Genomic DNA, 72089 nt, shown 5'->3' on the forward strand with positions numbered 1-72089 from the left:
ACAATGTATTCATTCTTATCTGTACCTTTTTGAATATATAGAATACTGTTATAATAACCATTTTATTCTTTTTGATAATTTTAACATCTGTTTCAGTTTAAGTTTGGGTTTGATTAATTATTTTCTCCCATTCCAAGTCTTTTCTTTTAACTGCTTCTTTGCATGCCTGGTAATATGATTAGATGCCCTACATTGTGTGTTTTATCTTATTGTTTGTTGGATATTTTTTAAAAACACCTTATTGAAGTATAATTCACATACCATAAAATTCATCCATTTAAAGTATACAATTTAGTGGTTTTAAGTCTATTCACAAATATGTGCAACATAACCATAGTCAATTTTAGAACATTTTCATCATCGTGAAAAGAAGCCTTATATCCTTTAGCTATCACCTCCTATCTTCCCATTACTACTCTCCTTCCCCTCAGGCCATAAGCAACCACTAATCTACTTTCTGTCTCCATAGATTTACCAATTCTGTGCTTTCAAATGATTGGACTCATGTAATGTGTGGACTTTTGAGAATGGCTTCTTTCACTTACTATAGTAATTTTTTTTTGTATAGATATAACATTTTATTTATCCATTCATCCATTGAGTTGTTTTCACCTTTTGGCTGTTATGAATAATGCCACTGTAAACATTCCTGTACAAGTTTTTGTTTGAGTATATATTTTCATTTCTCTTGGGTATGTACCTAGGAATACAATTACTGGGTCATACAGTAACTCTATGTTTAATTGTTTGAGGAACTGCCAGACTGTTTTCCAAAGTGGCTTCCCGTTTTCTATTCACATCTGTAGTATGTGAGGGTTTTTATATCTCTGCATTCTTACCTGTAACATTCTAGTTATTCTCTGATGTTTATTCTAACTATCCTAGTGGGTATGAAGTAGTATCTCATTGGGACTATGATGTACATTTCCTTGATGACCAATGAGACTGAACATCCTTTTATGTGATTATTAGGCATTTGTATATCTTCCTTAGGGAAATGTCTATTCAGATCATTTGTCTAGTTTTAAATTGTGGTGTATGTCTTTGTAAAAGTTATGATGTGTTCTAGATATTTTATTCAGTGTGTTTTTCATCTCTGACACTGTAGTTTTCATCTCTAGTCCCTTACCAGTATATAATTTACAAGTATTTGCTCCCATTCTGTGAGTTGTCCTTTCACTTTCCTGATTGTATTTATTGAAGCAAAAAAGTTTCTAATTTTAATGAAATCTAATTAATCTGTATATTTTTTGTTGTTAATATTTCTGGTGTTGTATTAGTTCATTCTCACACTGCTATAAAGATACTGCCCGAGACTGGGTAATTTACAAAGAAGGACGTTTAATTGACTCACAGTTTCACATGACTGGGGAGGCTTCAGGAAACTTACAATTATGGTGGCAGGCAAGACAGATCAAAAGAGCGAGGAAGTGCCACACTTAAAACCATCAGATCTCATGAGAACTCCCTCACTATCATGAGAACAGCATAGGGAAAACTACCCCCATGATCCAATCACCTCTCACCAGTTCCCTTCCTCGAAACATGGGGATTACAATTCGAGATGAGATTTGTAATCTCAAACCATAGCCAAATCATATTATTCTGCCCCAGCCCCTCCCAAATCTCACGTCATTTTCACATTACAAAACTAATTATGCCTTCTCAACAGTCCCCCAACCTCTTAACTGATTCCAGCATTAACCCAAAAGTCCAAGTCCAAAGTCTCATCTCAGACAAGGCAAGTCCCTTCTGCCTATGAGCCTATAAAATCAAAAGCAAGTTAGTTACTTCCAAGATACAATGGGGGCACAGGCATTGGGTAAATGTTCCCATTCCTAATGGGAGAAATTGGCCAAAATGAAGGGGCTACAGCTCCCATACAAGTCCAAAACCCAGCCAGGCTGTCATTAAATCTTAAAGCTCCAAAATCTCCTTTGACTCCATTCAGAGCTTCCTGCTACAAGGGGTAGGCTCCCAAGGCCTTGGGCAGCTCCACCACTGTGGCTCTGGAGGGTATAGGCCCTGCAGCTGCTTTCATGGGCTGGTGTTGAGTGCCTGTAGCTTTTCCAGGTGCATGGTGCAAGCTGTCATTGCATCTACCATTCTGGGGTCTTGAGGACAGTGGCCCTCTTTTCACAGCTCCCTTAGGCAGTTCCCCAGTGGCAACTCTGTGTGGGGGCCCTGATCTCATATTTTCTTTCTGCACTGCCCTAGCAGAAGTTCTCCATGGGGAACCCTGCAGCAGACTTCTACCTGGACATCAAGGTATTTTCAGATATCCTCTAAACTCTAGGTGGAGGTTCCCAAACCTCAACTCTTCTGTGCACCTGCAGGCCCAACACCACATGGAAGCTGCCATGGTTTGGGGCTTGTACCTTGGGACTGTACTGTGGTCCCTTTTAAGTACAACTGGAGCTGGAGCAGTTTGGATGCAGGGCACCATGTCTTAAGGCTGTACATAGCAACTATTTTTCCCTCCTAGGCTTCTGGGCCTGTGATGGGAGGCACTGTCTTGAAATCTCTGAAATGCCCTGGAGACATTTTCTCCATTGTCTTGGCTATTAACATTTGGCTCCTTGTTACTTATGCAAATTTCTGTAGCTGTCTTGAATTTGTCCCCAGAGAATGGGTTTTCTTTTCTACCACATGGCCAGGCTGCAATGTTTTCAGACTTTTACACTCTGCTTCCCCTTTAAACATAAGTTCCAATTTCAAACAATCTCTTTGTGAGTATATATAACTGTACACTTTTAGGAAAAGACAGGTCACCCCTTGAATGCTTTGCTGCTTAGAAATTTCTTCTGCCAGAAACTCTAAATCCTCTCTCTCAAGTTCAAAGTTCCACAGATCTCTAGGGCAGGGACAAAATGTCGCAAGTATCTTTGCTAAAGCATGATATGAATGGCCTTGGCTCCAGTTCCCATTAAGTTCCTTACCTCCGTCTCAGACCACTTTGGCCTGGACTTCATTGTCCCTATCATTATTGTTATTTTGGTTACAACCATTCAACAAGTCTCTAGGAAGTTCCAACTTTCAGTCATCTTCCTGTCTTTTTCTTATCCCTGCAAACTCTTCCAACCTCTGCCGGTTACCCAGTTCCAAAGTCACTTCCACATTTTCAGGTTACATTTATAGCAGTACCCCACTACTTCAGTTCTGCAGTCTGTTCTCACACTGCTATAAGGATACTCCCCGAGACTGGGTAATTTATAAAGAAAGTATGTTTAATTGAATCACAGTTCTGGATGGCTGGGGAGGCATCAGGAAATTTACAATCATGATGGCAGTGAGAGACAGTGAAAGAGTGAGGGAGTGCCTCACTTGAAGCCATCAGCTCTCATGAGAATTTCCTCACTGTTATGAGAATGGCATAGGGAAAACTGCCCTCCAGCATGGTCCAGTCACCTCCCACCAAGTCCTTCCCTTCACATACAGGGATTAAAATTTGTGATGAGATTTGGGTGGGGACACAGAGCCAAACCATATCAGGTGTCATACCTAAACTGCTTTGCCAAATACATCCAAGATCATGACGATTTACCTGTGTGTTTTCTTCTACATGTTTTATAGTTTTAGCTCTTACATTTAGGCTTTTGATCCATTTTGAGATGAATGCTTTTTATATGGTATGAAGTAAGTGTACAACTTCATTCTTTTGCTTGTGGTTATCCAGTTGTCTGAGCAATGTTTGTTGAAAATACTATTGTTTCCCTACTGAATAATCTGACACCATTGTTGAAAATAAGTTGACCATAGATAGATATATAAGCTTATTTCATGACTCTCAATTCTATTCCATTGACCTGTATGTCTATTCTTGTGCCACTACCATACTGTATTGACTACCATTGCTTTGTAGTATGTTTTGTAATTGAGATGCACATTTTTTGTTATTCTTTTTTCTAAATTGTTTTGACTATTCTAGATTTCTTGCAATTCCATATGATTTTAAAATCAATTTGTCAATTTCCACAAATAAGCCAACTGGGATTCTGATAAGGATTGCTTTGAATCTGTAGATCAAATAAAGGGCATTGCCTTCTTAACAATGTTGTCTTCTGATTCATGAATATGGAATGTTTTTCCATTTATTTATATCTTTAATTTGTTTCAACAATGTTTTCTAGGTTTTAGAGTATAAGTTTTACACTTCTTTTGTTAAATTTACTCCTAAGTATTTTATTTTTTGATGCTATTGTGAGTGGAATTACTTAATTTTATTTTTGGATTGTTGTTTACCAATATATAGAAATACAATTGGTTTTTGTACATTGATCTTGTATCTGCAATCTTTCTGAACTTGTTTATTAGTTCTAATAGTTTTTTAGTGTGTCCCTTAGAATATTCTATATATAAGATGATATCATCAGTAAATACAGGTAGTTTTATTTTTTCCTCTCCAATCTTAATGCCTTTTCTTTCTTTTTTTGCTTAACTTCCCTGGATAGCACCTCTAGTGGAATGCTGAATAGAAGTGGTAAGAGCAGACATTGTTATTTTCCTGATCTTAGGAGGGAAACATTTATTAAGTATAATGTTAGCTATTTTTTAAAAACTTTTTTAGAGCAGTTTTAGGTTCACAGCAAAACTGAGAGGAAAGTACAGAGAGTTCTCATGTACCCCCCTGCTCTCATACATGCACAGCCTCCCCCACTGTCAACAGTCCCCACCAGAAGGGTACATATGTTACAATCAGTGAATACATTGGCACATCATTATCACCCAAAGTCCGTCGTTTACATTAGGGTTCACTCTTGTGTTGTATATCCTGTGGGTTTTGACAAACACATAAAGCCACATATCTACCATTATACTGTCATACAAAGAGTTCCACTGCCATAAAATGTATCTGTGCTCTGCTTATTCATCCCTTTCTCTCACCTAAGCCCTGACAACCACTGATCTTTTTATTTTCTTCATAATATTGCCTTTTCCACAATGTCATATAGTTGAAATCATATAGTATCTATCCTTTTCAGATTGGCTTCTTTCAGTTAGCAATATGCGTTTAAGGTTATTCCACATCTTTTCATGGCTTGATAGCTCATTTCTTTTTAGTGCTGAATGATATTCTATTGTCTAGATGTCCACAGTTTATTTATTCATTTATCTACTGAAGACATCTTGGTTGCTTCCAAGTTTTTGTAAAAATGCTATAAACATTTGCCTGAAGGTTTTTGTGTGGGCACAGGTTTTCAATTCATTTGGTCAAATACCCATGAGCACAATTGCTGGGTCATATGGTAAGAGTATGTTTAACTTCGTAAGGAACTGCCAACTGTCTTTCAAACTGGGTGTTCCATTTTGCATTTCCATTATCAATGAATGAGAGTCTTGTTGCTCCACATCCTTGCCAGCATTTGATGTCATCAGTGTTCTGATCATTATAGTAGGTTTGCAGTGGTATCTCAGTGTAGTTTTGATTTGCAGTACTCTAATGACATGATGTTGAGCATCTTTTCGTATGTTTACTTACCATCTTCTTTGGATATACCTTCTTTATATGTCTTCTTTGATGAGGTATCTATTCAGGTATTTTGCGCAGTTTTAAATGCATTGTTCATTTTCTTATTGTTGAATTTCTAGAATTCTTTGTACATGTGCAATATGTTACCTGGATATATTGCATGATGCTGAGGTTTGGTGTACAAATGATCCTATCACCCAGGTGCTGAACATGGTACCCAATAGGTAGTTTTTCAACTCTTAACTCTCCCCTCCCCCCCGGTAGTCTCCAGAGTCCATTGTCGTCATCTTTATGTCCATGAGTACCCAATGTTTAGCTCCCATTTATAAGTGACAACATGAACCATTTGATTTTCTGTTCCTGCATTAATTCACTTAGGATAATGGCCTCTGGCTGCATCCATGTTGCTGCAAAGGACATAATCTCATTCTTTTTTGTGGTTAATTAGTGTTCCATGGTATATGTTTGCCACATTTTCTTCTGGATAGCAGTTCTTTATCAGATATGTCTTTGCAAATATTTTCTCCCAGTCTTTGGCTTGTCTTCTCAGCTATGGGTTTTTTGTAGATGCTCTTTATCAGGTTAAGGAAGTTTTCTTCTATTCCTAGTTTGTTGTGTTTTTATCATGAAAGGGTGTTAGATTTGTCACATGTTTTTCTGCATGTATGGAGATAATCTTGTGATTTCTTTTATTCCATTGGTGTGATATGGTACTGTGATGGTTAATTTTATATGTCAATTTCACTGGTTTAAGGGATACCCAGATAGCTGGTAAAACATTATTTCTGGGTGTGTCTATGAGGGTGTTTCGAAAAGAGAGATTACTATTTAAATCAGTAGACTGAGTAAAGAAAAATCGTCTTCACCAATAGAGGTGGGCATCATCCAATCCTTTGAAGAACTGCATAGAACAAAAACGTGGAGGAAGAGTGAATTGGCTCTCTTTTTGAGCTGGACCATATATTTTCTTTGGCCCTTAGATGTGAGAGCTCCTGTGTTTTTGGCCTTTGAACTCCAGCTCTTATACCAGTGCCCCTTACCTCCTCAGGCCTTTGGCCTGAGACTGAGGGTTATGCCATTGACTCCCCTAGTTTTCAGGCCTTCAGACTCAGACTGAATTATACCACTAGACTTTATAGAGACAGGGTCTCCCTATGTGGCCCAGTCTGATCTCAAACTCCTGGGGTCCTCCCACCTTGGCCTCCTATAGTGCTGGGATTACAGCCATAATCCACTGTGTCTGACCAATTTGTCTCATTTTTATTGTTGTGTTGTTATTTTTTGTTTTTAAAAATAACAACCAAACCATGGTTGATTGAATTCATAGACATAGAACCCATGGATACGGAGAGCCCAGTGTACTGATTTTTCTAAAAATCAGCCTGATATATTTTGACATTTCCAGTTCCCATCTTGAAACAAGAGAAAACAGTTTTCCTTGCATTGGATGCAAGGAAATGACTTAAGAAATGACTACTCTCAAAACATACTGTTTCCCTGAAGAACAAACCTGCTGCCCCATTTAAAGGAGAGCCCTGGCTATCCAGCTGTTTAAGCTCAGAAACTTGGACATGTCTAGAAGCCATCACACTATAGAGAGTTGGATGCAGGCAATGTAGTTTTTCAAAGGCCTCCCAGCAGAGTTCAAGGTGTGGTTAGGATGAAAGTCCAGTGGGTAAGGACCCTGGTGCAAGTGTGCAGGGTGAAGCCTTTTCTGATCCCCATATGTGGAAGTCACCCCTCACTTCTTTGAATCCCCTTCCCTGCCTCCCAAATGAGACAGACTTCTACTATCATATATGGGATGATTCTGAGTATATTCCCACATAGTCACCCTTTTCCCTAACCAGACATAAGGTCCTAGAGGGCAGAGCCCATGTTTTGCTGTGGCAAAGCACATACTGTGGCAGACACAATTCCCAGCACACAGTAGGTCTTTATCACATGTGCGACTGTTCATTGGATTTTAGATTAAATAAAAGAGAAACCAGATATTTTTAGCCCTGGAAGAAAAAAAAAAATCTTATCACTTTATAATACTCAATTTAATTTGCAGAGTTTCCCTTTTATTATGAAAATACATGAATATTTTTCCCAAACTGAGTCATCCTGAGAAATGTTGCAGCAACATTTTGTGAAAGTAAAGGGAGACCATGGTATTGGAACAAGGGAGGGAAATGAGGAACTTTGCTCTGACCTCGCCTTTCAAGGGGTGACTGTTTAAAATGGGAAGTGAGTGGCAGCAGAGAGTCGCTACATATGACTAATGAGCATGTGGGAGTCTGGGGAGCTGGTGGGGCATTTTGCCTGACATCTGAAGGTTGGCACAAAAAGGCACAGGCCAGTGGGAAATTGGTGTGAGGGCATTAGGGTGGGTGGAGGCAGGCTCTCAGCCACTTTGTGCCAGGACAGGGTAATGGTTGAAGACACTAAAATGTAAGGCAAGTTATGAAGACAAAGGCAAGTCATGCAGGGTAAGGATGAGACCAGAAGCCAGACCAACTAGCAGCAGAGCACACGAAGAGCCTGACCTGAGGTCGCTCCAATCTTCCTAAATAACGGTGAGTCCCAGTATCTGGGAACCAATGACTTCAACTAGGAGGAGAGGAAGACTGTCCTTCAGAAAGAACAAAACTCAGCACTGTCACTGAGGCCCCTGAGTCTTCACCCAGAGTCCTCTTGATTGTGCACTTAATCATCATGACAACACTGGAGCTAGGATGTTATCATCCTTCTTTTACTGACGCTCAGACAAGTAGAGTAGCTTGTTCATGATTCAGCCCAAGGTCTGTCTGACTACAAAGCCAAGGCCCATTGGTTCCTCTGTATCTCATAAGTAGAGGTTATCATGTGTCAGAGATGTGGAAGGAAGATTCAGACTCGCATGGAATGTTGCTGTATATAACCTACAAGGTAATCAATCCAAACCAAAGAGTTTTTGAGTCTTTAAAAAGGCAGAGAAGATCAGTTGATGGAGGTGCTCAAATCCCAGGGATGTTGGGAGCTAGAAATCAAAGTGCTGTACCTGGGGTTCTTGGAGCTTACCTGCATTTTTTTTTAGATTGAGTTTCGCTCTTGTTGCCCAGGCTGAAGTTCAGCAGCATGATCTCAGCTCACTGCAACCTCCACCTCCCAGGTTCAAGCAATTCTCCTGCCTCAGCCTCCCGAGTAGCTTGGATTATAGGCGTGTGTCTCATGCCTGGCTGATGTTTTTATTTTTAGTAGAGACAGGGTTTCTCCATGTTGGTCAGGCTGGTCTCGAATTCCCAACATCAGGTGATCCATCTGCCTTGGCCTCCCAAAGTGCTGGGATTACAGGCGTGAGCCACCACGCCCGGCCGCCTGCCTGCCTTTTAAGGCTATGGCAGCACACCATTGACAACACACAATGCACTCGATACCTTGCTGGTAATACAAGTATTTGTTGAATTCAATGAAAGAAAGTAATAGCACCAATAGTAATATCACTTTGCATTCATATTTTTCAAAGTAAAAATAAATATCAAGTTGGTTTGAGCCTCAGACCATATCAAGACACATAGAAGGAAAGGAATTTACTTTTTAAAATAGGTTATAAAGTTCAAAACAGAACAAAGCTGAAGTGAGTTTGACATAAAAATACATAACATTTTAGATTTTGTTCCATAAAAAGAATAATCAGATCAATACTTCAGTAAGCAGTTTCAGCTGTACTGACAAAAAATAACCAACACGGATTTTTGAAGTGGCTAGTGTAACTGGACTGTCATCTCTCTGATTGTGTTTGTATCTGACATCAACTTTCCTTATCATGAAAGCCACTTTTAAGATGAAGAAGGTGAAATATATTCCCTTCTTTTCTCAATAATTTTATTAATAGTTCTTGAAAGAATAGCATTGATTAAAAGAAATTAGAAGGGAAGGACAGTTATAAGTCCAAACTGTAGATATGTAACTCCAAAGAAAATATTCATTTATCATCACCAAAGTCAATATAAGGAAGTAAAATATCATTGCTTATTTTTGTAGTCAAAATTGCTAATATTACAGGCCAACCTTGATAACTTTGTAGCAATTTGACAATTTTAAAACCTGAGCAGTAACCCAGGTTTTAAAAAGAAAAACCTTTCACCTTTACCTCTTCTCTTGAAGCAGATGAGAATCTCACTAAGATCCTGTAAATGTAATAATGTTAGTGCTTAGGAGATAGATGGATAAGCATGTCTTTGAACAGCAGGGGTAACTCCCCAGGCATGAGATTTCTGTTTCCATAACTTATTCACTTACGGTGAGATTCCTAGCTCAACACACAACCCCACAAAAGGAAACCATATATGGATAGCCAGTCAATGCAAAGCATCAAAATTGGCCCTTCAAACTGAATAAACCTCACTTCAATAAGGCCCAGGTACAAGAAGCCAAACCATCTGGATAAAAGGTAGGTACTTTCTTCTGATATCTGGATGACTTGTCCATGTGCCAAAACTGGATGTTGTTCCAAATTCCAGTGACCAGGCCATGCTCGCTGGGTACCAAGACATGAGGGCCTCATACATCATGTCAAGGCCCACAAAAATAGATCTCTGCTGATGTTAGAGGCATATTCACCAGATTCTGAGTGCTGGCAATCCAATTTTCAAGCATGCTTTGATGCCTGCACCTTCTTGATTTCTCACTGCCACAACGTGACAGTGAATTCAAGGCACAAGTGGAGAATGAGAAAGTTAAGGTATGCTGCTTTAATATAATACTTTCAATGATGTTTCTCCATAGTAACAAACGCAACTGAGGAAATTGAGAGAAGGCCGACATTTTCTTGTTTGACTTTAATACTGACTAGTCACAATGATGCTAAGGTTAATGTATCCAGAGAGAGGAAATCCCAGAGACATTTTAAAAGTACTGACACCGTGTCAGTCTTTAAGTTGTTAGTATTCTTTAAAACTATAGAGTTTGGTTGAGAACAAATGAAATACTGAATAACAACATAAAACAGTGGGAGAACTGCAACTTAACTATCTTTGCCTCATGGCCTAAGGTCTGCTGAAAAAAATAAAAACATAAATCAATTATCTCTGGATGTAGAAACCAAGACCCAGGAAGGAGAAGAGACTTGCTCAAGTCAGTAGTTGAACTGGAACCCAGAACTTCCTGGGTGCTAACTCAGACATTTATAAGCCATGCTGCATCCCTAAGTCAGCAAGGAGCACCCCCCTCTTAGTAAGGGTGCATGAATTCTAGTGCATATCTCATAAAAATTTATAGAGCCATCAATGTCTGCAATAAAAAGCTCAGCTAGATTTCCATTTAATGAAAATATTAAAAACATCGTTTGAGAGAACATTGTTTATTTGCAGTATCTCTTCCTGTTAAGCTTGGTTTAGTGTTTAAGCAGAGAAATCTAATCTCATATAAATCTCAACAGTAAATAATTCAGCTTTTAAATCAGATAAGGTATGAATTCAACTTCCAGATTTGTGTTCTTTTCTCTAATTGACAATGCAAGCTTTTGCTGCCATTTATGCAGGGAATTATGTGTCTCACCTGTAATCAAATGAACTCTTTGAGTTAAATACTGATCAGTTCCCTTCTGCTTTGAAGTTTTCCTTAAGCAATCAGGATCCACAAGTTTCTCAAATTCAAGCAGACATTCGTATTTGTTTGCTGATTTTTTTTTTATTTCTATGGGGAAATGGAATGAATCTATAGAGTTTTGACATTCATATTTATGACTGAGCTTTATATATTAAACTTCTAAACATTTCAAAACAATATTAGATATTTGGATGCCACGTGGCACACATTCCAAACCTGTCTAATTTCCCATGGGCTAAGGCAGAAAGTAGAATTTCAATCATTTGCTCATCCTGAATTCTGATTTTCCACGTCAGCAAACATTTTCTGATTGCCATTCTGAGCACGTCACTGTGGTAGACCCAGAGATGAGATATGGAGTTTAAGGTGAGGGTGAGGGAGCATGGATAGGAACAGACATGACTAAGACCTTGTCTTTTTCCTAGCATCACTTATGGTCTAGATGGAACATTAAAGCAGAAACATATGTATCATTCAGGAAGGGCAGTGAAGTCAGTGTTTCAGGGCAAAGTCTTGGGGTGACTTCCTAGAAAATTTCAACAGGCATAACTAGGAAGGTTGGGAGGGAGGGAGTATTGCAGGTAGAATGAACAGCAGCAGCAGTGGTACAGAGTTGGGAAATAGCAGATGAGGCTGGGGACTGAATGGAAACAAGCTCATAAACTTAGATTGACTGTGTTTGGTAGGGCTCACGTATGCAGCAAAACCATATGGTTGGCTAATTCGAGACATGAATTTCAATGTTCTTGTGCCATTAAGATAAGTTACAAGCAGCTCTGGAGTCTAAGGCTGATTTCTGTTATTATAATCCATCTAATGATAATGGCTTAGGGACTATTGTCTAGTTAGGCCCCACTGGAAGTTTCTGTTAAGGGCAATAATGAGAACTGGGAGCTCCAAGGACCTGGGGCAGATGTAGAGTCTTCCTCTGTGCCTGACAAGGTGCCATAAGTCTCTTTTTTTGCTTGGAACTTTGTAAATTCAAGGGAGAGCAGGAGAGAAGAGGCCAAAGCAGGATGTTTCCTTTCGATGGGCCCCATAAGAGGTGTGAGAGAATTTTCAAACTGAAGCCTCTGTAATAACAGGGACTAATTTCAGCATATGCAAAGATAGAATCTGGAGGTCTGTGGCTGGAAGCTATAATACTCTAAAGCTGCTATCTAAATAAAAGCCCAGAGGTAAACTGGAGCAAACTATTTAGAAAAATCAAGAAAAGTCTGTTTGGCTAAATTTGTACAATAGGCACATTTAAAAATCCTTCCAGAATTTTCCATTTTCCACTGGGCCACAGCTCAAAGCTGCCCTCTGTTACACATGGAACAGAGTTGCAAACTATGAGAAAGAAAAGAATAACCCAAGAATCATTCATAAGGACTTCAATTATACCTATACTCCCAAACACTTCATATGACTGCTTTAATCCACATGCTCTTTCCTCACCAAGACCATCAGAGTCTGGGATAATCTCATATTGTACATTTAACACTAGTGGCCAGGATTGGTGACCACTTTCAAGTACTGGAATCAAAATAGAGGGTTTTTACTGCTGTGTAAGACACCTAGGAACAGAAACCAATGCAAAAAAGGCAATTGGTCTATCTACTACAAACAGTGCCTCATGTTCATTGACTTAACTCCAGCAACCTGAAGAATAGGCTATATAATATTTCAACTCAGAAGTATAATTTACATATGATAAATTCATCCTTTTCAGTGTATAGCTCTGAGATCTGATGAACACATAGTTGTGTAACTACCATTACAATCAAGATACAGAACAGTTCAAACAGTCCTAAAAGTACTCTCATGCTCCTTTGTAGTCAAACCTTTCCGGTATCCCCACGCTTTGACAATTGTTGGTCTGTTTTCTGTCCCTTTAGTTTTTCTTCTTGCAGAATATTATATATATTAAACTACACAGTATGTAGCCATTTGTATCTGGCTTGACATAGCATGATGCATTTAAGAATCATCAATGTGGTTGTATCAGTGGTTCATTCCTTTATAGTTTGGTAGAGCATTCCATTGTATGAAAGTACCAGAATGTGTTTATCCTTTCATCTGGTGAAGACCACTTGTGTTGTCTCTAGTTGTGTATATAAAGTCTTTACAAACATTCACATACAGGGTTTTGTGTGAACATAACTTTTAAGTTCTCTTTAGCAAATGCCTAGAAGTGGGATTGTTGGGTTGTATAGGTACTGCAGATTGAACTATATAAAAAACTGCCAAAATGTTTTTCAAAGTGGTGGTACCATTTTGCATTTGCACCAGCAATATATGAGATTTCCAGTTGCTCTGCTTCCTTTTCAGGATGTAGAATTATAGCTTATTAATCACTAGTATAGGTCTGTATCTCATTGTGGCTTTAATTTGCAATTCCCTAATGAGTAATGGTGATGAGCACATCATTTCATGTGCTCATTTGCCATCCAAATATCTTCTTTGATGAAATGCCTCTTCAAATATTTTTGAATATTTTATTGGGGTGTTTGTTTTCTTATTATTTGGCTTTGAGAGTTTTAAAAAATATATTATGGTTACAAATCCTTTATCGGGCATGTGTCTTGAAATATTTTCTCCAAGTCCATAGTTTGTCTTTTCATTCTCTTAATAGTGTGTTTCAGAGAGTTTTAAATTTTGATGAAATCCAATTTATCCATTTTTTCTGTAAAAGTATTATGATTTTGGTGTCATATATAAGACATTTTTGCCTAACTCAGGGTCACAAAGATTTTAGCTTATGTTCTATATTCGTCCATTTTCATGCTGCTTATAAAGACATACCCGAGATTGGGCAATTTACAAAGGCAAGAGGTTTAATGGAGAACTCACAGTTCCACATGGCTGGATAAACCTCACAATCATGGCGGAAGGTAAAAGGCACATCTCATATGGCAGCAGACAAGAGAAGAAAGGTTGTGCATGAAAACTCCCCCTTATAATATCCATCAGATCTCATGAGACTTAATCACTATCACAAAAAAAGCACGTGAAAGACCTGACCCCATGATTCAATTACCTCCCATCTGGAGGTAATACAATACTAGAGAATTCAAGATGAGATTTAGGTGGGGACACAGCCAAACCATACTCTTACAATACTCAGGAATTCAAGATGAGATTTAGGTGGGGACACAGCCAAACCATACCAGGTTCTCTTCTAGAAATTTCATTCTTATAGCTGTTACAATTAGGTCTGTAATCCATTTTGTTTTAATTTTTGTGTATGTTTTGAGGTTGAAGTCAATATTTATGCACATGAATATTCAGTGGTTTCAGCACCAAGTGTTAAATACATTATTATTTTCCATTACATTCTCTTTGAACCACTTTTGAAAATAAATTGGTTATATGTGTGTGTCCATTATTGACTCTATCTTGTTCCATTGATCAATGCTCTCTTTTACAAATGCTATATAGTCTTGATTACTGCAGCTTTATTGTAAGTCTTAAAACCAGTTAGTGTGATTCTACCAAATTAGTTCTTTCTCAAAAAATGTGTGAGTGTTCTAGACCCTTTGCCCTTTCACATACATTTTAGTATCAGTTTGTTAATTCCTTTTTTTAAAAAAAAGACACAATCCTTCTGAGATTTGTATCAGGATTGTGTTGAATCTATATATAAATTGAGGTAGAATGAACATCTTAACAATATTGAATCTTCCAATTCATGAGCAAAGTATATCTCTTTATTTATTTAGATGTTTTATTTATTTCTCAATATTTTATAGTTTTCATCATATTTTGCATATATTTTGTTAGATTTATATATAAATATTTCTTGTTTTTGAATGCTGTTATAAATCATACTATTTTTGTTAACTTGTTTTCAATTGTTCATTGCTAGTCTATACATAAGCAATTCATTTTGTATCTTGACCTTTTATCTTACAACTTTGTTAAATTTGTTCTAGTTTTTTTTTCTGACTTTTAAGTTCAGGGGTACAAGTGCAGGTTTGTTACATAGGTAAACTTGTGTCATAGGGATCTGTTGTATAGATTATTTCATCACTAAGGTATTAAGCATAGTACTCATTAGTTATTTTTCCTCATCCTCTTCCTTTCCCTACCCTCCAAAACACCCCAGTGTGTGTTGTTCCCCTCTATGTGTCTATGTGTTTTCATCATTTAACTCCCATTTATAAGTGAGAACATGTGTTATTTGGTTTTCTGTTCCTCCAAGGATAATGGCATCCAGCTCCATGTCCCTGCAAAAGAAATCATCTGTTTCTTCTTATGGCTGCATAGTACTCTATGGTGTATATGTACCACATTTTCTTTATCTGGTCTATCACTGGTAGGCATTTAGATTGATTCCATGTTTTTGCTATTGTGAATAGTGCTGCAGTGAACGTACGTGTGAATGTGTCTTTATAATACAATGATTTATATTCCTTTGGATATATACCTAGTAATGGGATAGCTGGCTCTAATGGTACAATGAGATACCATCTAACACCAGTCAGGATAGCTGTTGTTACAAAGTCAAAAAATTACATGCTGGCTAGGTTACAGAGAAAAAGGAATGTTTATACACTGTTGGTGAGAGTGTAAATTAGTTCAGTCACTGTGGAAGACAGTGTGGCAATTCCTCAGAAACCTAAAGACAGAAATACCATTTGATCTAGTAGGTTTTTTAACAGACTTTCTAAGGGTTTTCTATGTAGATAATAATGTCATCTATTAATATTGACAGTTTTACTTCTTTTTTTCCAATATGAAAGTACCTTTAATAAATACAGGACTGTTTAGTTTATCTTCATCTTCTTATCTCTTGGTGCCCCAGGAAAAAGTCTTTGAACCTCTTTTCTACATTCACTACATTTGTAATTTCATCCAGTCTCATGGGTTTAAATACTACCTACCCACTACTAATTCTCAATCACCTCCAGCCAAGATTTATTTTCTATTCTCCAGACTTATCTAACTGCTGACTTGGTATCTCCACTTGGAGATCAAGTAGATATCTCAAACTAAACAAGTCTACAACTAAATTATTAATCTTTTCCTCTAATCTGCCTTACCCATGGCCTTCCCTTTCTCATTAGATGGCAATTCTATTCTTCCAGTTGGTTAGGCCAAAAACATTGGCATCAAACTTGTCACCTCTCTCACATGACAATAATCTGTCAGCAAATCCTGATGGTTTTACTTTCAGAATATATCCAGAATCTTACCACTTTTCACCAACTTCAGTGCTACCACCCTGTTCCAAGCCACCTTCATCTCTTACCTGGACTATGGCATTCACTTTCTAAAGGGTCTCACTGCTTCAGCCCTTGATCCATACAGTATACTCTTAATGCTGCAGCCAAATACATCATTCTAACATGTTAATTCAGATCATGTCACTCCTTTGCTCCCCATTTCACTCAAATGAAAAAGCCTAAGTCCTTTGAATGTCCTGTAAAGCCTTATATTACTTTATCCCTTTTCCAGTTACCTGTCTAATCCTCTTCTACCACTTTACTTTGCTTTCTCTGTTCTAGCCACACTAGTATCCTTGCTGTTCCTCAAACATGTGAGTCTCACTCTTGCCTCAGGACCTTTGCATTGATGGTGCTCTTTTCCCCCAGAATTTCATAAGAGTAACTCCCTCACCTCCTTCAAGTCTTTGTTTAAATGTCACTTTCTCAATAGGACCTATCCTGACCATCCTATTTAATATAGCATCCTGTCCCAACTTCACCACATCCCCCTCACCACATACATTGTACTCTCAATTTACCTTGCCCTGTTCTACTTTTCCATTTTTATAAGCACTATGGCCTTCTAACATATGATCACAAAATTCATGTATGAATCAGGTTTTGGGGTTTGGGAGGGCTTTTTTGAGATAGGGTCTCACTCTGTCACTGAGTCTAAAGTGCAGTGGTACTATCATAGATTATGTCACCCTTGAACACTCCCAACCTCCTGTGATCTTCCTACCTTAGCCTCCCGAGTAGTTGGGACTACAGGCATGCACCACCATGCCTGGCTAATTTTTCTGTATATTTTATAGGGACGGGGTTTCACCATGTTGCCCTGGCTGGGCTCAAACTCCTGAACTCAAGTGATCTGCCCACCTTGGCCTCCCAAAGTGCTGGGATTACAGGCATGAACCAACATACCTGGCCAGGATCACGCTTGATATCTGTCTTCTCTTGTTAGAATGTAAGTTTCATGAGGCCAGGACCTTTCCTTTATTCACTGATATATCTCAATTACCTAGAACACTACCTGGCACAAAATAAGTACTCAACAAATATTTGCTGAATGATTGAATGACCTCCAGCAAGAACAATCCTTTGTGTGAAGCTTCCTAATGTCAGATTCCCAGATGGTCTTTATAATGGCTCTTATGAGCTGTGGCAGCCTGAGTGCCATAGGAGGAGGAACTGTGCAATTTGGAGAGTTGGGAAAAGGCACTGCCACAAATCCACTGCTTCAAAGCCTATAAGAGAATATCAGAAAGGTCTCTGAGTCACAGTGGCAGGCCCAGAGACATCTGGCTGATTTACATCAACGTCTAGCCCCACTGCTGCCAACAATGGCTCTCTTTAATACCAGTGACATTTTTGTGCTGAAACATCAAATGTGTTCCAAATAGTAATTGTAAAATAAGAAAACTGCTCAGCATATGCAGAGCCTCCAAGATGGGGGAAATAAATACCATACTGAGCCAGCAAGCCCAGAACTCGAAAATAACCCAAAAAAAAGCCTATTTAGGATGGGCTAGTTCTGCTGATATCTTAGCTGATATGGCAAAAAAAAAAAAAAAAAAAAAAAGGAGGGGGGGACTTCGTTTCATACTGAATAAACTCTCCTGACCATCTGTCTGTTAATTCAAAAGCATCCTTCTTAAGAATTGGCTCATGTGGTTGGTGCTGTTTTCTGGTGAGTATTGGGACTTGTGTGTGAGATGGAGCCTCATTCTGTTGCCCAGGCTGGAGTGCAGTGGCGTGATCTCAGCTCACTGCAACCTCTGCCTCCCAGGTTCAAGTGATCCTCCCACCTCAGCCTCCCAAGTAGCTGGAAGTACAGGTTCACACCATCACGCCTGGCAATTTTTTTTTATTTTAGTAGAGATGGGGGTTTCACCATGTTGGCCAGGCTGGTCTCAAACTCCTGACCTCAGGTGATCTGCCCGTCTCACCCTACCAAAGTGCTGGGATTACAGGTATGAGCCACTGCACCTGGCCTACTGGGATATTCTTGAAATTGCCTACTGCCCCAAAGTACAGAGCCTAGAACACATAATATATGATAGTTAGCATTAGTTGAGTGAACAAATGAAATTCCAGTATCATCAGATTTAGAGTATGAAGTGGAAATATCATTAGATTTCAAGAGACAAGTCTGAATTTGAGTCCAAATACCACTATTTATTAGCCTTGTGATACCACATCCTTGAAATTCCATTTCCTCCCCTGTAAAAGAGCATGATTCTTTCCCTGACTACCATGCAGATTTATCTAAAGGAGGAACAAAGGAAAAAATACATGAGAGTTATTTGTAAATTTTGAAGCATATGACACATATAAGTTGTTAGGCATTTTAGAGGTGAAGCATTATCTAAAGCAATCCTCTTGTTAAACAGAGGAATACTGAGGATCAAAGAGGGGCAGAAGCATAATCAAGTCACACAGTAAGGTAATGGTATGGCAGAGCCTAGAGAGACCAGGTCTCTTCACTCTCAGCCCAGTTCTTTTTCCATTACACCACAATTGTTTTATGTTTCCCTAAAAATGAGGAAAGATGCTGAGAATGTGGGGAGGCCAAGGCAGCTGGAGTTAGCCTTAGAGAGTACCAAAGAAGAAAGACATGCACAGAGATAATTATGGAGATTCTTAGAGTCTCTCCAGCATTTGGCAGACTACTAATCAACATATGCACATAATAAAACTAACCGAAGTTAGAGAAGGAATCTCCCGAAGAATGCAAGGAATCTGTTCTTGGGATTCACATAGGGCTGGGAATACAGCTAGTTTCCACCAGCTAGCCTGGAAATGAAGGGCCTTGCCTCGGTAGTAGGTAATAACTAACCCTACAACAAATGCTGCTCTGTTCCTTCCTAAAATCTTAAAGAAAGCTCTGAAAGGATAGAACTGTTTATTATGAAAAAAGTTCAAGATCATTTACAAGAATGGAAAAATATCCAGCACACTCAATAAAATATAGGCAAACTGAATCCAGCAACACATACATTTACCATGACCAAGTAGGATTTATCCAAGGAATGCAAAGTTGGTTCAGTAACTGAAAATCAATTAATATAGCCTCATTATCATGGCAGAAGGCAAGGAGGAGCAAGTCCTGTCTTACATGGATGGTAGCAGGCAAAGAGAATGACGAAGACACAAAAGTGGGAACCCTTGATACAACCATCAGATCTCGTGAGATCCATTCACCACTACAAGAACAGTATGGGGGAAACCACTCCCATGATTCAACCATCTCCCGTCTGGTCCCTCTCACAACATGTGGAACTTATAAGAGTACAGTTCATAAATTAGCTGAGTATAATAATGGTGCATGCCTATGGTCCCAGCTCCTCAGTAGGCTGAGGTGGGAGGATCTCTTAAGCCTAGAAGGTCTGTGATTACACCACTGCACTCCAGCCAGGGCAACAGAGTGAGACTCTGTCTCTAAAAAGTTAAAAAAAAAAAAAAAGGACATATTTAGAAATAATAAAATATATCAACTATTTACATAGCTTTACATTGTATTGGGTATTACAAATAATCTATAGATGATTTAAAGTAGGGGTGTCCAACTTTTGGCTTCCCTGGGTCACATTGGAAGAAGAAGAATTGTCTTGGGCCGCACATAAAATACACTAAAACTAATTATAGCTGTTGAGGTAAAAATAAAAATCACAAAAAAAAATCTTAATGTTTTAAGAAAGTTTATGAATTTTTGTTGGGCTGCATTCAAAGCCATTCTGGACCACAGGTTGGACACGCTTGATTTAAAGTATACAGGAGGGGCTGAGAGTGGTGCCTCATGCCTGTAATTGCAGCACTTTGGGAGGCTGAAGTGGGTGGATCACTTGAGGCCAGGAGTTCAAGACTACCCTGGCCAGCATGGCAAAACCTGTCTCTACTTAAAATACAAAAATTAGCTGGATGTGATGGTGCACACCTGTAATCCCAGCTACTAAGGTGGCTGAGGCAGGAGAATCAATTGAACCTGGGAGGCAGAGGTTGCAGTGAGCTGAGATAGTGCCAGTGCACTCCAGACTGGGCGACCAAGTGAGAGTCTGTCTCAAATAAATAAATAAATAATAGTATACAGAAGGATGTGCATAGGTTATATGCAAATACTATCCATTTTGTATTAGGCTCTTGAGCATCCACAGATTTTGGTATCTATGGGAATCCTGGAACCAATCCCCCGCTGGTGCTTAGGATCAGACTGTACATCTGATTACCCAGTGTCTCCACCATGCCATTGGAGTCTGTCCCTCCAGTTACAGTTGAGAAACAAGTGAGTCTTATGGAAAGAGTGAGTCTTATGGAAAGAGTGAGTCTGATGTGGAGATGTGTAAGAGAGGAAAAAGGCGTTCTGATGAGTGGGATAAAGATATGTGTTTGTGGGGTGGGGAAGTAGAAGAGCAGAGAAGAAGAGGAGATAATGCAATGACAATAACAATGAGCCCAGACTGAAACCATCTAGACTCAACTCTAGGCGCCTTACTTCTTACTATTGTGTGACCTTGGGTGAGTCTCTTAAGTTCTCTGAGTCTTAGATTCTTTTATTCAAAATGAGAGAAAAAAAGAATAATCCTGTCTCATAGGGAGGAGATGTGGAGTCATACATCTTGAGTTCCTGATACAGTGCTGAGCACAGTCTGTGCTCAAGAAATAGCATGGTGAGCTCTGGGACAGTCAAAAAACAGCCCAGGTAGAAAAGGAGAATTTAACCTAAGTTCTCTCCAAACATTTTGGAATTCAGAATAGCTGACAAAGCTAGAAGCAGGAAATCTAGGCAGGACAGTAAACCTCTCCTGTCGTCAGTTTTTTCATCTGCTAAATGAGGATTCTTTTTTTAAAATTGAATTATAATTCACGTACCACAAAACCTACCCTTTTGAAGTATATGATTCAGTGTTGACAGCATATTCACAGTTGTGCAACCATCCCCCCAGTCAATTTTAGAGTATTTTATTCACAGTTGTGCAACCATCCCCCCAGTCAATTTTAGAGTATTTTCATCAATCCAAAAGGAAATCTGTATCCATTGGCAGTCACTCCTCATTCCCACTCCCGTCTCTGAAGCTCCTGGCAATCACTAATCTGCTTTCTGCCTCTATGAATTTGCCTATTCTGGACTTTTTGTAGAAATGGAATTATACAATATGTGACTCTATGTGCCTGGCTTCTTTCACTTAGCAAAGTGTTTTTAGGTTGTAAAATATATTATTATGTCATTACTTTTTATGGCCAAATAGTATTCCACTTTATAGATATACTACATTTTGTTTATCTATTTATCAATTGATGGGTATTTGGGTTATTTCCCTCTTTTGGCAATTATTAATAATGCTGCTGTAAACATTCAGGTACACGTTTTTGTGTAGACATTGCTGGGTCATTTGGTAATTCTACATTTAAGTTTTTGAAGAACTGCCAAACTGTTTTCCAAAGCAACTGCAACATTTTACATTCCCACACTCAATGTATGAAGGTTGCAAGTCTTCACGTCCTTACAACACTTTTTACTGTCAGCCTTTTTTGATTATAGCAATCCTATTCTAGTGAGTATGAAGTAGCTAAATGGGGATTCTCATTCTTGTTCTTTTGTGAGAATTATAAAAAGATAATTATAAGGAAGACTTTAGAAAACTATAATGTGTTCACCTAGTAGAGAAGGTACTAGTAAGAAATAACTCTAACTTCATAGTTTGAATTTAACATGAATGTTCAGTTTGGGGATTTCTTTTGTGAGTAGTAGGAAACTGGGTCAGGATTTAGAGGAAGGACATATTTTTAGGAAGACTCATTAGCCACTGGTGAAAAAAATTCTGTAGCTATTTGCGAACCCAAATAGCTTTACATGAGCTGTTTGTGCATAACAGTGTAATTGGTAAGATTCTCAAAATGACTAAAACAAAAGTGGCTTAATTTTTCCAGTGTTGATATGAAGTGAACAATATTTCAAATCATGTCCAAAACCATGCCCTTCATTAAATGTTCTGCTCTAGGCCCTGCCAAGCAAGGAAGTCATTGGCATATGAGAAGGCTGCGCTTTTTTTTTTTTCGAGACAGAGTTTCGCTCTTGTCTTCCAGGCTGGAGTGCAGTGGCATGATCTTGGCTCACTGCAACATCTGCCTCTTGGGTTCAAGTGATTCTTCTGCCTCAGCCTCCTGAGTAGCTGGGATTACAGGCGCCCACCATCACACCTGGCTAATTTTTGTATTTTCAGTAGAGATGGGGTTTCGCCATGTTGGCCAGGTTGGTCTCGAGCTCCTGACCTCGTGATCCGCCTGCCGTGGCCTCCCAAAGTGCTGGGATTACAGGCGTGAGCCACCACGCCCAGCTAAGAGTAAATGTTTTTAACTTAGATGAATCCCAGTTTACCTACTTGATTTGTTACGAATTGGGCTTTGGTGTCATATCTGACGAGTCTTTGTCTAAACTAAGGTCCCAGTGTTTTTCTCCTTTAGTTTCTTCTAGAAGTTTTGTATTTTTAGGTTTTGCATTTAGGTCTGTGATCTATTTAATGTTTGCATGTAATGTGAGGTATGGGTAATCAGAGGTTTGGGAGATTTTTTGCATATCCATATCTGAGTTTTCTAGTACAATTTGTTGAAAAGACTTCTTTTTCCACTGAATTTTCTTTGCACTTTTTTCAAAATTCATTTGTCTATATATGTGTATCAGTCAGGGTTCCCCATAGAAGCAGAATCAGTAGGATATAGAGAGATATAACGATATTTATTATGAGGGATTGGCTCACACAATCATGTAGGCTGAGAAGTCCCATGTTCTGCCATCTGCAAGCTGCAGGCTCAGGAGGGCCAGTGTTGCAATTCTAGCTCAAGCCTAAAGGCCTGAGAACCAAGGGAGCCAATGATCTAAGTCCCAGTCTGAGTCCAAAGGCCTGAGAAACAGGAGCAGGGGGCCCAATGATGTAAGTCTCAGTTCAAATCTGAAGGTCCAAGAATCAGGAGTACTAATATCCAAAGGCAAGAGAAGATGAATGGCCCAACTCAAGTAGAAACAGCAAATTCTCCTTTTCTCTATCTTTGGTTCTATTCAGGCCCTCAAAGGAGTGAATGATACCCACCCACATTGCTGAGGGTAGATCTTTACTCAATCTACTGATTAAAATGCTAATCTCTCCTGGCAACACCCTCACAGACACATTCGGAAATAATGTTTTACCAGCTATCTGGGTATTCCTTAGCACAGTCAAGTTTACACATACAATTAACCATCACAATATGTATCAGTGTATTTCTGGACTCTCCATTCTGTTCCACTGACCTTTATGCTAGTACCACATTGCTTTGATTGTAGCTTTATAATAAGCTCAAATGATGCCCTGTTCATCCTGTAAATTAAATTTTTTCTAAAGTTGTTCTGGTCTTTTGTATTTTCATTTGAATTTTAGGATTATATTGTCAATTTTTTAAAAAACACTGATGGTATAATGATTGGGATGGTATTGAATCTGTAGACCAATTTGAGAAGACTTCCGTTTATTTAACACTTGTTTAATTTATGTCAGCAACATTTTATACTTTGCATAGAGCCTTCGCTATTTTGTTAAACTTTTGTCTAGGTATATCATTTTAGAGGCTATTGTGAATTTTTAATTTCACCATTTGAATTGTCATTGATACCAATAGAAATAAAATTGATTTTTATATACTGATTTTGTATTCTGCAGCATTGCTAAATGTACTAGTTTTAGTAGTGTGTCATCTGCAAATAAAGGAAATTTTACTTATTTCTTTCCAATTTGGGTGCTTTAATTTGTTTTTTGCCTTATAATCCTGTTGAATAGAAGTGGTGAAAGCAGGCTTTTTTTTTTTTTTTTTTTTTTTTTTTTTTTTTTTTTTTGACAGTTTCACTCTTGTTGCCCAGGCTGGAATGCAATGGCACGATCTCGGCTTACTGCAATCTCCGGCTCCTGAGTCCAAGCGATTCTCCTTCCTCAGCCTCCTGAATAGCTGGGATTACAGACATGCCCCACCATGCCCAGCTAATTTTGTATTTTTAGTAGAGATGGGGTTTCTACATGTTGGTCACGCTGGTCTTGAACTCCTGACCTCAGGTGATCTGCCCACCTCAGCCTCCCAAAGTGCTGGGATTACAGGCCTGAGCCACCGTGACCGCCCTGACATTCTTGTCTTATTTCCAATCTTAAGGAGAAAGCATTCAGTCTTTCCCCTTTAAGTATGATGTTAGCTGTAGTGTTTTGTACATGGCCATCATCAAGTTGAGGAACACTTTACTTCTGTTCCTGATTTGTTGAGTGCATCATGAAAATATTTGGATTTTGTCATTGAAGTGATTATATATTATTCCCTTTAATCAATTAATATGGGGTATTATATTAATTGATTTTTATATATTAAACAAATCTTGCACTTCTGAGATAAACTGCACTTAGTCACAGGGTATAATCCTTTTAACAGTTTGCGGGATTCAGTGTGCTAGTATTTTGTTGAGAATATCTGAGCCTTTATTCATAAGGGCTGTTGGTCTACAGTTTTTCTCTCCTGCAATGTCTTTGGTTTTGGTTTCAGGGTGATATTACCCTCAAAGAATAACTTTGGAAAGTGTTTATTCTTTTATTTATTTTTATTTATTTATCTTTTTGGAAGAGTTTCTAAAGGACTGCTGTCAGTTCTTCCATAAACATTTGGTAGAATTGAGGAGTGAAGCCATCTGGCCTTGAAATTTTCTTTCTGAGAATATTTTAAACTGCAAGTTCAATTTCATTAATGGTTATAGGGTTATTTGGCTTATATATTTCTTCTTGAGTGAGCTTTGGTACTTTGTGTCTTTCAGGAGTTTGTCCATGTCCTCTTAGTTGTCAAATTTATTGGTGCACCTTGTTCATACTATTTTCTTATAATTATCTGTAGAATCTGTAGTGTTATCACCATTCTTATTTCTGCTATTGGCTAATTTGTACCTTTTATCTTTTTCTCATCTCTCTTGTTAGAAGTTTATCAATTGTATTGTTCTTCCCAAAGAATCCCCTTTTGGTTTCATCGATTATCTCTACTGTTTTTCTATTTCATTGATGTTGCTTTGATCTTTATTTCCCTTTTTATACTTTCTTTGGGTTTCATGGGCTCTTCTTTTTCTAGGTTCTTATAGGAAAAGCTAAGGCTGTTGATTTGAGACATTTCTTCTTTTCAAATACAAGCATTTAGTAATAGAAATTTCCCTATAAGTACTGCTTTGGTGTCATCACATAATTGTTATGTTGTGTTCTCATTTTCATTCTACTTAAAATATATGATCATTTTCCTTTGGTTTCTTCTTTGCCCCATAAATTACTTAGGAGTATATTATTTAGTTTTCCAAATATTTGAGTTTTTTTCCCCAGATAATGTTTCCCTTATTGATTTCAAATTTAATTTTATTGTGGTCAGAGAACAAACTTTGCATGACTTAGATTTTAAATTGATTGAGATTTTACTTATGACCCACAATATTGTATATCTTGATAAATATCTCATATTCATTTGAAAATAGTACAAGTTCTGCTGTTATTGGGATTATTCTGTCAATGTAAATTAGGTCAATTTAATGGCTTAATTCAAATTTTCTATGTCTTTACTAATTTTCTGTCTACTTGTTTTTTCACTTATTGAGAGAAGGGTATTGAAATCTCTGACTGTGATTATGGACTCGTCCATTTCTCCTTGTAGTGCTATCATTGTTTATTTCATATATTTTGAAGGTCTCTTATTGGGGGCATAAAAGTTTAGAATATTTTGTTCTCTCGATTGACAACTTTATTATGAAATGACTTATTTGTTCTTGATGGTTTTTCCTCTGAAACCTACTTTGTATGATATTAATACAGCCACTCTGGCCTGTGGCTAACTCTATCATCCCTTTCTTCTAGGGACAAAAATCTGAATGAGATGCCCTCTACATAGGAAGGGAGTGAAATTGATCACAAAATGTCTCCTCCAAGAAGTTGGAAGCTTGTTATAACTATTCATGAAAAATAATTCTATGAGTGTTTCCCCTTGAGGTAAGTTCTATTTCTTTAGAAGGCCTCATTAGAGAGAGAGAGAGAGAGAGAGAGAGAGGAGGAGGAGGAGGAGGAGGAGAAGGAAGAGGAGGGCCCGCTCTCAACCAAGGTCCAGAAGCCCTCTGAAGGTGAGTGACCTACCCAGGCTCCGCCTCATCTTCCCCTTGACTCCTCTATCCCAAGACGCCTAACCCTGTCCTTGCGTGGCACAATCCCCCACCCTAGCCTGAACGCTTTGTCTATGAAGCCCCTGTTCCCACCCCTCCTCCACCCTCTTTCCCAAAACCAGTGCCCTTCTGTGATCATCCTGTTGTCCTTCCACGTCCCTAAGACAACCTGGAAGGGAAAAAGGACACTTCGAGAAAATTTCAGGAAAAAAGCCACTCCCAAAAAGACCACCACTTCAAGAAAACCTGAGGAAGGGAGTGGGCCAACACTATCCAGCCACTGTGACCAGCTGAACGCAAAACTCACTCAAAATGAGCCACAGCAGGACCAAGTTAGCCACGAGACCTCCACAATCTCCAGCGTCTCTCTGGACAGCCAGTAATTTCAGGGCAAGTTCAGAGACCTCAGATCTATCGGAGAGGTCTCCAGAGATCTGACCCCAGAGAAATAGCCAGCAGGGTCTAGAATACATTCTATACCCCACAGGGTATGCCCCATGGTGATGAAAATAAAGTGAACCTGTTGTAAAATGATGTGAGTGTCTGCATGTTCTAGGATAGTGAGGAGGAAGGAAGGAGGGAAGAGATGGTGTGTGAGAAGGAAGGGATGTGAGTGTTGCAGGGTCAGGGCCAGAAGCACAAGTCCATAGTTAACCATACATTGAGGGATAAGGACTAGGTTAGCACTGAGCACTGAAGACAAATTTCCTCATTATCACTCTCTCACTAGTAAGAAAGTAAAAGGCCTGGTGTTTTTGCATGTATTTGCAGGGGAAGGGGTAGGTGAGCAATATCAGTTTATAGATTACCAGAATCTAGATGGTGTGATATATGTGGGATGATAGTGTCACCTCTCTAAAAAGGGAGACAAATATATCACTTCTAAGCCACCTACCTCATAGTGATATTTCTTGCATCCTGCCCTATGCTGTAAGCAACTAAAGGGCCTTCAAAGGTCCAAAAATCTCATTCTACTAAAAGGTGATGACAGTACCCCCAAGGACTGAAATAATGGTGTTTGGAGGTCACAGACCCAACACTGATTAGTCCACTTTGTTGTCAAGGAAATTTGTGATAGAATGGTTGGCTGCTAAGGGCAGGGCAGCAGAAGTGGCTTACCCCTGGTGATTTGAGGAGAATTTCATAATATGTAATGCTTATGTTGGAAAAAATAAGAGAAATCTGAAATCAGTGATATAACTTTCTACCTTATGAAACTAGAACTGTAACAGCAAAGTAAATCCAAAGCATACAGAATTTCAGAGTAAGGAAATACTAAAGAGCAGAAATCAATGAAATTGAAAACAAAATTATTAGGGAAAAAAATCAGTGAAACAAAATACTCTTTTTATTTTTCTTTTTTAGTGACAGGTTCTCACTCTGTCACTCAGGCTGGAGTACAGTGGTTTGATCATGACTCACTGCAATCTTGAACTCCTGGGCTCAAGCAGTCCTCCTGCCTCAGCCTCCTGAGTAGCTAGGACTACAGATGCATGTCACCATGCCAAGCTAATTTTTAAAAAACATTTTTGTACAGATGGCATATCACTATGTTACCCAGGCTGGCCCCAAACTCCTGGCCTTAAGCTGTCCTCTCACCTCAGTTTCCAAAATGCTGGGATTGCAGGCATGCATCACAACATCTGGCCAAAAAGCCATTTCTTTATAAAAATCAATAAAATTGACAAACCTATGGCCAGACCAACGGAGAGAAGACACAAATTACTGATATCTTGAATGAAAAGGAGGCTATCACTATAAATGCTATAGACATTGAAGGGATAATTAAGAAATAACATGGACAACTCTATGACAGCTTAGATAAAATGAACAAATTCTCTGAAAGATACAAACTTCGAGAAATCGCTTAAGAAGAAACAGGCAACCTAAAAAGTCATATTTCTATTAAATTGAATTCATAGTTTAAAACCTTCTACAAAATAAAATGTCAAGTCCAGATAGTCTCACTAGCAAATTCTCCCAAACATTTAAAGGAGAAGTAATGCCCATTCCATCACATAAATTCTTAGAAAACAGAAGAGGTAGAAATTCTTCCAATCTCATTTTATCGTCAGTACTAACCTTATTACCAAAACTAGACAGTCATTACAATAAAGAAAATCTATGGACCAGTATATCTTATGAACATAAATGCAAAAGTTCTTGCCAAAATACTAGCAAATTCAATTCAATGATGTATTAAAAGGATAATGCATCATGACCAAGTGAGGTTTATCCTGGAAATACAAGACTGCTTCAACATTCAAAAGTCAGCCAATATAACATGCTAAAGAACAAAATCACACAGTCATATCAGTTGATGCAGAAAAAGTATTTGACAAAATCCAATACCCATTTATGATTTTAAAAAAATCTTTGCAAACCAGGAATAAAAAGTAATTCCTACATCCTGATAAAGAGCAGCTATAAAAATCCTAAAGCTAATATCATACCTAATGGTGAAAGATTGAATGCTTTCCCTCTAGATTGAGAACAAAGTAAAGATGTCTGCTTTCACCGCTCCTATTCAATATCATACCTAAAATCATAACAAGTGCAATAAGGTAAAAGAAATAAAATGCATACACATTGTAAAAGAAGAAATGAAACTGTCTCTATTAGCAGACAGCATCTCCATTGAAGTAAAAAAATCCAGCAAAATCTAAAATATATCCAATGAAATCTTACATGTACTCAGTTTGAGAGTCACAGTGCAAGGTCACAGTGTAAAAGGTCTATATACAGAAATTAATTGTATTTCTATATATCAGCAATTAATATTTGAAAATGTACATTTTTAGGGCCGGGCACAGTGGCTCACGCCTGTAATCCCAGCACTTTGGGAGGCCGACGCGGGTGGATCACGAGGTCAAGAGATCGAGACCATCCTGGTCAACATGTTGAAACCCTGTCTCTACTAAAAATACAAAAAATTAGCTGGGCATGGTGGCGCGTGCCTGTAATCCCAGCTACTCAGGAGGCTGAGGCAGGAGAATTACTTGAACCCTCGTTTTTCCTGTCCCAGGACCTTCATTCATGGTGTTCCATTTGCTACCCTACCACCCTCAACCAATACTTTGGGTAACTCCTACTCCATCCTTTAGGTTTCAACTTGTTAAATACGATTTAATCAGAGATAATTTAATCTTCTCTGACCTTTCCAAACTAGATGAGGTCCCCTTCTTAGTCCATTTCATAGAACCCTATACTCTACTTTGATAGCACCTTTCACAATTTGTCATTATTTTACATAAGGAAAAGACGTTGAAAACATTTTCCTATCAGATTTTAAATTTCTTACTTTCTAGATAATAAACGATCATTGTTTTTAAAACAGCAATGATTAAGTAGATAGCAGTTGGAATTCCTTTATATGCATTTACTTGGAACAAGAAGGAGTTGCACCTTACAACACTCCCTCTTCAGCTTGTTCCAAGTTATGCCAGTGGGAGCCTTTAGGGGTAGGGCAGATTCCACCTTAGAAAATACACAGGCCAGCACCAGAAGCAATAAGAATGGAAGTAAAAGGCAGATCGTCTAGATAAAGACGGAAGGAAAGGGAACCAAATTGGAACAGGAATCAAGCTGACCGGAACAAGCTTGTGGCTCTCTTAGCACATGTCTCCATGACACAAACAGGAAAAGAGTGTGTACAGAGACCTAGACAAGTCCAGAGAGCACCCAGAACAAGAAAGTGGGCTCATTTAAAGGAATACATCTGGGTATCAAAAAGAATGCCAGACTGGAGAGACAATTGACAAAAAGACAACATTAAGAGCTTTGTGAACCCTCTTCCTAGTGAAGCGACCATTTATGGTCAGTATTACTAAGGAATACAACAATTTAAAGTCTCTGGAAATTCAGAGAGTATTCAACAAATGGAAAAACATTTATTCAAAAAAATTTACTAAATCTCAGTAAGAGCAGCAACCAGCTCCCTCATCTGGCCCCCAGCTTGAGCTCTACTCATTCCAGCCGTAGCTCAGAACAGACGGATCCCAATACAGCCAGTTTCCTGACTAAGGTTCTGCCCCCAACCCCAGGGGCAGACTGCCAGCATTTCTTATCCCCTCACCCAGTTCCACATTGCAGAAGCTTTGCTCCAGGCAAGAATATCTGAGAAATCTGAGTCTCTCATTATCAGAGGCGAGGAGGAGGTAGGGAGAGGAAGAAAGAGAGGGAGAAAGGGAGAGAGGAAGGGAGCGAGAACATATTCAAAGAAGCAGATTCTAAGAAAAGATCAGTAAAACTGACAAATGTTTATCTAGGTAGACAAAGAAAAACATGTGAGAAGACTCAAATTACTAAAAATCATGAATGAAAGAAGGGACATCACTGCCAATTGTAAAGAACTAAAAAGGATACTAAAGGAATACTGTGAATAATCATGTACCAACAAATTAGATAACCAACTAGATAACCAAGAAGAGATAGAAAAATTCTAAGATACAAAATACCAAAACTGACAGGAAATCTAAATAAGCACACAAAAAGTAAAGGGACTGAACTTAATAATTCAAATAACCCCCCACAATGAATAGGCCAGGTCCGCATGACTTCATGACTGAATTCTACCAAATGTTTAAAGGAGAATTAACACCAATCCTTCTCAAACTTCCAAAAAATAGAAGAGGAGAGAACACTTCCCAATGCATTCTATGAAGCCAGTATTACCCTGATACCAAAACCAGATAAAATCATCACAAGAAAATAAAACTATACACCAAAATTCCTAATGAATATTGACACAAAAATCCTCAACAAAATGATAGCAAACCAAATCTGGCAGCATATTAAAAGGGTTGTATAGCGTGACAAGTGGGATTTGGTCTGGGAATGCAATGATTATATGTGTGTATGTGTGTGTGTGTGTATGTGTGCCTGTGTGTGTGTGTGTGTGTGTGTGTGTGTGGTGTGTATTCTCTATACTACCCTGATTTTACCTGCAGAGTATTTTACAGACTTTATTTTACTCAATTATTATGAAAACACTGTGATTTAGGAGCCAAATAACCACAGCCGGCCTGGGACCAAATCCTGCATCCAGTTGCCTGTTTTTGTAAGGTTTTAGTGGGACACATGGAACATAGCCACACTTGCTATTTACATATTGTTTATGGCTGCTTTTGTGCTTTGATGGCAGAGTTGAGTAGTTGTGACAGAGATGATTTAATGTAGCTTGCAAAGTCTAAAATATTTACTATCTGGCCCTTTACAGAAAATAATTGCCAAGCTGATATTTTCCAGATGAGAAAATTAAATATCCAAGTTCAACATCTTGTCCAACTTCATACTGCTATGAATGTGGTAGGGTTTAGATATGGATGCAAGTCACCTGGTTTTAAGGCCAATGCTTATAACATATATCATACTACCCTCATTATCTGATAGTACTGCTATCACCCCATCACTCCCAAGAATGGTCCTCAGGCTTTAATATTTCTTTTCCAAGATATTGGCAATTTTTTCACTTTCTAAATGATAAAAATATTAAAAGGTATTTATTTACCTCTGAATACTTTAGATACATTTCATACGCTTGATATTCACGTATTGTTTTTCATTATTTTATAGTCTATAATATTTCATTTATTGCCTTTTTATCCGTTATTTGTGAGAAGTTTTTACTTCTTTAATGTTGAGGTGGTTGCATTTATTTTTCTAATTAAAATGTAAGTTAGGTAACATTTTATTTTCCAGTATGAGTAGATAGTTTTCCATGCATACAGATTACAGAATACTTTTCATATTGTATTGTAAACCAAAAAATTTGTGAGACAGGTCTCAATCAATTTAGAAGTTTATGTTGTCAAGGTTAAGGACCCACCTGGGTGATATGTCTGTGCTTTTCTCCAAATATGATTTTGAGGGCTTCAATATTTAATGGGGAAAAGCAGGCTGGAGGGTAAAGAGGTAAGGTATGGTCACATTACTGAATCCACATATTGCAAGAGAAAAGGAGCAAGTAGAGGAATGGTCAATTATGTATTCATCTCATGCTCTGTAAATCAGCACTTTACATAAGATAAAGTGAACCTAGAGTAGCTACCTGTGGAAATCTTTTATCTGTAGCTATTTGCTTAGGAACAAAAGGAAACGCAGCTTCTTGCATGGCTCAGCTTTCAGCTTATTTTTTTCCCTTTGAGCATAGTGAATTGGGGTCCCAAGTTTTTATTTTCCTTTTACATTTCTCTCCCCTTTTCTTCTTAAAATCTTTCAGACAAAGCATTTTAGAAGAAAATGAGTCTGTGGTCTTGGGTTTTATCTGATCTCTCGTAGCTACGACAGTTTATTTTTAGACAAATAGGTCTATGTTGTTAGGAAAGCTCATTTTTAGCAGGTTATGAAGTCTCAAGTCCTACAAAGAAAAAATAGGGGTAGGAAAAGATAAGGGAAACAACAAACAAATAAAAAAGGAGAACAATCCTGGAAAATGGATATAGGCCATATTACTCTAAAGTCCACACATCAGTAGGCAGGTATGAAAGTGGTTTATATACATAAATAGGTTATTGTTATTTTCTTCTGAAGTTTAAGTTGTCTAGCTTCAGTTTACAGGGATTTAAGAAAAGTACAGCTTAATTTTTAGTGATTTCAAATCAGGACAAATGTGAGAAGAAAAGGAAAAGAAAGAAGAAAAAAATAAAAATGTTATTTGAGACTTGAAGTCAGGAAAAATTTTAGAATTCAGTCCATATAGTAGAAAATAATAAAAATGGAAAAACATTAGACAAGACTAGAATGTAATAACAGGTGTACTATAGTTTATTTTGAAACAGAATTTTTCTCTCTCCAAATCATCAATTTTATTAAAGACAAAATCATAGTAGGATCAATTTATTTGTAAAGTAAGTTTTAGTCCTATTAGACTTGGCTTGATTATTTGCATGAAGTGCAGCAAGAATTATCATTTTCAATATAGCCACTCTCACTCTCTTCTTTTTAGTTGATCTTGCTGGAACAATTTTCATAAGGAATCTAAAATTAGGCCTCTTTAAGAGCCTTAAGCCCAGCCAAGGATTTATCTGTTCCTGCAAATATCTGTGTGAACTGGGTGAATTCCTCCCTTTTCCAGTCCCAAAACAACTTGTGGTTCCTGGGCCTAGCAGAAAGTAATCCTTTTTACTTACTACAGGTCGGGACCCTAGAAAGGACAAGATACAGGGCAAGTTTTCCGAAGGGACTTTTATTGGCTCCATAGGTCAGCCATATTTTCTCAAGGCAGTCTGAAAATGTCATTCCAGTCAAAGCCTTGGTAAAATAACCAGTGTCTCCAGTTATGACTGTTATAAAAGAAAACAAATTCTTATTCAACTTACTCATGCCTATATCCCAGCATTTTGGGAGGCCGAGGCGGGTGGATCACAAGGTCAAGAGATCAAAAGCATCCCAGCCAATATGGTGAAACCCCGTCTCTACTAAAAATACAAAATATTAGCTGGGTGTGGTGGCACACACCTGTAATCCCAGCTACTCAGAAGACTGAGGCAGGAGAATTACTTGAACCCCAGAGGCAGAGGGTGCAGTGAGCTGAGATCACTCCATTGCACTCCAGCCTGGCGATGGAGAGAGACTTCATCTCAAAAAGAAAAAGAAAAACAAAAACAAAAACAAAAAAGTATATTGTCATAAATTAAGAATACTCACAAAATAGTTTGCACATTTTGGAGAAATTGAGAAAAAGGAATTATGTTTTAAATTTTGCTCAGAAGGGTATACTTTATTCAATTGTTAAAAGCTGTAAATAGCTTAAAAGAGGAGAAAGTTTCCTTGACACTGAAAAATAAAACAAAATGAATCAGCAAATGTTTTAAACAAAAAGTCATAAAAGATTATTTCAGTCTTTTATTAGTTCAGTCCATGCAAATAACTCCCATTCTGCTCAATATTGGATCAGTAAACCTCATGAATATATCAGCTCTCCTTGAGAGTCCTCGAAGATTTTCTCTCTATTCCAAGGGTTCAATTTCTAAAGTTATGAGAAAGCTATATTTAAGAGTGCACCTCAGAGTTCTAACACTGATTATAAACCACTCTATAAAACGATCAAATAAAACAACAATTCCAAATGACAAAAGTCCTAGAACAGCCATGGTTAAAGACACAATAGACAAGAAAATTTGGACACTTCTGTGGCATAAAACAATTCTACATAATAATCATGATTATTACTGATAACATATACTAAGACATCAGACTCACAGGAATCTCATACAATTATGGAACAAGTAATAATAACACATTTATGTAAATATAATCCAAAGAAGGTTAGACAGCATTTCATATTTGACAATGCTTCCTGTATAATTTTATTTTACCAAATAAGCTGAATATGTCTCTTTTGGACTTCAGAGGACCTAGTATCAAAAAATTAATGACTAAATTATTTGGAATTTGATTTTGGAGAGTGTTAAATATAGAAAGTTTAAGACATTTGATATCACAAAACAGGATCACAGGTCATGGTTAAAAAAAAAAAAAAGTCATTTATGCAGCCATAGTGAGTACTCAAAGATTTCAGGCCAGGAACAGTGCTGATGCCTCTAATCCCAGCACTTTGGGAGGCTAAGGCAGGTGGATCACTTGAGGTCAAGTGTTTGAGACCAGCCTGGCCAACATGGTGAAACTCTGTCACTACTAAAAATACAAAAATTAGCCAGATGTGATGGTACATGCCTGTAATCCTGGTTACTCAGGAGAAGAAGGCAGAAGAGTCACTTGAACCCAGAAAGTGGAGGTGGCAGTGAGCCAAGATTGTTTCACTGCACTCCAGCCTGGGTGACAGAGAGAGACTCAATCTCAAAAAAAAAAAAAAAAAAGATTTCAAAAAAAGAGGAAAACCTTTTATTCTTTGGGAGACATTCCCTAACAATCATCCCTAATAAAGAGCATGATGCCAATTAAATCTGTCTCTCAAATATTATAAACAAATTTATTAGATTTTAATCATTTTGAACATAAGCTATAGTTTCTATAAACCTCTTACAATCTTTCATATTTTTTTTAAAAAACCTGGGTTAATACTCCAAGAAAATCTTGTCCATCTGACATAGGGGCCTAGATGCAGGTCTTGCATCAATGTGTCTTTGACATTCATGATTAATTTATAGAGAAACTGAACTTATTTTATCTCTCAAAATCGACCCTTACAATCTCACATGCTCATGTCTTCCGTGATAGTCCCTGGGCCTTGAGAAGTTAAATAGCTTTAATTTCTTGCCCCATGTCTCAAGAAGGCAGTTTATTTTGATCTGTACTTGAAGATGAGGCTTTAATTGCTATTAGTGTTTATGATTTAACAGGTCTTGGTGTTCTTTTAAGACCCAGGAGACAAAGCCCTATAACTCAATGTCACAAGTACTGTAAAAGCACATACAGGAAGACACAAGGATATAATAACTTTAATTTTTAATCTCAGTTTTCCTAAGCAAATGAAATCTTAATGACAAAGTTATGGGAATTATTTCAATCAAATATAAAATCTGTTTGTTAGGCCAGTTACCAAAATGCAAAATAAAAACTTTCTGCAGCATGATTGCTTTTCTCTATGGTGAGTCCATTTAGATAAACTGCAAGTCAAAACTAAGAAAATAGTACTTGAATTAATTAGTGTTAAATCAAGTTTAGCCCAAAGCTACCTCCTTACGTATGTTAAGTTCAGCCTAAAGGTTTTTCTGTATATCATGAACTATAACAAGTGGAGGTGCAAACAGACCGCAGTCTACACTTGTGCCAATCACGAAGTTTTGGCCAATGAAATGTAGCCAACTGTTCAAACCATGTTCAAATAGGGCAAACACCAACTTGTAACCAATCCAGCTGTTTCTGTACCTTGTTTCCATTTTCTATGTGTCACTTTCCTTTTTCTGTCCACAAGTCTTCTTCCACCGCGTGGTTACACTGGAGTGTCTGAGCCTGGCTTGGAAGGCTGCCAGATCTATGATTCATTCATTGCTCAATTAAACTCCTTTAAATTTAATTTGGCTGAAGTTTTTCTTTTATCAGATAATGTGAGAAGTGGAATCCAAAGTAGAGCTTCTAATGGCCCCCAGTAGTGCTGCGTGACCAAGTGAGATGCCCACTGGACCCTTGTGTCAATTGAACTCTTAGAGCAGCTGAGGATTGTGGTAATTTCTTTTTAGGGTTCTGAAGCTCCACTGATTTGTGTTTTAAGCTCTCCAAATTTCTGATCCCAACTGGGTTTGTCAGTTGCGACAAAAACTGGTCTGAGTCTGGGACCGGACTGGATCTGGTTAGAGGCCTCTTACATCTCACTGGGTCAGAAAGAAACTGGAAGTAAATGGCAATAATGCAGGGGATATAAAATTTGGCTTTTGGAAATTCACAAGGATTTTTGTGTTCTACCCCTTTGTTTCATTTTTCTTATGCACCTAGGTAAGAACAATTCATTGGCTAAGTTGATCAAGGGAACCTGAGAGCAAAGTCAATATGTAAGGTAAAACTGGGATCCTTAATTTCTAAAGAACTGAGTTCCTTCTGGCTTATACATGCATAAGTGTTATGCCCTGGAAGCAGCAAAGTCTTACAGAAATGGCAAAATCTTACTAAAGATAGCTTACAGTGGAATGTTCCAAATGAATAACACTGCACTGAAATGTACTTTAAAATGAAAGCTATTGATGCCTATTGATATACAGAAGCTTCTAAAAATTTCAATATTTTTATTTAAAGACTTTACAAAAGGCAAATAAAAAGCTCAAGTGACTGATTACAAAAATCAAATCTGCTAAATTTTTAGCTTAGTTACTATCCCAATCCAAAGGAAATAGATTGGACCACCAATTGGTCAACTTTGGGTAAGTAATGGGGTACATTTTACCTGCGTAAAGGATGGGATTGGGTTAAAGGCCCTCCCCTCAGTAAAGACCTCTTGGTTAAAAATGGATTTGGCACTATGGGATGTTAACTGCTATTCTCTTTGGATAAATCTGCCTTGCACTATTTGCTGATGGCTGTAGGTGACAGGATTAGGCATATACAGAATCACAGAACACGAGGAGCTTTTTCTTCCCTGAAGGGAGAAACTTGAGAGCTGATGGCACTTCTGGAAAAGATCCCTTTGCGACTGACAAGCAGCTGCCTGGACTTTTGATTCAGTGTCGTTGCAGTGGGTGGGTCTTTCTGGCCTCCCTGAGCTCCTCACCTTCCCCACCCTGCTGCAAGCAATCCTGTTCTCCTTTCCCTTTTCTCTCTCTCTGTGCAAACCGGTTGTAGGGATGGTAAAAACATTATCTCTTGCAAAGTTTTAATTAATGAGAAAAAGGATTCATGAGGCTAGTCTTAAGCTGTACCAAATCTGGGGTACTTCGTGCTACAAATTTGTTTTTCTGTATTATTCTAACATAAAGAGGAGTACCAGGACAGAACATGGGCTTAGACCCCATAAGCCTGCTGTTCAAGATGGCCCAGCAAGCTGGTCAGTAACAAACAAACACATAAAACCGGATGTGGTTTCCAACTTGTCTTATGTCTTTAGGAGCTTGAACCTGTAACCATGTGGCTGTACTTTCTCTTGGTCTCTGCCATCCAGGGAACAGGAATCTTAAGGTTCATATCACAGCTAGCTCTAAAAATTGTCTTGAACAGTTAAAAGTCATTGCAAGTTCAAAACTGGCGGCTCTAGACTCCTTCTGGGAAGAGCAATGGAAACTGCCCAGTGCTGTAGCTTAGAACTTAGCTTTGTCTTTTCGCAATGGCAGCCCAGGTTCAATCCTGGCTTAGGGAATGAGTACTTTCTGACTGATACCAGTGTGACCTGTTTTGCATTGTGTTATCTGACATTTTTGACTTTTGGGGTGTATCAGAAATTACTCTGCATGATGGAAGAGCTTTTATCTTGGTGCCTTACTAACTAAGCAGGAAATATACTTTAATGGATGGCTAAGGGCAGTTATGGAGGGATACTTGGCTATTTGCATGCTTGAATCAGATAAGTATGCTCTTGGCCACCTGAAAGGTATGGAAAAATCCCCCTCCCAACTGAGAGATGAAAATCCCATGGGGGATGGGCTGATTACAAAATGGGCTGTTTGGATTTGGGTTGCCTTGCAACAAAACACATTGTAAAAGCATTGCACTATCTTCTCCTATAGCATTTCTCACATTTTGGGGATTTAGGATGTGATATAAAAATGGGATCCTTAATTTTGGGAATCTGTTTCTGCCTTCCATCTGTGCCTGCTTATTAGATCCTAAAAACTGCATGTTTCCTAACCCTGCTCCTGAAAGAACTCTAGCCAGAAGCCAGTAATCCAATTAAGAAACTTAAAAACTGGCAAATGAAAAATATTACAACTACTGGATCTTCTGTCTATGTATTTATATGTGTTGTGTAATTTTTATATAAAAAAGCTCTAATTAATTGGCTTAAAATAAGTGCTTAAATCAAATAAAGACATTTGGTCTAAACTAGGTAGGTTAGATATTAGGTTTGCTAAATGCTTTAAGGTAATAAACTGCTTCTTTTGACTTTTGAAAGTTGTTTAACTTGCCTGCTTTGGAGCCATTAGATTCTAGGTAAGGCCTGGCAACATGTGGAGTTAGCCAAACCCCCTGGCTATGCTGCAAAGAGTCAAACTTTATCTGTACTCTGTCTAGTGTCCTAGGCTTCACGCCTAGTACATAATTAAAATCACTTACCACATTTTTCACCAACAATAAAAATTACTAAGAGTTAATACTGTAACATGTAATTGAGACTACTGAACAGTTTTTACATGCAAGGTGTGTGAGGAAAGTGAAATGTGCTTTTAGTAAAAAAAATTATAAGAAGGCATAGAAATGTAAATTTTTGCCTGATTTAGAGGGTTAAAGTATTGTTTTAAATTAGGATAAAGCTGAAGGTTTGAGCAAGTTGTGGAAGAGTTGTGAAAAAATAATCTTATAAAAAAATCTGTAAAATTTAAATTGGTTAAATTTGAAGGGGTATTATTCAGTTTTTCTGTAGCACTTCAGATTTGAGAGAGAGAGTCTTGCCCTGTCACCCAGGCTAGAGTGCGGTGGCACAATTTCAGCTCACCACAACCTCCACCTTCTAGGTTTAAGTGATTCTTGTGCCTCAGCCTTCTGAGTATCTGGGATTTCAGGTGTACAACACCATCCACAGCCACTTTTTTTTTTCTTTGTATTTTTAGTAGAGATGGGGTTTCACCATACTGGCCAGGCTGGTCTCAAACTCTCAGCCTCAGGTGATCTGCCCACTTCAGCCCCCTAAAGTTCTGGGATTACAGGTATGAGCCACTGTGCCCAGCCAGGTTATATTTTAGTGAATGATACTAATATATGTTCCAAAATTGTATGGGATTTCTAGAATTCAAATATGTCTAAGTATGTGTTATCAATTATAATTACGGTTATTATGTTAAGTTGTTGTGGACCACAGAAATAACCAAATTTCCTTGTCAATTGTGTCTTTAACTATGACTGTTTACAGTCGTTTCCACAGTTAATTGCTTAATGCTGATGTAGTTTCTGAAAACTTCACAAGCACGCAAAATCCTAGGATATGGTGCCTTTTAAAAAGTTCGGGAAAGGATGGAAAAGACCTGGAAAAGCACTCTTGAATATAGGTTTCTGGCAGCTTTAGAATCATCATTTGGACTGGTTAAGAATTCCTGAAACTTTAATGAATAAAGCCTGGCTGGTTTATATAACTGCTAACCCAAGTAGAATAAAAATTAATTGAATATCAAGAAAATACTTTGGCAGATATTCATGCTAAATTAGCGAGTCCTAAAATTGTTTAGATATTCAATTTGATTGAACTCCACGGTCTAAGTCAAATTACTTGTGACGACCCATCTGTTATCAGTGCTACGTACCCAAATTGGAGAAACAACTGGTATTCAGGAGGACATAAGTCCAACGTTAAGCATGAACTCATGGAGAACCAGGACAGCTACATTGTCCTTCCTGGGTCCTTGAAGCTTTTGTTATTAGAAGTTCTGCATTCTGGCCAGGCACAGTGGCTCACGCCTGTAATCCCAGCACTTTGGGAGGCTAAGGCAGGCAGATCACGGTGTCAGGAGTTTGAGACTATCCTGGCTAACACAGTGAAACTCCATCTCTACTAAAAATACAAAAACTTAGCCAAGCATGGTTGCACATGCCTGTAGTCCCAGCTGCTCAGGAGGCTGAGGCAGGAGAATTGCTTGAACCCAGGAGGCAGAGGTTGCAGTGAGCTGAGATCATGCCACTGCACGCCAGGCTGGGTGACAGAGTGAGACTCCGTCTCAAAAAAAAAAAAAAAAGAACGTGGTGAAGAATGTTACAGGAGCTGACTAAAACATTTAAGGAGAAAGTTGTTATCTCAGACCTTCTCAAAGGGAAAAAAAGTTTCATCTCACTGAAACTAGTGAGATGCAATAAAAGTTCAACTTTTGAGTTAAAAAAATTAAAATGTCAGATATAGGTGAAGGGGAGGAAGGCAGCAAATCACACTGCCACATATGTACCTATGCAACAACCTTGCATGTTTTTCACATGTACCCCAAAACCTAAAATGCAATAAAAAAAAAATTAAAAAAAAAAAAAAATTAAAATCTCTTGTATTTTTATTAAGTTGGTACCTTCAAATGTTGGTGTTCTAACAAATTCTTTAGTGTATTAGTGTTTTTTGCATATCAAAGTCCAATCTCTAGAAAGACTATTATAAACAATTTCCTTTAAATTCTCCTTTTACAAATCTTACTATGACTTAACACAAACCACTTGCAACATGCTTGGACATCCTGTTTTATCCTAGATACCCCTCTTTCTTAAATAACCAGTCATTTTATTTGAGGACAAAAACTTCTCGTGCAAGATTATTTTTTATATAAAATCATTTTCCTTTTAATCTTTCTTACCAAAAATACGGCTTTGGACCTGTAACTTTCTTTACATCTCTCCTATTTACTGTTTCCTTTTATCCTGTTTCATAACTTTTGAATTTAGACAAAAATTATTTTTCTTTAAATAAGAACACTTTTAAGAAAAATGTTTTGCTATAATTTTTTAAAATTGGAAATGACTCAGACATTTAAAGAGTATCTATTATTTAGTACAGTATAACTTTAGATTCTAGATTATATGACAAATTTATCTACAAGCATGTATTCCATTACACTTATCTAATTAATTATCTTTTTAAAATAGTTTACCTAGACTACTTATGAAAACTGTGACAGTCATCATTTAAGGTTATTTTCCCGTTAACCATTTTTATAGCTTGTGAATTTCAGGCATTTACCTAAGTAAGAAACTTAAGGTTAAATAAATTGGTTATTTTGCCAATAACTCAGGATTTAGCTATTTTCATTAAACTAAATAATATTTAATTCCTTAAAAAATTACACAAATAAAGATAATTCTCTTTTGGGCTGCAATCTTTATAACCCGCATGCCAAATTTGGACACCTTATACTATCTGGCAGAGATTAAATATTAGACTGCTTGACCAATAAATCTAAATAATAATGTACGTTAACAATTCTGAAGACATTTCTAATTTTATTTTACCAATAATGTTAAAATCATCTTACTAAGGACTTACTTAAGTCACGTGAACTTAAAAAAGCATTTGAGCCTAAAGTTTCTATTTTCCTGATAAATTACTTGTTTTAATTTTTTTCTTTAGAGATATTTTATACATTTTTGGTAGTGATATATTATATACATGACATAGACATATTAGACATACAGATAGAAGCAGATTTTATAGATTCATAAAACCACCCACCCCAGGAATGACAGACAACCATCAGGTGATGGTTAGGCAATTGTTAAACTGTGGCGCTAAAATAATAATTGGTCACAGCTGGCATCAGGGACAGACAGTCTCTCAATAGAAAGAAACACCTGCAAGTGGTGATCAGCAGCTTCCCAATAAGATCTCAGGAGTTGGGTGAGCAGGCTGAAGCATGTGCAATAAGAGGAAAAATTGCAGAGTTTAACTGGTATATGACCTTCCTCTAGGAACACTTGACTGGTAAGGGAAAAATGCCTCAAGTAAGCATGTGCACAACTTCAATAAACACACTGTGCATGCGACCTCTTCCAAGTGCTGGAAAGGCACTGCCCATGCAGTCAGCCTGCCCCCGAATAAATAAATAAATAAATAAATAAAGGATGAATAAACAAAACCATACCAATATATAAAAACATGAAGTCAAGGGTTGGATGGGACACTTGGATCTCTTAAGTTGCCTGCTTGGCCCTCTTCCAAGTGTACTTCCATTCATTCCTGCTCTAAAACTTTTTAATAAACATTCACTCCTGCCCTAAAACTTGCCTCAGTCTCTCACTCTGCCTTATACCCCTTGGCCAAGTTCTCTCCTCTGAGGAGGCAAGAATCAAATTTACTGCAGACCCATAAGATTTCCCGCTGCAAACAGTTTGAGCAATAAACCTAGCCCATGTTGGTACCAAGCACTCATAGGTTTATCAAAGGCCAGGGCCACCTCCACTGACAGTCCTATCCATTGGTCATCAATTTGTAAATGAGAATGTATCTCAGACAGATCTCTATCAATTTAGAAGTTTATGTTGCCAACGTTAAAGACACACTCGAGAGACAAGTCTGTGCCTTTCTCCAAAGATAATTTTGAGAGTTTCACTATTTAAAGGGGAAAAGCAGGCTGGAGGGGAAAGATGTATGGCATGGTCACATAATGGAATGCACATGTTGCAAGAGAAAAAGGAGAAAGTAGAAAAATTGTCGATTATGTATTTATCACTCACTCAGTAAACTGGCACTTTACATAAGACAAGATGAACCTATAGTAGCTACCTGTGGGGATATTTAAACTTTTTTCTGTAGCTATCTGCTGAGAAACAAAAGGAAAGGCAGTTTCTTGCATGACTCAGCTTTCAGCTTATTTTTTTTTTTCTTTTGGCATAGTCAGTTGGGGTCCCATGTTTTTATTTTCCTTTCGCAGTATCTGATGTATTGATTTGGAGATTCTTTGCTTCTGTATAAGATATGATATTTAAATGTGTTCAACTATATCAACTATAACATACTTAGAAGAATGCATGAATCATAAGATACAACTCAAAGAAAGTTTCAGAAAGTGATCATGTGTACCCTGCACCTATGATGAAAAATAGATTAACTATCGCCCCAGAAGCACTACTTATTTTAATTTTTAATTTTTTAGGCTAGTCAAGTGAAACAGTGAGAGTAAAGAAGGAGCAAAGAAGTCTGTAACTTGTTGTGTAACACCACTGCACTTGTGTCAGAGGCATGTGAAGCAGAGCAACACCATCTTAAACAGGAGCTGGGTAAAATGAGGCTGAAACCTACTGGACTGCATTCCCAGATGGTTAAGGCATTCTAAGTCACAGGCTGAGATAGGAGGACAGAGAAAAATACAGATTATAAAGGCCTTGCTGACAAAATGGGTTACAGTAAAGGAGCCAGCCAAAACCCACCAAAACCAAAATGGCAACAAGAGTGACCTCTGGTCGTCCTCACTGCTACACGCCCACCAGCACCATGACAGTTTAGAAACGCAGGGCAATGTCAAGAAGTTACCCTATATGGTCTAAAAACAGGAGGTATGAATAATCCACCCCTTGTTTAGCAATACAATACAATAAAATAAATAAAAATAAAAATTAAAATTAAAAAAAGAAATAACCATAAAAATGGGCTCAGGGTAGCTCTGTCTATAAAATAGCCATTCTTTTATTTCTTTACTTTCTCAATAAACTTGCTTTCACTTTGCACTGTGGACTCACCCTAAATTTTATTTTGTGCAAGACCCAAGAGCACTCTTTTGGGGTCTGGATCAGGACCCCTTTCCTGTAACACTTGGACCAGCCAAAGCACCATTTAATTTTGTTTCCTATCACTGACCCAGTTTCTTCCTCAAAGATGACCATTGTCATGACTCCTAACATCATAAATAACTTTGGTCTATTTTTGAACTTAAATATAAATAGAAATAAGCAGTATAACTTTTTAAACTAAACTTTTTATTTTAAGATAACTGTAGATTCACATGCCGCTGTAAGAAATAATACAGAGATCTTCCTTGTACACTTTACTCAGTTTTTCTCAATAGAATCATTTTGCAGAACTATAGTATATATCAAAACCAGTACATTGATATTGAAAAGGTCAAGAAACAGTATAGCTGCATCACCGCAATAATCCCTATTGTTACCTTCCACTTCTTATGCCAACCCCACCCCACATCCTGAACCCTTGGCAATCACCATTTCTATAGCTTTGTCATTTCAAGAATGTTATATAAATGGAATCATACAATATGAAAAAATTTTGTAATTGGCATTTTTTTCACTTAGCAGAATTTTTGGGGGATCCATCAAGTTTGTTTCATCTACCAATAATTCCTTCCTTTCTATTGCTAAGTAGTGTTCCATGGTATGGATGTTCCACGGTTTAACCATCTACCCATTAAACTGCATTGGATCGTTTGTAGTCTTTGGCTGTTATGAAAAAAAACTTCCATGCATACATGTATCATTGGTAACTTCATGTGTCAGCAATGATTTCTGTGTTTCAATAGTAGAACACATGTCTCTTGGCATGGGTTTTCATGGATAGTTCAAAAATAAGCATATCGAATAATAATAAGTCTGGCTGAGCATGGTGGCTCATACCTATAATCCCAGTACTTTGGGAGGCTGAGGTGGGTGGATCCCTTGAGGTCAGGAGTTCAAGACCAGCCTGGCCAAGATAGTGAAACCTCATCTCTACCAAAAATACAAAAAATTAGCTTGGTTTGGTGGCACATACCTGTAATCCCAGTTACTTAGGAGGCTAAGGCTGGAGAATAGCTTGAACCCAAGAGGTTCAGTGAGTTGTAGTAAGCCAAGATCGTGTCACTGCACTCCAGCCTGGGCGACAAGGTGAGACTCTGTCTCCAATAATAATAATAATAATAATAATAATAATAATGTGTATTTAAGAACATCCCCTAATCTCCCCTACCTTGCCTAAAACCTCAAAACCTACCTTGAAAACGCTTTTTTCCTTTTTTTGAATCCATGTAGGAATTCAAATGTAGATGCCCCCAGGAATTATTCCCTCTAAGACTTATCCGGCTCCCAGCTTCTGCCCAAGGCCTGGGCCACTGAGCTCTCCTTTTCCTTCCCACACAGCACCAGTTTACCCCAGGAAGGAAATGCTTGAGCTGGAACCACTTTTGAGGTTTAGTTGCAAGCCTAGCCCCAAGGGAGGCCTTCAATTTTATTCCTTGTGAACCAACAAAATTCCAAATCCTCTTCTCACTCCCTTAACCCACAGAAGGAAGCCCTGGCTTTGGTCTTTGGACCTGGCCCTCTCCATCCTCCACTTCTTGGGAGGACCACTCCTCGGCTAGTTTATCCCTTTCCCTGAGCCATGAACCTTGGTACTATATCAAGCTTAGGGCCTGAAGATTGGTCCCCATGGCTAAGTCTTCTGGATGCCTCCCACTTGCTCACCTGCCTTGGCTCTCCTCAAGACACTGGGAATGTTTTTGAGGATATGGATGGAGCAGGAGAGAGAAACAGATAAATAAGGCAAGCAAAGAATGAGGCAATGAACGCATAAGGACCCTTAGAGGCCATCCATTTGAACTCCTCACTGGACAAATGAGGCAATTGAGGCCAAGTGTGGGATCCACCTTATATGCAATTTTTTATTGTGTTCTTTTCAATCTTGAGAACTTTCCAACAGTACTAAATATTCATCATAAACATAGCTTTTAATGACTGCAAAGTATTTCATTCTATCACTGTACCATAATTTCTATCATCATTTCCACAATATTGGTTTGCTTTTCATAATTATAAACAGTGTTTTAATTGACATCATAAAGAAACATAGATATTTTTCTAGATTAGAGTCCTATGTGTGGAATTACTGTATCAGTGAATATGAATATTTTTATGGCTAATGATACATATTGCCAATTTAATTTCTGGAAAGTTTGTGCAAACTTATACTCCTATTGACATAGCATGAGAGTGTTTATCTCAACATGTTTTTGTCAACACATAAATATTTCTTTAGACATTGGCTAATGATAATCATGAAAAATGGTAACACATTTTTATTTGCCTCTTTGATTACAAATAGGGTTGAGCACTGTTATATGTTTATGAGCCATTTAAATATATTTTTTCTATAAATTGTCTATGTTCTTTGACCATATTGAAGTTGAAATTTTGATGTTTTGCAGCCTAGAAGGATGAACTTGAAGATTAAGCATGATGAGATCAAAGGATAGAATTAACATAGAGCCATGACCTGGGAGGCAAAAGCACCAAGATCCAGTTTCACATCAGCTGCTTACTCAGTGGGTTACTTTAGGTAAAACTATTCTATGCTTTGGTCCTCAGTTTACCCATCTGTCAAATGAGCAAGTTGAACTATATGAACTCTCAGTTAATGTAAGATAACTTACGTTATATCCTGAAAAGTTTACCTTTACTGAAAATGGTAGTATTTCCCACAAGGTGGCTATAAGAACTATTGCATTCAACACATCTTGCTCTTCCCAGAGAAAAATGCTAGAAGTACAGATCAGCCTGCTTTTTCTGACCAACAACTAGAGAAAATACTCCTCTAAGTTAGGGGTGATTCTGCTTCCCTACCTGCCAGCTGGTGGCATTTCTTTCCTGATGGGTTCAAAGGGTGGATTGCTGACTTCTATCAAGGTGGAAGAGGAAGATTAAAGGGGTAAATTGAGTGTATCTTGACACCTCTATATAAGATACCTGCACCTAGTATCAAGAAAGAACTACTTACAAATGCATTCAAAGGAAATCAAGGGTATTTGTTTCTAAATATCTTTCAGGAATGGGCTTTCAATAAGGCTCTCAGTTTGGAAATGAAGCAGAGACAATATGTGAGATTGCCTTGAAGTGCCTTCTTATCTTTCTATCTGGCAACTTTTTCTTTTCTTTTTTCTTTAAGAGATAGAGTCTTTTTCTGTCACTCAGACTGGAGTGCAGTGGCATGATCACAGCTCACTGCAGCTTTGAATTCCTGGACTCAAATGATCCTCCTGTTGCAGCCTCCTGAGTAGCTGAGACAACAGGCGTGTACTACCATGCCTGGCTATTATTTTTATTTATTTTTTGTTGAGATGTGGTCTCACTATATTTCCCAGGCTGATCTCTAACTCCGGGGCTCAAGTAATCCTTCCACCTCAGCCTCCTAAAGTGCTGGCATTACAGACATGAGCCACCATGCCTAGCCTCCTCTACTTGGCAACTACTTCATCTCTGGGTGCAGAGGTTGCCACTATAATCCCTCTTGTAAAAATACTAATCTTCAGAGACAAGAAAAGCAAGAAGCAAGGATAATAGAATAGAAGGAGTAGCCACTGTTTTTTTCTTCCTAAAAACAGAGGTTTTTATTGTGTTTGGTCCATAGTAAATGTGTCACAGTATTTCATGGTGCAGATTCCCCAGGTGAAGGTCCCTGTGCAGTACTTCGCTGGCCATGTGGTAGGGGGAGATGAGCAGTATAGCTGGTCAGGACTGGAAGGGGAAAAGGAGAGCTGGGGGTTCCTTAAAACCTATTGAGGACCACAGTAGGGGAGTGAGCATGGGGAGCATGGGGAGGGGGTAAGGCTTGGCCCCAACGACTCAGAAGTCCATGTCTTGTGTGGGCTTCAGTTTCCTTACCAGGCCCCTGGACAGGGTCAGGGTTGTTGGTCTGAGGGTCCTAGGAAAACCCAGTCCCTCACGAGCCTAAAATATTTTAGGACTATGGCCTGGCCCTCTCCCAGAGAACCCATTTCTCCCCCATTTCCTGGAAAAAAAATTTCTTTCGTGAAAACTTCTTGAAACTTCCGTGGGTACAGAAACCACAAACTGACCAGCCAACAAATGGGAAGAGGAGAGGCCTGTTTCTCTCCCTGCCCAGGTCCCTTTTCCCCACACAGCTTGGCTCACAACCTGGATGTCTCTTCCAGGGACTCCAACTCCACAAGTATCTGGATATGGCCTTGACCCCTTCCTCCCCACCCAGGTTAGTCCTGTAAAGGAAGCAAGACAGGAGGGGAAAAAAAAAGCTTGCTGTGTAATCCCATGCATCTGCTCATAGACCCTCAGTTAGCAGCACTGAACACATTAAAAAAAGAGATGAAAACACAGAAAAACTCCCAAACCCAGACAGAGTGATGATGTGGGGAGACAGCATGCTTGGGAGCCTCAGTAGCTGGCCTCCTTCTGGTAGGAGGATTCCAGGCGGCCTCCCTTGGGCCTGGGAAGTAGCCACTGGGCCTCACAGGCAGTACTTGGGATCATATATCTGTTGACCTAGGCCAAAGACCTGGCTGCTCTGGTTGGCACCCTGTGTGTAGCCCATCTGCAGGGACATGGAGTTGTCACACTTGTTGTCATAGATGTGTCTCCAGGTCCCAGGAGCTGTCATGCCCACCTGGCTGGCACACTTGTTTGTACCCATCTGGAGACTGATGGTCAGTTGGTCCATGGGGTGAAGATATGGTTCTTGGGATCACAGAGATGCCCCTTCATGCTGTAAGCTGTCATGCTGGACTGGCTCGCACATTTGTTGGTACCTGTCTGCAGCCCAATGATGTACTGGTCAGCTTTCATGGTGGCGTCGTCCAAGTTCTGCTCCTGCTTCTCCAAGTATTTGATGCTAATGTTCACACCATCTGTAGCCCCTTCATCGTGGCCTTCCCTGCCAGGGCTAAAAGAGACACCTGCATATGTGTCATGTTCACACTCTCAAACAGGTTGTTGGCCTTAAACAGGTCCACAGGGTTTATGCCATAGCTAACCATGGTCTTGATGAAGTTGGAGAGGTTTTCTAGCTGGTGCCAGTTCTGGATGGAGTGGTTGATCTTGAGGACTGAGGCTGTTAGAGCTTGTTCATGAGTGTGCATGAGATAAACCCGTCCTTCAGATCCTTCTGGAAGTTGGGGTCAATAGAGAGGCCCATGAATCCCTCAATCCAGCTGGGGAGTTCAGCCTCCTGAGGGTTGTATTTGGACAGGAGCCAGTTCTTGACCTTGGCCAAGAGCTATACGAGGACCCTTTGTTGAATTGCATGGAGCTTATGACTGGCAGGAGTGACCGGCAGGATGGTAATGGACAGCCAGGTAGGCATGGGATTGGGATGCTCTGGGCTCTGCAACTGTTTAATTTGCACCATTCACTTAGCTGAAGCCTTGTTTGGGTTACAAAACATTAATGGTCTCACACTCAAAATCAAAACTGCAGAATGTGGCCAAACATATTTTCTTAGAGTAGGTCAGATTTTTCTTAAAGTTGGTCAAGCTCTTGTGGCAGAAGGAGCCCTATTTTGTAGCAATACCCACTGTGAAACATTGGCAGGGATACTTATAAAACCTAGTTTCAAGGAAAAGTGTTAACATGTGCTATAGTTTGGCTATTTTACCCTCCAATGCTTATGTTGAAATTTGATCCCCTATGATGGAGGTGGAGCCTAATGAGAGGTGTTTGGGTCATGGAAGGTGGATCCCTCATGAATGTCTTGGTACCGTCCTCCAGGTGTTGCACTGGATGTTAAAAAGAGACTGGCACCTCTTCCTTTCTCTCTCTCTCTCTCTTTTTTTTTTTGAGACAGAGTCTTACTCTGTCGCCCAGTCTAGAGTGCAGTAGCGTGATCTTGGCTCACTGCAACCTCTGCCTCCCAGGTTCAAATGATTCTCTTGCCTCAGCCTCCTGAGTAGCTGGGATTACAGGTGCCCACCACTACGCCTGGCTAATTTTTGTATTTTGTAGAGATGGGGTTTCACCATTTTGGCCAGGCTGGTCTTGAATTCCTGGACTCAAATGGTCCACCTGCCTTGGCCTCCCAAAGTGTTGGGATCACAGGCATGAACCACCATGCCTGGCCCTTTTTCTCTTCGTGCTTCCTCTCTCACCGTGTGATCTGCACACACTGGCTCCCTTTATCCTCCCATCATGATTGGAAGAATTCTGAGGCCCTGACCAGACACAGATACTGGCACCATGTTTCTTGTACAGCCTGCAGAACTGTGAGCCAAATAAATCTCTTTTCTTCATAAATTACTCAGTCTCAGGTATTCCTTTATAGCAAGACAAACGGACAAGGAAAACATGCTACTCCTTTTGAGAGAAGCCATGAAACATAAGCAATGTGTTTCCTGTTTTCTTGGAATAGAACTAGATGTCAATTCATGTCCAATTTCTTCTTGGATATACACTTATGTATCTTTGATGATTTATGGTATTTTAATGCCCGTTCAATGAGCATCTATAACAAAAATAGTCATACTTTTGATTAAAAAGACACAGTACCTGCCTTCTAGAAGCTTATAGTTCAGATCTTTATTGGATCCTTAACACCCTGGCCTGAACTACTCCCAAGTTGGGTGAGGTGCCTTTCTTTGGACTTACCTAACTCCTGGACATGTATATGTTACAGTATTGTCATTCTCATGTTATATATCTCCACATTGAACTTTCGTTTCATTTCTTTTCTTTTTTTTCCTTTTGAGATACGGTCTTGCTCTGTTGCCCAGGCTGGAGTGCAGTGGCGTGATCTTGGCTCACTGCTACCTCCACCTCCCTGGTTCAAGCGATTCTCCTACCTCAGCCTCCTGAGTAGCATGCCACCAAGCCTGACCAATTTTTATATTTTTAGTAGAGATGGGGGTTCACCATGTTGGCCAGGCTAGTCTCAAACTCCTGACTGCAAGTGACCTGCCTTCCTCAGCCTCCCGAAGTGCTGGAATTACAGGCGTCAGCCACTGCACCTGGCCTCTACAGCGAACTTTCTAAAGGCAGAGATTGTACCTTGTTTACTCTTGCATACTTGGCAACGGTTTTAGAGGCTACCATGGAGAATACTAGCCAATATATAGGCACTGAATGAATGCACGAGTGCCTTTGTGAAGAATGCAAGACAGACATTTTTATTCTCAATTTGCAGATGGGGAGACTGAGTTCCAGAAAGAGTGACGTGTTCAAGGTCATAGAGAAAATTAGTAGCAAAATCAAAATTTGAACCAAGAACTTGACTCCTAGCCAAACTTCTTCCAGTAAGAGTTGAAGTTTTAGAGGGGGAAAAAACATAAACAATCCAAGAGAGTCTTAGTTGTGTACATGGCATGAGAAAAAGTGGTAACTTTCCCAATCTCAGTGGTTAAAATGGAAAACTTTCGGGAAATTTTTAAGTGTCTTTGCACTCCATACTTGGACATTTTTTGATCATCAGATATCTACATTGTCATAGTTTCTTTTGCTCATGACTTATTTTCCCCTAACTTTCTGCCATCTCCACTTTTCCTTTAGTTCATCCAAGAAACATTGGAATTTTTCAAAAGGGCCTTACGTGGAAATGTTCAGGAAACAGAAGAATGAAGAAAAAAGACAAAAAATCCTAATGCAAAATGCCAAGAACCTGCACAGCCCAGAAGCCCTATGCTTAGAAGACTGGTATCTAGCCCTAAGACTTTGTACTTAGAATTTACATTGTATTTATATTATTATGGCTATGTAAATATCACTCGCAGTTATGCCTCATAATATATAATGATTATGTTTCCTTTCTTATAGCACTCTAGTTTTTTCCTGGAAGTAATAACCATCATGCTTTTCATTTGTTTCATTTCATATCTATCCATCTGATATGATTTGGCTTTGTGTCCCCACCAAAATCTCATGTTGAATTTAAATTCCCAATGTTGCCAGCTTCCATGTGGTGTTGGGCCTGTGGGTGCACAGAGGGCAAGGATTGAGGTTTGGGAGCCTCTATCTACATTTCAGAGGATGTATGGCAACACCTGGATGTCAAAGCAGAAGTCTCCTGCAGAGGCAGAACCTCATGGAGAACCTCTACTAGGGCAGTGTGGAGGGGAGATGTGGGGTTGGAGCCTCTGCACAGAGTCCCAACTGGGCCACTGCTTAGTGGAGTTGTGAGAAGAGAGATACCATCCTCTAGATCCCAGAATTGTAGATCCACCAACAGCTTGCACCATGCACCTGGAAAAGCCTCAGGCACTAATGCCAGCTCTTGAGAGCAGCCGTGGGAGCTGAGCTCTGCAGAGCCACAAGGGTGGAGCCTCTCAAGGCCTTGGAAGCCCATTCCTTACATCAGTGTGGCCTGAATGTGAGACATGGAGTCAAAACAGATTATGTTGGAGCTTTAAGGTTTAATAACTACCCTTTTGGGTTTTGGACTTGCATGGGGTCCGTAGCGCCTTTGTTTTGGCCAATTTCTCCCTTTGACAATGGGAAAATTTACCCAATGCCTGTACCCTCATTGTATCTTGAAAGTAACTAAATTGTTTTTGATTTTACAGGTTCATAGACAGAAGGGACTTGCCTTGTCTCCAATAAGATTTTGGACTTGGACTTTTCAGTTAATGATGACTCTGGGGGACTGTTGGGAATGCATGGTTGTGTTTTGAAATGTGAGAAGGATATAAGATTTGGGAGGGGCCAGGAGAAGAATGATATGCTTTGGGTCTGTGGCCCCACCCAAAACTCAAGTGGAACTGTAATTCCCAATGTTAGGGGAGGGACCTGGTGAAAGGTGATTGAATCATGGGGGTGGATTTGACCTTTGCTGTTCTTGTAATAATGAGTGACTTCTCATGAGATCTCATTGTTTAAAACTGTGTAGCACTTTCCCTTCACTTTATCTCTCCTGCTCCAACCATGGTAAGATATGCTTATTTCCCCTCCACCTTCCACCATGAGTGTAAGTTTCCTGAGGCCTCCTAGCCATGCTTTCTGTACAGTCTGTAGAACTGTGGGTCAATTAAACCTATTTTCTTCATAAATTACCCAGTCTCAGGTAGTTTTTTTTTATAGCAGTGTGACAACTGACTAATATACATATACTATCACTAATTATTCTCTCAAATTTCTTTCAGAACTGTCTATTTATGTTGTGTATTGGCATGCATTTCTTTGAATTTTATGATCTGTATTGGCATGATTTTTTTTTAGCTTTATCCTGTTGGAGTTCTCCATAGGTTTTTGAATCTGTAGGTTTATGTCTTCTGTCACTTTTGAGTTTTCACCCAATATTTCTTTGGGTATTCTTTTAGCCCCACTTTTTCTCTTCTTCTGGAATTCTTGTGATAGAAATCTTGGATTTTTCGTTGTTTTCTCTAAGGCTCTGTTAATTTTTTTCAGCTTATTTTCTCTCTATTATTTAGATTGAGGAAATACAATTGATCTATTCTTAAGTTCACTGATTTTATATTCTGTTATCTCCACTCTATTATTAAGCCTATCCAGCAAGGTTTTTATTTATGTTATTTTATTTTAATTTCTATAGTTTTTCCTTGGTCATTTTATATAACTTTTATTTCTTTGCTAAGTTTTTCTATTTTTTCATTTGTTTCATGAAAACTTGTAATTACTTATTGGAATATTTCTCTGATGTTGCTTATTGTGTTAGTGTGTCCTTGTCAGTACTGCTGGATCACCTGGTGTTTTTGGTAGAGGAAAGGATTTTTGGGCCTAGAGGGACAGAGATCATTTTCTGGAACATTTGTTGTGGCAGGGCCACCCTTGCCTTTTGCTCTGGTCCTCCTAGAGTCTCTAGGGAGAGGGTGAGTCTCATGCACAATGGTGAAGAAGAACATTTCTCTTAGCCACAAATTGTCAAAGGAGTTTTGGATTAATCCCCCTTGCTGATGCTGCTAACCTTCCTACTGTTGTTGGTTGGGCTCCCCTTTAATCCTAGGGAGGAATGGGCTGTCTTCTGTTGTTAGATTGGGGGTTGGGAAACATCATGTCTAGATTACCTTTTTATTATATTATATATCATTATCCTTATATTGACATATTACTATATTATATTAATTATATTATATTAATATAATCTTCCCTTAATTATATCAGATTTTGTATGATATTAACACAGTTACTTTGGCATGTAGTTAACTCTATCATCCCTTTCTTCCAGGGGCAAAAACTTGAATGAGAGGACCTGTACCTAGGGAGATAAATGGACTGAAATTGATCACACAGTGTCTCCTTCAAGAAGTTGGAAGCTTGTTGTAACCTTTCATGAAAAATAATTCTGTGAGTGTTTCCTCTTAAGGTAAACTCTATTTCTTCAGAAGGCCTCAGGAGAAGAAAGGGAAGTAGAAAGTTAAGCGAAAGCAGTAAAATAAGATGAAAAGTACCTAGTGGATGAGGGCGCATTTTGAGAACTTTTCACACTAGGTGTGCATGCCTCTGGTTAAGCCAAGCTCCTTCCTGGATGCATTCGTCAGTTTGAGGTTGTGATTTTCTGCATGCAAACACCCAGCACAAATATACATCTGCCTCATCCCTCTAACATTGTTAAAACTCAAGCCTGAAGCCTGAGTATTATACCTATTGAGGCAAGCAGAGTTGAAACAAGAATAGGATACCCAGAAGAGCAAGTCTATTCAAGGAAGTCTCTCTCTCTCTTTTCCTTTCTTTCTTTTGTTGTTTCTTTCTTTTCTTTCTTGAATCTCTCTCTCTCTCTTTCTTTCTTCTCTTTTCTTTCACAGGGTCTTGCTCTGTCACCTAGGCCAAAGTGCAGTAGCATGTTCATGGCTCACTGCAGCCTCGACCTCCTGAGTTCAAATGATCCTCCCATCTCAGCCTCTCAAGTAGCTAGCACTACAGGCATGCACTACCATGACCGACTAATTTATTTTTTGTAGAGATGATAGAGATGAGGTCTTGCTATGTTGCCAAGGCTGGTCTTGAACTCCTTGGCTCAAGCCATCCTCCTGTCTCAGTCTCCCAAAGTGCTGGGATTATAAGCACGAGCCACCATGTACAGCCCTTCACTGAAGTCTTCATAGTCTGAAGGCAGTGGTTTGAGACTGGAGAACAGAAAACTGCAGAGAGCCTCATGGACACTAGAAAAAATACATGGAATAAAAAAGATTCTTGGCAGTAAACCAAGAAGTTAATGGTTTTCAGTGTGTTTAGACTATTGGTAGGTGGGAATTGGATGATTGACATCTCCACAGACACTTAAATATGGCCAGGATGTATTAGTATAAATTTTACCATGAGTAGATTGTAGGCAAGACATGCAACAACTAGGTAATGGTGAAAGGTCGAAGAAAACAGAATGCATCACTGAATGGGTTGGCAGTGGAGAAAGGCTTTGGAAGACACACCCTATCCTTGCCAAGTGATTCACAAGAACTGACATGAGAAGATGAGGAGGGTGCCAGGTCAGTTTGGGAAAGCTTTTCAGCGGTGCTAAAGAAATGCCCTCTTTTGTTTCAACCAGCCTAGCCTCCTCATAAGACTCTTCACTCCTCCCCTTGTCCCCTCCTCTTCCCAATACCTGGTCCCTCCCCCTGCTCTCCACTCACCTATGACAATCTCCTGATGGGGTTCTGTGATGTCTAAACCCCTCGCCCCAGGCCTATCATTGGCTGTTTAGTGGCTTGCTGACCAATCAAGGCTCAGGGATGTGGGTCGTTACTGTCCTGGGAAGGTAATATATATGGAGGCCAGGTGACCTGGAGAAGACAGTTGAGAGACACTGATGTGGTGAAGATGGCCAGGAAAGCACAAGTCTCTAACCCAGTTGTTGAGGGACAACCACCCACCAACACCAAAGAGGCAAGGAAGAAGAAGGCCCCCTCTCAACCAGGTTCAGAAGCCCTCTGAAGGTAAGTGGAGCACCCAGGCTCCTCCTTGTCTTCCCCTTGACTCCTCCCTCCCAAGATGCCTACCTTGTCCTCGCCTGGCACAACTCCCACCCCAGCCTGCACCCTTCTCCCACAGCTAGAATCTCAGGGGTTCATGGCAAGAGTGGGATACTTCATGCCCATTTCACTCACCCCTTCCCTAAGAGCTCCTCAGGGCCAGGAACTAAATACTGCTTCTTGGCAACCCTGTGCAGGGTTCCCAGCTTCCTTCTCTTTCAGCCAGGGGTCTGCCTCTTCCCTCGGTCCACTCTCAACGCCTTCTTTCGGAAGATTTGTTTGAAGTGTGCTGGTCTACTTGATGGTCTGGTCTGTCTCAGTGAGAGAAACTCTTCCTGGCTGTATCAAGTTGGCCATCTTGGCTCTCCCCCTCTCCCTTCCTATTTTGAATGTCCAAAATATTATTCTTGGTTTCTAAATGCTCCTTTTTGTGACCTCCTTGTCCGAATTTATACGTGAATATTGTCCTGTGTCTCTGATGAAATTATTTGTAGATTTCTTTGAAGTTTTCTTTTGTTCCCTGCTGTGTCTCTGTTTGATTCAACTTTCCTTTTTTGTTGTTTACTATGTTTGCTTTTGGTCTTGTGTTTCAAGTAAGCGCTTTCCTTAAATATCTCATAGTTCTTGGCCCACTGTCCATGAAATTGCAGTGGAATTGGTGGATCATATGGTTGCTCTAGTTTTAGTTTTTTGAGGAACCTCCAAACTGTTCTCCATTGTGGTTGTACTAACTTACATTCCACCAACAGTGTATGAGGGTTCTCTTTTCTATACATCTGCACCAGCATTTGTTGTTCCCTGTCTTCTGGATAAGCCATTCTAGCTGGGGTGAGAAGATATCTCATTACAGTTCTGATTTGCATTTCTCTGATGATCAATGATGTTGAATACCTTTTCATGTGCCTGTTTGCCATTTGTATGTCTTCTTTTGAGAAATGTTTATGAAAATATTTTGCCTATTTTTTTGTTGGATAATGAGATTATTTTCCTATAGTTGTTTGAGCTCCTTATCTATTCTGATTACTAATCCCTTGTCCTCAGAGGAGGAGTTTGCAAATATTTTCTCCCATTCTGCAGGTTGTATCTTCACTTTGTTGATTGTTTCCCTTGCTGTGCAAAATATTCTAAACTTGATGTGATCGCATTTGTCCATTTTTGCCTTGGTTGCCTGTGCTTGTGGGGTTTTACTAGACATTAAACTTTTAAACTTTTATTCTTACATTTCTGTTCCAGACCTGTTGTTCTATAAAATCTTTGGTTAATAGTAATAAAAGTATCTGGTTTCCTGTAAAAAGTGATTCTAATGGACTGGCTTCATCAAAGTTTAAAATATCCCATCATAGGGATTTCTAATGTTTAAAAAAAAACCAAAAACGTGCAAGGCAGTATAGTGCAATGAGAAGTGAACTAGGTTGTGAGTCAGTAGACATGTAGCTTAGTTTTAGCCAAAAATCCCTGTGTCACCTGGGGCATGTCCCATGCTCTTTGCTCCTGAAGTCCCTTCTTTAAAAGGAGTTGTAAGTAGATGTTTACCAAGATGTCTCAGTGCTCTGAGACATTCAGAATTCTATTAATAGAAATACTTTTATATGTGTTAGGTAATTGGCTATTTGATATCAGATAGTCTGGGACTTTTAGTCTAGCACTACTAAAACGTAAAACCAAAGGTACAGTATAAGTAAATCTGGCTCCTCTTAAAGTTAAGTTACATTTAAAACTTGGTCAGACCATAACTTAAACTAAAGAATTTAGTCGTTGTGAAAAGTAATTTTTTAAAGTAGAAAAGTGCCACATTTTATTATCCTCATGGCACAATCAGAAAAATAATACCTAGAAATGGAAATTGATTTGTTTAAAATTAAGATAAATACAAAATTGCCAGAGCCATGGAGAGACCCAGCATCCAAATAATAAATCCAATACTTTAGAATATGCCAATTAGACTGCATTCAGAGCACTGCACTCTCTGGTTATAGAAATAAAATGATCTCCAAATCCACCTTTGGATATATCAATACCTATGTTAAAATTGATGTGGTTATGAAATTGAAAAGTCTGAGGTCTTTTTGGTCTCTAATCTTATTTTTGTGCTCATTTACAGACACTCTCAAAGTTAGATTTTAATACTGTCCTGTTTCTTCTATTTCAGCTATTTTACTAGCTGCAAAAAAGCTTCTTCAGGGGAAGAATGATGTAATTCTTACATATTGCTAAAAGTGAAGAATTCAACATTACTTTAGAACTTTTGTGTATGATTGATTCTGAGGAAAACATTACGAGTCAAGTGAAGGTGATATTTTTCAAGCCAGTGATTATGACAAATTGAATTCAGTATTAAAATATCAGGGAAAAGGGAACATTCTGTCTTTTTTGAAGTAGTAGATCCTAAATTCACTTCATAACAAAGAAATGTGCTGACTTGATTGGAAATGTTAATATAAAAAGTTGTAGAATTTACTAAATGATGTTTGTTTTCTCCTGTCTTCTTAGATTCTAAATTATTCGTATGGATAACTTATGTAATCAATCAACTTATTCAGCAAAAATCATTTTTAAGGGGTTTGTGTTGGAATATTTTATCTTCAGATTCTATAAATATCATAGTGCCCAACACTTACTATATCATGTTCATCATATGTAAACGTGTGTCTCCTATATCTAATTGAGGTCTCCCAGACTGTATTTCTGGTCAATTAGCAGGCATGAGACAATGGTGTTTTTTGTATCATAATGATGTCTGAATAATTCCACATGAAAATATAACCCAATATGGTATTTTTAAATGAAGTAGGATTTTAGAAATCTGACCTAATGTCTTATTTTACAGATTTGGAAATTTGAAGTCCAAAGAAATCCAAAGACCAGCTGAGTTTCCATAGTAATTAGTAAGTAATCTGTGACTCTTTCCTCCCAAACTGGGATCTGTTCTACTGCATGTCAAAAGTAAGAACTTTTCAGATAAAATTACAAATATTTCTAAGTTTTTCTTGACAATTTCTTTTTCAATTCTACTCTCTTTTCTATTAAAAAATTACACTGGACTGCATCTTTTCCACAAAAATTTTGTAGATAGTTAGCTCATAGGGACTTGTACTGTGAATTAAATTCCAATGTCTAATGAAATGATTGGCTATAGAAGGCACTTAACTGTTTTTTTAATATAGCAAATATGTTGTTTTTTAATATAGCAAACAAACAGGTTATTGTCATTATTTTCAGATAATGCATGACAGCTAAGAGAAATCACCTGCTTTTTAATTTGAAAAGCAATTTTTTAGCCATCTTCAGTTAAACAATTTGGCAATGTGTATTAAGGACCATAAGACTTTTCTTGACCTAATAATTCCATTTTTTTGACTCTAAGGAAATAGTATTATGCATGCCATTTCTTTGGCACTATTCTAAAGCAATAGTTTTATGCACAAAAATGGTTAGCACATCATCCTCAATCACAAAAGGAATGTAGGGAGAGAATACGCAAGGTTGAATTACCTCCTTCCATCCACATGGCTGGACAAACAGCACCTACTGCCTATGATTCAGCAGCAATTTGACGTATGAAGGGTCTTTTGAGCATTCATTTCCATTCTCATCTCCTGTGGAACAACTCAAAAAGGACCCTTGCCCCTTTGTTCATTTCAAAATAGGTTAATCTGCATTTGAGAGAATATGTAGAAATAACCTAAATGTGTAATAGTAGAGATATTTTAACATAAATTGTTGAATCTCCATACAACTTGTTATTATGCAGCCATTAAAATCAGGTTGTAGAATTTTATTTAATAACGTGAAGAAGAACTTTATTCTAATGGTAACTTCTAAAATCAGACGATAAAATTGTATGCACAATATGGTCTGAATCATGTAAAACAAATATAAATAAAAGAGAATATGCCAAGACAGTACTGATGATTATCTTTGCTTAATGAGATTTTTTAACTTGTTTTTCAAACTTTTTGTTTTTCTACAGTAAGTATGTATTGCTTTTATAATCATAAAAGAGACAAGATGATGTATGTTCAATTGTTCCAAAATGATTAGAATAAAGTACTTGAAAAATAATAGTGAAAAAGGCTTTGTTTTCTTTCTCATGCATTATTTATAAGGAAAATAATTCCTATCAGTCTCTGTTTTCAAAAAGCACAATGTATACTCTTCACACAGTTGCCAATACAATGCTGGCATAATATTGGTAAAAAGCACAAATGATAACTCCAGAGACCTCTCTGTTGATTAACTGATCCTTTGAAATTACTAAGTTCTAATGAAAGGGTCACTTACTCTCTAACAAAAATAACATTTTGTCCATGTCCCCTAATTTCACACAATGAGAATGTAATTTAAATACATATGGTTTTGAAATTTTCAATCTAGTTTGAAGAGGTATTATGTAAATATTTTGAATATTCAGTTTAAAGTTCAACATAATGGAACAGCACCTATTTAACAACCATACTATTCCACATGGGGGCAAAGACAACTTTCACAAGTTTTAATTGGTAGGGACCTTTTTGTACAGAAAGGTTACTTTCATTTGAATAGTCTTCATATTTATGTGGTACTGGCTGCCTTAATAGCTCACCAATCAGCTGATGGATCATCTGTTCCCATTTGATAGATACTTCTCCCAGATGCAGATTAATCTATTTTGAAATGAACAAAGGGGCAAGGGTCCTTTTTGAGTTGTTCCACAGGAGATGAGAATGGAAATGAATGTTCAAAAGGTCCTTCATGCATCAAGTTGCTGCTGAATCATAGGCAGTAGGTGCTGTCTGTCTAGCCATGTGGATGGAAGGAAGGAATTCAACCTTGCATATTCTCTCCCTAAGTTCTTTTTGTGATTAAGGAGATGCATTTCCAAAATGGTAGGTGGACAGTGTCTGGGCAGCAATAACTGGCAGAGAAACAGTACGCACATCCTACTTCCTGCACCTCATTCTTATAGAAGGCACCAACTAATTAATCATCAGGCTTGATCTAGCCCTGTTCTGGCCCTTCCATTCTGTAAATTGTCGTTTTAGCATCTCTTTGCCCTCAGCTACCCAGTCTTTACCTTCCTGCATCATCTTCTACCTCTGTGTTCTATTCCAACCTTGTAACTCCTCATATAACATCTTTCATTCTCGTTTCCCAGAATGAGACCCTTCCAGGTCTCTGATTTGCTTCTACTTTCATTCCTTGGAAGCTGGTGCTGATTTACCTATGACCCTGACAGCTGGCCCCTTCCCCTTCACCCTACACAGGGCTCTTATGTAAAGGCTCCTTACAGACCTTTAGGCAGAGCTGGCTTGAAACATCTGCTGAAATTAACCCTTCACATTTTACCATTGATCAGAGCGAAGCCTAGTTCAAATAAACAAATAATTCGAGTTGAAAGAGATACATGGATGTTCAACAACAAACCAACATGCAACATTATCCAGAGGGGTCGTCTAAATTAGAGCTTATTTTACCACATCAGTAGGAAAGTATATAATTTGAAAACATTCAAAAGGAATCATTTTCTACTCTTGTGCCTGACGCTAAACATTATCCAGTCCCCCAGTACAATGTTGCATATTAACCTATTTTCAAGTATTAGCTGCGAATAAATAGTGCATTCCAGTAAGTGAAGGACACAAAACTCCATTTTTTTGTAAGGCAAAGCTGATTGCATCCCATTCAATGTAAAGCCAGGAGGTTTTACGAAATCGTGCTCGAATATTTTTGTTAAGTCTTGAACATTTTTGTTAAGGCACTGTTTTTAGGGCCTTATTGCTTGCGTGCACAGGGCAGCTTACAGCTTTTGAGATGCATGTTAATATTGGATATTCGCTGTCTGGTAGATCATTAAGTAATTTATTACCGGAGGGGTTCAGAAATACTGAAACAACATCACTGAGAGTTTCCACCCCTCACGATATAGATGTGGGGCTTGAGGAGTCAGAAAATTACTCAAAAGACAGTGAATATTAGCAAGTTCATTAACTTATTTTCTCCTAGCCCCAAAAGCCAAGAAGCTAATTCCTTGTTTGCCAGGCAGAGTGGGCCTTGCTCTCTCGTTCTTAGTGATTGAGATAACTAAAATTTGTTTGTGTTTTCCAGCCAGAAGTCATTCCACTTAATGCTTTCAATATGGAAATACTCTGGTTAAGGCACTGACCGGAATTTAAAATAATTGTTGAGTCTTCAAAATTAAAGTATAAACAAAGAGCAGTTTTAAGAATTTGTAAATCCTTCTTCCTGGTTTTGAAGGCTTTCCCTGAGGTTGACATTAGGCAGGGCTTCGTCCTTTTCCTTCAGGGGAGAACGAGTAAGTCAAGCTCCCCAGGAGATTTTTTGTTTTGGCTTGAGCAGCCATGAGTTTCCTCCACAGTCAAACATTACAGATTCTTAATTTTAACATTCAGAATTAATGATAAATCAGGTTGAGAAAGACTGAAGTTTCACATTTGGGAGCTAGAAGGTGACCTTCACTAAGTAATGTATGTGAATGAGTTTAAGGAAGTGAGGTAAGCAAGAAACAGGTGAACACAACCAAGGAGACCTGGTCCTAAGGTAAATTTACCTCATCCTTCCAGGTGAGTATCATCTTATTTGCATATTATTCCCATCTTTTCCTTGGCACAGACATCTGGTAAGTGTTTTCCCATCTTCATATGTGTTAGTAAATGAAATAACCAAAGTATTTCTTTGGAATGGAAATAACGAAAATGCCTCTCTTTTGAAATACTCTTTAAACTTAACTTCTGAACGTCATAGAACAACTCTTAGCCTCTTCTAGGATTTCTGAGACTTGACTACATTTCTGAACAACTGATTATAGGTTTTCCAAATTTTGGGGGAGTTAATATGTGCATCAATTGCCTAGAATTTATTTGCAGATTATACTGCAGCATTATCAAGCGATCAATCCACATTTACTGATATTCTCACAGCATGCCCAACAGTAAGAGAGCATTGAAAAATAGCAGGCCTTGTCCCCATCTCTTGCAAAATTACAATCTGGCTGGAGAAGTAAGTCTTAGAGAATGTTTATAACCACAAATAGATAATTCAATACAAAAAAGATAGACAACAAAGGATTGATATTAAAGGTAGCCAGAGAAGGGCAAAAATCAGGGCTAGGCATAATGAGTTGGAGTTTAATTGAGGAGGTGAAGTTTGAGTGGAATTTAAATGAAGCTGAGATATAGACACAGAAAGAACACAGTTATATCGATAATCTGAAAACAATCATGCTCCCTCCTTTTTACAAAAGTTTCTTTCTGTGATTGCGCCACTACACTCCAACCTGGGAGGCAGAATGAGACCCCCTTTTAAAAATAAATAGGCCGGAAGCAGTGGCTCACACCTGTAATCCCAGAAATTTAGGAGGCCAAGGCAGGCAGATCACCTGAGGTATGGAGTTCAAGACCAGCCTGGCCAACATGGTGAAACCCTGTCTCTACTAAAATTACAAAAATTAGCCGGCCATTGTGGTGAATGCCTGTAATACCAGCTACTCGGGAGGATGAGACAGAAGAATCACTTGAACCCAGGAGGCAGAGGTGAGCCAAGATCGTGCCATTGCACTCCAGTCCAGGCGACAAGAGCAAAACTCCCATCTCAAAAATAAAATAAAATAGAATATTTTATTTTTGAGATGGGAGTTTTGCTCTTGTCGCCTGGACTGGAGTGCAATGGCACGATCTTGGCTCTGAACAGATACTTTACAAAAGAAGACATACAAGAGGCCAACAAACATATGAAAAAATGCTCATCATCACTGGTCATTAGAGAAATGCAAATCAAAACTACATTGAGATACCATCTCACGCCAGTTAGAATGGCGATCATTAAAAAATCTGGAGAAAACAGATGCTGGAGAGGATGTGGAGAAATAGGAACACTTTTACACTGTTGGTGGGAGTGTAAATTAGTTCAACCACTGTGGAAAACAGTGTGGCGATTCCTCAAGGACCTAGAAATAGAAATTCCATTTGACCCAGCAATCCCATTACTGGGCATATATCCAAAGGATTATAAATCGTTCTACTATAAGGACACATGCACACGAATGTTCATTGCAGCACAGTTTACAATAGCAAAGACCTGGAACCAACCCAAATGCCCATCGATGATAGACTGGACAGGAAAAATGTGGCACATATACACCATGGAATATTATGCAGCCATTAAAAATGAGGAGTTCGCGTCCTTTGTAGGGACATGGATGAACCTGGAAACCATCATTCTCAGCAAACTGACACAAGAACACAAAACCAAACACCACATGTTCTCACTCATAGGAGGGTGTTGAACAAGGAGAACACATGGACACAGGGAGGGGAGCACTATATACGGGGGTCTGTTGCGGGGGAGTGGGGGGGACAGCGGGGGGGGGAGTTGGGGAGGGATAGCATGGGGAGAAATGCCAGATATGGGTGAGGGGGAGGGAGGCAGCAAATCACACTGCCATGAATGCACCTATGCAACAACTTTGCATGTTTTTCACATGTACCCCAAAACCTAAAATGCAATAAAAAAAAAAAAGAATAAAAATAAATAGATAAAGCTTGTTCTGACTCAAAACTGGAAGGTAGAAAAAAGATAGTTAAAGAACGGCGCATTTCGGTCAGGTGCAGTGGCTTGCCTCTGTAATCTCAGCACTTTGGGAGGCCGAGGCTGGCAAATCATTTGAGCCCAGGAGTTTGAGACCAGCCTGGGCAACATGACGAAACTCCATCTCTACAAAAAGTACAAAAATTAGCTGAGCGTGGTGGCACAGGCCTGTAGTCCCAGCTACTTAGGAGGCTGAGGTGGGAGGATCACCTCAGCCTAGGAGGACAAGGCTGCAGTGAGCCATGATCATGCCATTGCGTATCAGCCTGTGCGACAGAGTGAGAGCCTCTCTCTCTCTCTCAAAAAAAAAAAAAAAAAAACCACCAGAAAATAAAAAAAAAGGTGCATTTCATTTGATTAATGTGTAAACACCAACTTCCCCAACCCAAACCATGACCTTTCATCAAATAGCTCTGAAGTGTTGCTGCTGAAATATTTCTGATGAAATGTTGCTGATAAAATATATTGTTTTGTGTATAGTAGATATTCAAAGTGTTTTTATAGAAGTAAATTGAGAAGTAAAGACAATAGCTTAATGCCTCTGGTTAAGAATAATTTAGTGGAGGCCTGGTGCAGTGGCTCATGCCTGTAATCCCATTACTTTGGGAGCCCGAGGTGGGTGGATCACTTGAGGTCAGGAGTTCGAGATCAACCTGGCCAACATGGTGAAACCCCATCGCTACTAAAAATACAAAAATTAGCTGGGCATGGTGGTGGGTACCTGTAATCCCAGCTACTCGGAAGGCTGAGAGACAATGGCTTGAACCCGAGCGGTGGAGGTTGCAGTGAGCTGAGATCGTGCCACTGTACTCCAGCCTGGGAGACAGAGCAAGACTCTGTCTCAAATAATAATAATAATAATAATTATTATTATTATTTAGTGGAGAAGAAAGGGACTCAGCTTCACAAATATTCAGTAAATAATGCAAGAGCACAAATTTGTTGATAGTGATATAGTTGCTTTTTAGTTGCTAATAGATATAGATAATGTATATATAGCTTTTAAATTTGGACCTTTAGCAGGTAAGCTGTGCCCCAAATATATGATTTGTCCAAAATATAGTAGAATTTAAAAGGATCACTTGTATGCTATCTTAAAAATAAAATATTAACAAAAATATTTGGTTTAATTTCATTCAAAATATTTCAAACTATGTTGCTGAAAGAATGCTGATTAACAAGTTTATTGACCATAAGCAGCAAAATCACCATGACAAAATAACTGCCAAAAATATGTCTTTTCTCCAACCAAAATGTTTAATAACTCTTGTTCCTCTTATACCAAAGTAGAAAATTCAGCACGGAAAATGACATAAACTTGTAAATTGGCTTTTAACTGCTTTCTGAAAACACCACAAATGTTATAGTGAATGAGGCAGCCTTTTAATTGTCCTCATTTGTTAAAATTTTCACTTTACTATGCTCTATTCATTCCCAGAATCATTCATATGGTGTGTAAAACTGTAACAAGTAGCTTTATGTGTAGGATATTCCCCTCCTTTGGAGATTTTGATCAGGAAGGAGGTTGCTGTGACAAAGGCTGTGCTCTCATGTGTCCATACTGTTTTCCAAGGACTGACTGGCTTTCTAATAGAATCAGTCGTTCAATGTGTAATTATAACACAGAGAATCAAGATGTTTTATTTCCCTCAGCATTGCATCCAGACCTTCCAAATTCTTACTTCAGTTCCACAGTTTTGCTTAGCTCCCTTTGCTAACCTGTCTTTGTTTTGGTCCTTCCTCATTTGTGCCTTCACGATATATAAAACCACTGGACAATGCATTCATTTACTTCACTTTTTTTTCTGTTTTTTGCTTTTCATAAATGTTTTCCATCTTCTCCCATTGAATTTTGTCAGTACTCTAGAACCTGTTAACTGCAACAATATACACAGTCCTAAGCTTCATCTCATCTGTTCTCAATGGTACATTAAACAGTGTTCTGATTATGTTTTACTCTATGTAGTATTGTGCTCCGTGTTTTACAAAATCATGTTTTAACCTTTTGCTTATATGTACTCTTCTTTACAATTTAGAAAAGTAAATGTAATTTAAAAAGATGGAATCTCTTTTGAATACAAAACAAATTCAGAAGTTGCTAAACCTACAATTAGGTAATTGTGAGCAAAATTAGCTACTGGCTGTTTGTTCTAAAGTAACAAGTGTCTGCCTGTGTCAGTAATTATTTCTACATAAAATTTAGCACTTTTGCATTTTGACAATCAATTAAATCATGCAGTTAATTTATACATGATAATTAGTCATGAAAGAACAAAATGCAAATAAAGAAAACTTAGAAAAGCCCTCATAAAGAGTAAATTTTCTAGCCACATATGAAGACGAGCCTTGAGCAACCATTTAAAATACCTTTTATAGAACTAGTTACACAGTTAAGGTGAGAGATAACCGAGAATCGTCTGCCCTGTGCTGTATGTTCTGGCTTCCCCCAAGAATCCCAGGAATCCCTGGTGATGCAGGACAAGTTTAGAGCTCCCTGAATGCCCAACTGTTTCTCTCTGGGTGCTTTCGGCCCCTTTCCCCTTCAAAATACAATGTCTCTGGGAAGTGACTTGTCATCTCTCCCAATACCCCATCCTCCCTGATCCGGCCATAGGTTCCAGGCACTGGAGATATAAACAGTGAACAAAAGAAAGCCCCTGCCCTCATGGAACTGACTTTCTAAAGGGAGGAGACAGAACAAGTACACAAGTAAGTACATAAAATTTTAGGTAGTGATAAATTCTGTCATGAAAAATAAAGTAAGAGAAGGGAATTGAGATTGAGAATTGAAGCTTACTTCAGTGGTTGTTGGAAAAGGCCTCTTTAAGGAGATTGTATTTCATCAGAGATCTGCAAGAAGTGAGGTGGTGAGTTATGCAAACATCTTGTGGGAAAAGACCTCCTCAGTGAAGGGGAAGCAAGGCACCTTCTTCACAAGGTGGTAGAAAGGAGAAGTGCCCAGTGAAGTGAGAAGAGTCTCTTATAAAACTATCGGATCTTTTGAGACTCACTCACTATGACGAGAACAGCATGGGGGAAAGCGCCCCCCACGATCCAGTCACCTCCCTCCGCACGAGGGGATTATAGTTTGAGATGAAGTTTGGGTGGGGACAGAGCCAAACCATATTACTGCTCCTTTATACTTTATTTCTTTTTTCTTTTTTTTTTGGTTTTATAATTTTAATGAAAACATAGAAACAGAGCATATGTTTCACAATTTACATAGCTTGTACTCTGTAATTTGACACTTTGTAATATTTATTTATTTTATTTTTTATTGTATTTTAGGTTTTGCGGTACATGTGAAGAACATGGTTTCCAGGTTCATCCATGTCCCTACAAAGGACACGAACTCATCGTTTTTGATGGCTGCATAATATTCCATGGTGTATTTGTGGAAACCATCATTCTCAGTAAACTGACACAAGAACAGAAAACCAAACACCACATGTTCTCACTCATAGGCGGGTGTTGAACAATGAGAACACATGGACACAGGGAGGGGAGCATCACACACTGGGGTCTGTTGGGGGGAAATAGGGGAGGGACAGCAGGGGGTGGGGAGTTGGGGAGAGATAGCATGGGGAGAAACGCCACATACAGGTGAAGGGGAATAAGGCAGCAAATCACACTGCCATGTATGCACCTATGCAACAATCTTGCATATTCTTCACATGTACCCCAAAACCTAAAATGCAATTAAAAAAAAGTACATCTAACTACTGTTAGGATAAGGATAAGGATAAGGATAAGGATAAGGATAAAGAGTGACCTTAACTGCTTCCTGCTGACTGGGGGTGCTGTTTTGGAAAACCAGCAGTCAGAGCTCCCTCAGAGGCCCATCTAAGGATCTCTGGCAAAAGGGACCATTGTTTGAGGCTCTTGTTGCATGACAGCTTGGAGTTTGCTGGCCTGAAGGTGAGAAGAGACAAACTGGGTTATTAAAAACATGTATTAAAATGAAACAAAGGTCAAGGGTAAGAACAGTTCAAAAATCCCTAGGCCTTTTACCAGTCAGTTTGCATGGGGAGAGGGAGGACAAAAGCCTGGCTGGCAAAAAAAACAAAAACAAAAACAAAAAACAAAAAACGGTTTAATGTTTGGGAAACTAACACTTCCATTTGGACAATACATCTGAGGGGAATGTCCCATGGTATGGAGATACAATTACCTATCAGTGAAGAGAAGACAGAGGAAGAATAAAAGAAGACAGTTTTTTTGTTTTGTTTTCAGAGAACTCCCAGGGGTTCAGGATACGTTCCAAAGGGTACAGACTGAAGAAGAATGCCTACTCATCTAGAAAGAGGAGAGCAGGCATCCAAGGCTCCTTTCTCTAACTAGCAATTATGTAAGGTATATGAGGGAGGGAAAGTGAGGCATTCATCTTTCTTTCCTCCATTCTTATATCCCTGAGTCTTGGCAACTGCAACAAGGGGCTGCCCATGGGTATCAAAATGGCTTTCACCCATGTTAACAGAGGAACCTGGGAGTGGGAGTATCCACTCTTACCCATATATCCCCTATCTCCCCAACTGCCAGTAGCTTTTGAATTCCCAAAACCTCATTTATGCCATGGATACTAGCATGGCCTTTATCCATGAAACAGAAAGCTTGGCTTAATTGGCAGAAATTAGCCACACTCACTTGCACTGTGCCATTTAACTTCCATTATCATCTTCCTCTGGATCCCTCAGATCCAGTTTTTTTTTCCTAAGGCTTTGATCTGAAGCTTGAAATTGAGTTCAGGACAAAAATAGGTCTTGGGCGTGGGGTGGGGTTTGCATGGACTCCTTATCATAAGCCAAATGCTAAGGTGAAGCTGTGGAATTGAGTCCTCCTTCAACAAGGGAGAGAAAAGGATGTTTTGTGACATGCTTAGATAACTGATGGCTATAGTTATGCTTGCTAAGATTTGGGTGCATAGGGCTTGGCTTTGGTCAGTGCCCTTGGTCATACCTTTCTAAAAAGGAAACCTCTGGGTGATGGGCATCCTATTTATTCCTATCGCCTAACAGGATTTGCAGGATAATTACTCAGAACTAGAATATTGATCCAGGTTTCTACATTACCTATCCCTTTTGTTCTTTCTGAGCTGCTGCTGGAGATTGCTGGTAGGTTCACAGGAATAAGCAGGGTTAGTCTAAAATGCAGGCAAAAACTTAAAAAAAAAACCCTAATGATTCTAGAGTTTAATGACAAATGTATAAGTTTTGAAACATAATTTCTCTCTCTCCAGTCCTCATTTTTGTTAAAAAACAGATCATAATAGGACTAAGTTGTCTGCAAAATAGACATTAGTTTTATATTTGGCCTAATTGTTTACATAAAGTGCAGCAAGAATAATTATTTCTACATAGGCCTTTTAGATCAGCCTTGATGGAACTTTTTTCCACAAGGAATCTTAGATAAGACCTTTTAAAGTCGAGCCCAGCCATGGGTTTATATCCTTAAATACCCGTGAGTTGGGTGATCCTTTCATCTTAAAGTCCCAAGATAAACTCGAAGCTCCTTAGCCTGTCAGAAAGTTACATTCTTTACTTATCACATGTCAGAAACCCTGTACAGGGACTGTGTAGACAAGGGGATGGGGCCAGTTTTCCCAAGGGGCTTTTCTCAGCTCTGCAAGTTGAGATTGACTCCTTAAAGGGAAGCATACCCTTCCAGTCAAAGCCTCAGTAAAACAACCAGTTTCTCCAATTGCATCCTGTTGCAAAAGAAAATGGAGCCTTATTGCACTGATGCAAACAACTATATTGCCATGAGTTAAGAATACTCACAACCAGTTTCCAAATTCTGGAGAAGCCAGGCAGAGAGAGAGAGAGACAAATATACTCCAAATTTTGTTCACAGGAGTATATCTTACTCAATTATTAAAGGATGTAAATAGTTCAAAATGTTTTCTTGACTCTGAAAAACAAAACAAGCATCAGCAACATTTTAAGCAAAAGTCAAAAAGATTACTCCAGTTTTCTATTAGTTCAGTCCATTCAGCTAACTCTTGTTTTGCTTAATATTCATGAACATTTCAACTCTTCATGAGTCCCGTACATTTTTCCTTTATTCCAATGTCACAATCTTCAAAGTTATCAGAAGCCTGCATTTGAGAGTACTTGCTAAAGTTCTATAGCTGATTATAAACTATATTTTGAAAAGGATCAAAACAAGACAACAATTGTCTGTGAATAACAAAATGTGCAGGGTAGTTCCAATTAGAAACACAATTGACAAAAATGTTTGGTTGTCTCTGTGGTTTACAACAACTTAACATTACAACCTTAATTATAATTGATAGAATATACTTTAGACATTAGAATTTTAGAAATCTCATACAATTTTGGAACATATGTTAGTATTACTCACCAAAATATAACCTAAAGGAGACTGAACACAATTTGGCAATCCCATGTAATTCAACATATCAAATAATCCTGTTTACTTCTTTCTTAGATACTCCAGGGGCTTTCTGTAGCATCCAAAATCCAGGCATCAGGAAAGACAATTTTGAAACTGAAGTTTGATTTTGGGAAGTCTGTTAAATATGTTAGAGGTTTATAACACTTGATATTATGAAATAGAAATCCATATTACCATAAGTTATTTATTTTGCCAAAATGACTTAGAAATTTGAAAAGCAAAAAGCTTTTACAACCCTTTACAAATTTTGCTAAAGAGCAGATTAGTGCCTTAGTACCTTGCTGTGATTTTATTTCAATGCTCAATTTACAGCAAAACCATATAACATCCTTTTGAATTTAGTAAGTTCACACACAAAATTTCTTTGGCAAGATTAATTTTTACAATCCTTTCACAACTTGTTTGACTTTTAGCTTTACCTCAGCTAAGTCAAAGTAATCCTTTAACCCTAGGCAAGAATTTACATTTCCACACCTTCTTATAATCTTATATTAAAACACATTTTACTGTTCTTACACACCTCGCATGTCAATTTATTTCTAGTAGTTTCAATTACATGTTATAATGGTAGATCCTAGACATTTTTAACTTTAATATAAAACCTGATAAGTTGTTCTAATTATGTGCTAGGTGCAGCCGAGTTTTGACTCTGTCCATCATAAAGTGTGGTTAGTTCCATATGTCCCCAGGCCCTACCAATTTTAAAGCAGGCAAGTTAAATAGTTCTCAAAAAACAAAAAATCAGTTTATAACCTTAAAACATTTAGCAAACCTAGTATCTGGCCTGCATAATTTAGTTCACCTATTAATATTTTGACAACATTTGCACTTTACCAATAACCATTAAGGTTGTTTTATTTCTCAAATATTACAGTCACTTGAACTAAAAGGTACCAGAGATTTATCTTCCCTTTAAAAAAATAATTTGGATCCAAGCACTTATCTTCCTTTAGGCCAATTAATTAGAACTCTTTTAATAGACACTACACATACACCACATATATAATTATACAGACAGGTAG

At 38.5% G+C, this 72089-nt stretch overlaps 1 long non-coding RNA gene and 1 pseudogene across 1 annotated transcript; one reads left to right on the top strand and one right to left on the bottom strand.

Annotated features, from left to right (window-relative positions):
• Nucleotides 1-26151: 26151 nt before the first annotated feature.
• Nucleotides 26152-51866, top strand: LOC135272845 (uncharacterized). The gene is made up of 3 exons (XR_010340811.1): nucleotides 26152-26258; nucleotides 46621-46751; nucleotides 51701-51866. It is a non-coding gene; the product is annotated as an uncharacterized LOC135272845 (long non-coding RNA).
• On the bottom strand, nucleotides 48675-49906 carry LOC105734496 (calponin-2-like; annotated as a pseudogene).
• Nucleotides 51867-72089: the final 20223 nt, after the last annotated feature.

Source organism: Aotus nancymaae, unplaced genomic scaffold, assembly GCF_030222135.1.
Source record: "Aotus nancymaae isolate 86718 unplaced genomic scaffold, 86718_ANA_hifiasm-v0.15.2.pri h1tg000138l, whole genome shotgun sequence".
Lineage (NCBI taxonomy): Eukaryota > Metazoa > Chordata > Mammalia > Primates > Aotidae > Aotus > Aotus nancymaae.